At 33.6% G+C, this 65,591-nt stretch overlaps 5 protein-coding genes across 6 annotated transcripts; 1 reads left to right on the forward strand and 4 right to left on the reverse strand.

Annotated features, from left to right (window-relative positions):
* The first annotated feature begins 23,319 nt into the window (after window positions 1-23,319).
* LOC116109147 (peptidyl-prolyl cis-trans isomerase FKBP20-1) lies at window positions 23,320-25,605 on the forward strand. The gene is made up of 6 exons (XM_031395375.1): window positions 23,320-23,470; window positions 23,878-24,010; window positions 24,286-24,419; window positions 24,505-24,584; window positions 25,087-25,179; window positions 25,316-25,605. The coding sequence occupies exons 2-6, from the start codon at window positions 23,899-23,901 to the stop codon at window positions 25,464-25,466; spliced, it is 570 nt and encodes a 189-aa protein (XP_031251235.1). The 5' UTR covers window positions 23,320-23,470; window positions 23,878-23,898; the 3' UTR covers window positions 25,467-25,605.
* A 370-nt stretch (window positions 25,606-25,975) lies between these two features.
* Window positions 25,976-28,988, reverse strand: LOC116109139 (E3 ubiquitin-protein ligase SDIR1-like). 2 transcript variants are annotated; one of them, XM_031395367.1, is made up of 9 exons: window positions 28,769-28,988; window positions 28,217-28,382; window positions 28,067-28,121; window positions 27,906-27,958; window positions 27,555-27,789; window positions 27,261-27,375; window positions 27,069-27,114; window positions 26,532-26,657; window positions 25,976-26,314 (listed from the first exon to the last, which is right to left on the reverse strand). In XM_031395367.1, exons 2-9 carry the CDS (start codon window positions 28,292-28,294, stop codon window positions 26,189-26,191), a joined length of 834 nt encoding a protein of 277 aa, XP_031251227.1. In that variant the 5' UTR covers window positions 28,295-28,382; window positions 28,769-28,988; the 3' UTR covers window positions 25,976-26,188. The 2 variants fall into 2 exon arrangements, with proteins under 2 accessions (XP_031251227.1, XP_031251228.1); XM_031395368.1 differs by having other exon boundaries at window positions 26,532-26,654; window positions 28,769-28,986.
* Window positions 28,989-43,365: 14,377 nt separating this feature from the next.
* On the reverse strand, window positions 43,366-44,932 carry LOC116109136 (aspartic proteinase PCS1). The gene has a single exon (XM_031395363.1). It carries the CDS (start codon window positions 44,811-44,813, stop codon window positions 43,509-43,511), a length of 1,305 nt encoding a protein of 434 aa, XP_031251223.1. The 5' UTR covers window positions 44,814-44,932; the 3' UTR covers window positions 43,366-43,508.
* A 4,536-nt stretch (window positions 44,933-49,468) lies between these two features.
* On the reverse strand, window positions 49,469-51,350 carry LOC116109129 (probable E3 ubiquitin-protein ligase RHC2A). The gene has a single exon (XM_031395357.1). It carries the CDS (start codon window positions 51,167-51,169, stop codon window positions 49,958-49,960), a length of 1,212 nt encoding a protein of 403 aa, XP_031251217.1. The 5' UTR covers window positions 51,170-51,350; the 3' UTR covers window positions 49,469-49,957.
* A 3,280-nt stretch (window positions 51,351-54,630) lies between these two features.
* LOC116109138 (glycerol-3-phosphate acyltransferase 5-like) lies at window positions 54,631-56,524 on the reverse strand. Its single transcript, XM_031395366.1, has 2 exons — window positions 55,830-56,524; window positions 54,631-55,708 (listed from the first exon to the last, which is right to left on the reverse strand). The coding sequence occupies exons 1-2, from the start codon at window positions 56,382-56,384 to the stop codon at window positions 54,791-54,793; spliced, it is 1,473 nt and encodes a 490-aa protein (XP_031251226.1). The 5' UTR covers window positions 56,385-56,524; the 3' UTR covers window positions 54,631-54,790.
* Between the last annotated feature and the right edge of the window lie 9,067 nt (window positions 56,525-65,591).

Consider the following 65,591-nt stretch of genomic DNA (forward strand, 5'->3'; position numbering starts at 1 on the left):
CACAATTATCTGCATGGATAGAAATCCCAAAAAGGAAATCCCTTGCTTAACCATATCTTAAACCAATTCACTACGAACTAATTTTCTCTCAATAGCTAGCTTTAATTATTTTTTTTCTGTAGAAGACAATTAGGAAGCCTTAATTAGTGGATGTATAGCTATTTGCATGGTAAATTTGTGCAAAGCAGTTGATATTAGAAGTTTAAGACCATCTACCGTTTACCATAAGGTTCCCTAGGGCTACTTGCTGGAGCCTCGAGAGTTGGGAAACATCAGACATGCTTTACCATTACTAGAGATATAATAACGGGATGTATTGGAATCAGATTTTTTTGATGTAAAAGCTTTACAGTAGAGTCCTTTATTCAGGAAATTGAGTTAAACCCTGTATATCTGTTTCAGGTTTCTGAATGAAAAGAAAAACAAAGTTAAAGGTTTGAAATTATATAATACACGATCACCAAAGTGATTAATAGATTAGATTCAAAAGAAATAGCGTGCGTACGAGGAGGATGTGGGCAAATGGGCAAATGGCTCCACTTCTCCGTGTTGGATGCTTGTCCCCTTTCTCCTTTCTTTCTCTTTCTCTTTCAACGTCCGTACACTTGCAGCCATATCAAGGTCACATCATCCTCAACCTCTCTTATCTCTTTTTAAGAATGGTTTAAATCTTGAGAACAATGGCTTGTTTTTAACTTTTTTAGATGTAAATAACTTTCTAAAGCTAACCTAACCACCCGTCTAAATGGAAAACTATTGCTCAAATTATAAAACAACTTTTGACTTCTGCAACAGAGTGAAAGATCAAAATGTTCTCGCCATTGCCTATAGTCTCAAGAATGTTTATTACGAATTAATGAACAATAATGTCATGAATTTACATCCAGAGCAAATGTGGTGTCCTTTCTGTTGAATGTCTTTTTTCTTCCCTTTCTATATCTAAATAAAGGGACAAATTAACCATGGCCCATGTCCAAATATATACATGGTGATGATGACTATTGTGACCAAAGCATTTGATCATCCCAACTTTATTAATTTTGTAAATTCTGTGAAGTTAATTGTTTATTTGATAATTAAGGCAATGACTCTAGGTTAATTCTCTAAACATTTGAACGTATTTCCTGCCACACTTAATTGGTTTAGTGCATGTTGCGTATCTGCAACTAATTGGAAAGAGTGATACGATCATACTCCTACAGAAAGACTCGTGTAATTATCTTAATCCTACTGAAATTGGAAACTCCAATGAATTTTAGTCTTTCTTAGAGTTAGATAAACTGCTTCTTATAATTAATGATGTATGGGATAGACCGTGGAAAATTATGAGCATAGAAGAATATCCACAAGAAGAGAAAAATCATGGCAATAACCACTACCATTAATTTGATAGGCCATAACCATTCTTTCGGTCATTATTTAGAGAATAAACTCATAATTTAAGAGTAGCTAAATATATAAATTTGTATTAAGATAGGGAATTAATGGGTTATGTAGATATTTAGTTGTTACCTAAATAAATATGTATTACATAAATGGAGTAGTTGAAATGCATGAATAAAAAATAATTACATATCCTCTGAATTCCACGAGACCGACCAAAACCCTTAAAAACTTGAGACAGGTCTCTCAACTTTCTTGTCACAAAATCAAAGAAATGAAGATAAAAATAATAAAAGTTTAACGAATTATATACATGAAACTTATATGAAATCGTTTGAGCAAATACAGCATATATAAAGAAATCAAATGAATGAATAAATTAAATGAAAAAAGAGTAAAGGCAAGAGAAGAGAAGAGAGAATCAATTGAAATGAGTAACATATATAGCTAGGTAGTGTTGGAGGGATTAGACTGAACATCAAAACTTAAAAAAGAACCACTTAAGGCCATAGAGTGGCAAGAGTCACACGGAAGAAAAAAGGAACCAAAAATGGCAAACGAAGGATCAAAACAAGGAACCTGAAACCCTAGGCCAGTGCACATCATCGATATTTGGCTGGGGGAAGGTCAGGGCCCTGTCAATTCAATTCCACACACCCACAACTTGAAATCAAAATGCTTGTAGAGGACGCAACATATACTCCCAAAAAATTAAAACAAACGCCAGCAATATTATTGTACCAGGTAAATTTTCAATTTCCAATTCTGAGATTGGCTATTATTCTTTTGACATCTGTAGAGAAGAAGGATTAAAGGCTTTTTGTAAATTTGGTACCTAGGATTACGATGTTTAACTGTTGTGGGTGCACCATCTCTCTCTTCATTGCCTGACAAATCTCTGTTCACCAACCAATCATCTTATCTCATATTCAATACGACTCACCACCCTTGCTCTCTCCTCCTCTTCTAAATCTCTATATATATATACCCTTCAACACCCTTCATTCTCACACTAACTTCTTTTCTTCATTTCTCTTGCTCTTCTCTTTGAGTTTCCTTCCTTGAGCATTTTTATAAACAGTTCCATAAACAGTTCTTCATTTTCTTTCTCAAATCTTTTGAGTATGTGAAGACACTATGGATAGCTTTTTTAACCAAGTGGGTCTAAGTTATTTGGCACACATAGAGATATTTTTCAACTTTTGAATCTTTCTTTATTGTTTTGTCCTTGTATTTTAATTTTCTAGCTTTTTATTTGTTTTTTTTTTTTTTTTCTTTACTTTATCTTTATGGAAGGAGACATAGGGTTAGGGTTTCCTGTTATTTTTTCCTTCTTTGTTTTCCTTTTCTTTCTTTTGCATGGCGAGATGACGACGACGACAGAGATCTAAAGAAATTAATACCAGTCACTGTTTGCGGATGCAGCATCATCAAGATTCACAAACTTTTTAGGGCTAGCGAGTGGTTGATGGTCGCTTTTTTGTGGACCCTCGCTCACTCCAATAGCCCTTTGACATGGGAATCTTGATGATGCTGCAGCGGCAATAAATGGCTTAAACTTCGTCTACATATATTTATCCTTTGATTAACACACATATATATCTCTCTCACCAAACGGCAAACTCCTACGAGGCCACAATTGATAATGATGATTCACGGCACTGTAAGGTGAATTTATTAATTTATGTTGAAAAGTACCCTACTTGTGTTTTGGAAAACTAGTTTATTTGATGCAGCTATTTCTTTTTCCAGTGATTTGGGTACAAGCTTTTTCATTTCATTTTCTTTTTTTAACTTTGGACATGGTTAGGGTTTGCTGGTTGGAGATAATTAATTTTGTTTGGTGATGATGATGATCCATGTGTTAAAATAATGTAATCTCAGAGTTAACTGGAGATTTTATTTTCAGTGATGATGGATTTGAGTGGTTTCACTGGTCACTTGCTCAGAAAGGTCTGTGTGCACTGAAACTATCAGGTTTCTCAGTAGGTATGTCTGTACTTTAGTTGAAATTGTATGTACTATGAGATAACATGAGCTACTTTTTTGCAATGGATATTTTGAGTTTGTTTACATTTCTATACTTTCTTTTTTCTTTTCTGGTTCTCACTCCAGATCCCGATCATGTGTTTGAATCTATGGCAACATTGAGATAAGCCAGGAGCTTTTGTTCAGTACTCTCACAAACATGCCATCATTTTGTTACTATATATCGTATAAAACTATAATCATATAGTTATTTTTACCCTTTTGATGTGAGATTGTTCTGATATGGAATAGAAATCTCCTTTGGTTCTCTGATTAACTTAGTTAAACTTCAGTGTTGGTTTCCTTGTACTAAAGTGGGACTTTTATAAATTTCCTTCCCTGTACTATAAAAAAGGCTTCTAGTTCTTGATCAAATTTTATTGTGTATAAGAGAAAAAAAAAAGGAGAAGATTTGTTAATACTTCTTTGATCTTGGGCAAAGCGACTTAATTGCAGCAATTTATTCAGTTCTTCTGGAGAGGCAGCTGCCACCTTTCTTATATATATTATCAAATACTTTTGACAAATTTATTTACAGATGAAAGATGAAGAACCCACAGCATAAACGGATGAGGTAGAACAGATTATTTGATCAAAATCAATTGTTTTTGTTTTTGTTTTTCATTCCAGTTATATTCATCTAATTTATTTTTTAGCTGTGTTATTCTTGAGTTTCATTCTCTTAAGATTTGAACACCCTGATTAGTATATTGTATCATATGACGTGTGCTTTTATGGATTATAAAAAGATTATGGCTGTGTTTTCATGTGTCATAGGTGCATTCACAATATAAAACCGGTTGTGGATTGTATATATATATACATATAAAAAGTGCTTTTTTCATGAAAAGAAGCACTTTTAGCTATGAATATTATAGGTTCCAAGTTCATGTAGTGGAGCTTGTTTGTTCTAAGCTGCCCCTGCTTAACCAATCTGAGAAAATGTATTATAAGGTGAAAACTATCTTGAATGAGAAAATTTTGATGATGTTTGTCTGTATCTAGCATATGAATACACTCTTACAATTCAAACTCATCTTATTTTTATAATATCATGATCATATAGCATGCTACTTTATAATTATATTATTATTATTATTTTGTTTTCGCAATGAAAAATCATATATGCAGTGTTATGTTGGATCTTATCTGGGAAATTAAGCATGTCATTCCTTCTTTTGTGTAGCTAGTGGTGCTGGTCCTGCTGGAAGAGATGGAGAGATTTAACAGCATATATATATATATATATATATATATATATATATATAACCTCAAGTTCCCATTGATGCATAATTTGAACTTGGGATTGAAGAGAAGATAGAAGCTCCGGATCCTAATTTTTTTTTTTTGGATAATAAAATGTTTTTTATTGATCTCAAATCATTAGTTTACGAACATTACTATGTAAAATTAATTGGGTATTATAACATATATGAATAACTAATGTCCAGCTTATTGAAGTATATGAACCACATACTCAATCTAAATATTGATTGTTTATACGATCTTAATTAAGTCTATACTTCATCTCTTACCTTAGTTATTTATTTGACAAATGTAAACCTATGAAGAGACAAATTTACTAAAACTATGCTGTTCTTCATGAAATATAAATTTTACATTGCATTCTTTCTCATAATCTTTTCGTCTATCGGATGAAATCAAATCGAAAATATAATGTAATCAATATGTTTACATCATATTTGTGCAAAATATGCAAGAATTTCTGGTATTATACCATATTCTATATAACTCTATAACACCAATTTGGAAATTTCATCTTCTTCCTTCATTTTTACCCTTCTAGGAGAAAGAATATGCGTATTTAGTAGATGGGCCTTCAGGTAAGTTGGGCCCATAGTTTTCTTCAGCCTTGTTGGGCCTGATGATAAAAAGCCCATATAATTATCTTGGCAATTTTGTTGTGGTGGGTCAAGCTGATATATTTTTATATCATATGAACAATTTTCATTGAGTATAATAAGTTATAAAATCTCCAAGTTGCAGACAAAATTCATACTATAAAAATTGTTAAATTAATGTTTGTAGCGAATTGGAATTGGCGTCAAATCTCGTTAAATTAAAATTGGGGTTTTCTTTGATTGCTCAAAATTAATTGTATTGTCCATAATGTAAACTGGTTGGGATTGATGCCCTTGATTAATGATCGACAAACACAATGTATATTCATTATTTTTTTATAATCATAGCTTAATTAATTCATATTAAAAATAAATAAATGGGGTGAGAATTGAAATCCAAATCTTTGTAGTATATAATCTGACAAATGAATCAACAACATAAAAATTAAAAGAATAATAAAATAGATTTTATTCGTGTATCTTAAACGACATCTCGTTCCTCCACATCCATAACTCTCAACAAAGATATGGGGAATGATGCTTCATGTCTCCTTAACGTCTCTCTCTCAAAACATTTTTATGAATTTTAATTCCTAAATTATAATTCAAATTTTGTAACACATCACATATACCTCACATGGGGGCATGTGATTTTGCTCATTTCAACTTCATATATAAATAAATAAATAAATAAAAACTATAGTTTTAGAAGTTGAATTTGCATATCATAATTTAGTGTAATTCAAAATTAAGATTTAAAAGGAGGGAGGGAGGACAAAATTAAGCTAATCAAATTTTTAATTAATTAAGTAACCCATGATCCTGGCTGCCCAGTGGCCGACTCAAATCATTTCATTATTTGGCCTCTTCATGTGGCAGATAATTTAAGCACATATTAAACATTTTTCTGCATTTCCATATGCCTTATATTTTCATTTGACTCAAACTTTGAAGGGTCAAATTAAACTTTTATCAGCAGACAAAAGATTTATGATAGAATTTTTCTATAAGAAAATTGAAGCTTTTGTTCATGGAAGGTAGTCCAGTTTTGGTACGTAGTAAGCAAACTTTTAGACCTTGTAAGGTGGATTTGTACTTGGGTAATGGCAAAAGGATGAATATTTAAAGTGGAATTTCGTCCTGTAAGCAATATAATCATTTGGTCTGAACCAATTGCGCCCATCTGGGATTTGTTTGAAAGCAAGAAAAGATTTCATTTGAGTGGAAATTTAGCAATAGAGAAGGCCATTCATCGCTACGAAACAAACTGAAATTTTGTGTTCATCATCCATAGATTTGAGCATCTCTTGTTTTCCCTGGAAGTTATAATAAAAGTACTACCAAAAGTACAATTCCAAGAGCAACTTTTTAATGGTTTGTTTTCAGAATTATTTGTTTAAATACATTGAAGCCACAAACTTTGCTCTTGATCAAACTAATGCTCTCACTTCACTTGTTGCCATCATCAGTAACCAAAAGTTGCTGCTATATTTTCTACTTCTGCTATCTGCTACTGCTAAAAAAAATGGTTCTTTTCAATGAAATAGTTGCATTCAATCATGCATCTTCGACAATTTCTTTGCCGCAACAAATTGTGTGCGTCTTTTAGACTGAATTTGGACATCCAAATGGAAAGCTACTGAACTAAGCTAAACAAAAATATGGGGAATGATGTACTGTTTGTCTGTTGACTTCTCATTTTGTCTCTTCAATTGGGAAATTTTTTGTCTGGTTTTAAGTATTCAAGTAGAGAACTATATACAATCTGCTAGTTGAAGGTTTTGCTCACATGGTTACATGTGATGATCACATCCCCTTCATTTTCTTTCTCAAATCTTTTGAGTATGTGAAGACACTATGGATAGCTTTTTTAACCAAGTGGGTCTAAGTTATTTGGCACACATAGAGATATTTTTCAACTTTTGAATCTTTCTTTATTGTTTTGTCCTTGTATTTTAATTTTCTAGCTTTTTATTTGTTTTTTTTTTTTTTTCTTTACTTTATCTTTATGGAAGGAGACATAGGGTTAGGGTTTCCTGTTATTTTTTCCTTCTTTGTTTTCCTTTTCTTTCTTTTGCATGGCAAGATGACGACGACGACAGAGATCCAAAGAAATTAATACCAGTCACTGTTTGCGGATGCAGCATCATCAAGATTCACAAACTTTGTAGGGCTAGCGAGTGGTTGATGATCGCTTTTTTGTGGACCCTCGCTCACTCCAATAGCCCTTTGACATGGGAATCTTGATGATGCTGCAGCGGCAATAAATGGCTTAAACTTCGTCTACATATATTTATCCTTTGATTAACACACATATATATCTCTCTCACCAAACGGCAAACTCCTACGAGGCCACAATTGATAATGATGATTCACGGCACTGTAAGGTGAATTTATTAATTTATGTTGAAAAGTACCCTACTTGTGTTTTGGAAAACTAGTTTATTTGATGCAGCTATTTCTTTTTCCAGTGATTTGGGTACAAGCTTTTTCATTTCATTTTCTTTTTTTAACTTTGGACATGGTTAGGGTTTGCTGGTTGGAGATAATTAATTTTGTTTGGTGATGATGATGATCCATGTGTTAAAATAATGTAATCTCAGAGTTAACTGGAGATTTTATTTTCAGTGATGATGGATTTGAGTGGTTTCACTGGTCAATTGCTCAGAAAGGTCTGTGTGCACTGAAACTATCAGGTTTCTCAGTAGGTATGTCTGTACTTTAGTTGAAATTGTATGTACTATGAGATAACATGAGCTACTTTTTTGCAATGGATATTTTGAGTTTGTTTACATTTCTATACTTTCTTTTTTCTTTTCTGGTTCTCACTCCAGATCCCGATCATGTGTTTGAATCTATGGCAACATTGAGATGAGCCAGGAGCTTTTGTTCAGTACTCTCACAAACATGCCATCATTTTGTTACTATATATCGTATAAAACTATAATCATATAGTTATTTTTACCCTTTTGATGTGAGATTGTTCTGATATGGAATAGAAATCTTCTTTGGTTCTCTGATTAACTTAGTTTAACTTCAGTGTTGGTTTCCTTGTACTAAAGTGGGACTTTTATAACTTTCCTTCCCTGTACTATAAAAAAGGCTTCTAGTTCTTGATCAAATTTTATTGTGTATAAGAGAAAAAAAAAAGGAGAAGATTTGTTAATACTTCTTTGATCTTGGGCAAAGCGACTTAATTGCAGCAATTTATTCAGTTCTTCTGGAGAGGCAGCTGCCACCTTTCTTATATATATTATCAAATACTTTTGACAAATTTATTTACAGATGAAAGATGAAGAACCCACAGCATAAACGGATGAGGTAGAACAGATTATTTGATCAAAATCAATTGTTTTTGTTTTTGTTTTTCATTCCAGTTATATTCATCTAATTTATTTTTTAGCTGTTTTATTCTTGAGTTTCATTCTCTTAAGATTTGAACACCCTGATTATTATATTGTCTCATATGACGTGTGCTTTTATGGATTATAAAAAGATTATGGCTGTGTTTCCATGTGTCATAGGTGCATTCACAATATAAAACCGGTTGTGGATTGTATACATATATATACATATAAAAAGTGCTTTTTTCATGAAAAGAAGCACTTTTAGCTATGAATATTATAGGTTCCAAGTTCATGTAGTGGAGCTTGTTTGTTCTAAGCTGGCCCTGCTTAACCAATCTGAGAAAATGTATTATAAGGTGAAAACTATCTTTAATGAGAAAATTTTGATGATGTTTGTCTGTATCTAGCATATGAATATACTCTTACACTTCAAACTCATCTTATTTTTATAATATCATGATCATATATAGCATGCTATTTTATAATTATATTATTATTATTATTTTGTTTTCGCAATGAAAAATCATATATGCAGTGTTATGTTGGATCTTATCTGGGAAATTAAGCATGTCATTCCTTCTTTTGTGTAGCTAGTGATGCTGGTACTGCTGGAAGAGATGGAGAGATTTATCAGCATATATATATATATACCCTCAAGTTCCCATTGCTGCATAATATGAACTTGGGATTGAAGAGAAGATAGAAGCTCCGGATCCTAATTTTTTTTTTTTTTTTTCTTTTTTTTGGATAGTAAAATGTTTTCTATTGATCTCAAATCATTAGTTTACGAACATTACTATGTAAAATTAATTGGGTATTATAACATATATGAATAACTAATGTCCAGCTTATTGAAGTATATGAACCACATACTCAATCTAAATATTGATTGTTTATACGATCTTAATTAAGTCTATACTTCATCTCTTACCTTAGTTATTTATTTGACAAATGTAAACCTATGAAGAGACAAATTTACTAAAACTATGCTGTTCTTCATGAAATATAAATTTTACATTGCATTCTTTCTCATAATCTTTTCGTCTATCGGATGAAATCAAATCGAAAATATAATGTAATCAATATGTTTACATCATATTTGTGCAAAATATGCAAGAATTTCTGGTATTATATATAACACCAATTTGGCAATTTCATCTTCTTCCTTCATTTTTACCCTTTTAAGAGAAAGAACATGCGTATTTAGGAGATGGGCCTTCAGGTAAGTTGGGCCCATAGTTTTCTTCAGCCTTGTTGGGCCTGATGATAAAAAGCCCATATAATTATCTTGGCAATTTTGTTGTGGTGGGTCAAGCTGATATATTTTTATATCATATGAACAATTTTCATTGAGTATAATAAGTTATAAAATCTCCAAGTTGCAGACAAAATTCATACTATAAAAATTGTTAAATTAATGTTTGTAGCGAATTGGAATTGGCGTCAAATCTCGATAAATTAAAATGGGGTTTTCTTTGATTGCTCAAAATTAATTGTATTGTCCATAATGTAAACTGGTTGGGATTGATGCCCTTGATTAATGATCGACAAACACAAGGTATATTCATTATTTTTCATAATCATATCTTTAATTAATTCATATTAAAAATAAATAAATGGGGTGAGAATTGAAATCCAAATCTTTGTAGTATATAATCTGACAAATGAATCAACAACATAAAAATTAAAAGAATAATAAAATAGATTTTATTCGTGTATCTTAAACGACATCTCGTTCCTCCACATCCATAACTCTCAACAAAGATATGGGGAATGATGCTTCATGTCTCCTTAACGTCTCTCTCTCAAAACATTTTTATGAATTTTAATTCCTAAATTATAATTCAAATTTTGTAACACATCACATATACCTCACATGGGGGCATGTGATTTTGCTCATTTCAACTTCATATATAAATAAATAAATAAATAAAAACTATAGTTTTAGAAGTTGAATTTGCATATCATAAATTAGTGTAATTCAAAATTAAGATTTAAAAGGAGGGAGGGAGGACAAAATTAAGCTAATCAAATTTTTAATTAATTAAGTAACCCATGATCCTGGCTGCCCAGTGGCCGACTCAAATCATTTCATTATTTGGCCTCTTCATGTGGCAGATAATTTAAGCACATATTAACATTTTTCTGCATTTCATATGCCTTATATTTTCGTTGACTCAAACTTTGAGGGTCAAATTAAACTTTTATCAGCAGACAAAGATTTAATAGAATTTTTCTATAAGAAATGAAGCTTTTGTTCATGGAAGGTAGTCCAGTTTTGGTACGTATAAGCAACTTTTAGACCTTGTAAGGTGGATTTGACTTGGTAATGGCAAAAGATGAATATTTAAAGGGAATTTCGTCCTTAACAATATAATCATTTGGTCTGAACCAATTGGGCCCATCTGGGATTTGTTTGAAAGCAAGAAAGATTCATTAGTGGAATTGCAATAGAGACCATTCTCGCTACGAAACAAACTGAAATTTGTGTCATCATCCATAGATTGAGCATCTCTTGCTTTCCCTGGAAGTATAAATAAAGTACTACCAAAAGTACAATTCCAAGAGCAACTTTTTAATGGTTTTTTTCAGAATTATTTGTTAAATACATTGAAGCCACAAACTTTGCTCTGTATCAAACTAATGCTCTCCTTCACTTGTTGCCATCATCAGTAACCAAAGTTGCTGCTATATTTTCTACTTCTGCTATCTGCACTGCTAAAAAAATGGTCTTTTCAATGAATAGTTGCATTCAATCATGCATCTTCGACATTTTCTTTGCCGCAACAAATTTGTGCGTTTTTAGATGAATTGGGACATCCAATGGAAAGCTACTGAACTAAGCTAAACAAAAATATGGGGAATGATGTACTGTTTGTCTGTTGACTTTCATTTGTCTCTTCAATTGGATTTTTTGTCTGGTTTAAGTATTCAAGTAGAGAACTATATACATCTGCTAGTTGAAGGTTTTGCTCACTGGTTACATGTGATGATCACATCCCACCTGATAATATCAAGAACTGGTTAAATTTTGACCAGGCAGAAAACAAGCCATTGTTAAGTGAATAAAACCCTTCTACTTGAATCATAATCCCAAGTTTTATGATATGCAGAGTATTGCAGAAACAACAATGAAACAGTATTTTGACTAACAAAATCTACAGAAATCCATTATAGTAAACTGTTAAGCACGTTCAGATGAAGTATAAATTATATTGAACAATTCAAATGATTTGGAATCAAAAGTATTCATGGTCATCACAAAGTTTTAGTCAAACAGAAGAGATAGAAAAATGACAAAACTTGATTAAGATAACTAGCACGACATTAACCCCCCCATGATCCAGATACCAAACTTTAATTCTTAATTAATTTGCCCTTTTATTAGCTTTTCATGTGGTAGATGAGCCGAAAGGTTAGAATCAATTTGAGCAGCTGCGGCATGAATAAGATAAATATATTTACGCAGTTCAGGCTTTAAGGGAACTTTTACTTACTACTCAAATTAATAAGCTAATCATAAGTGAAACAAAGATACCATATAACCAATTGAATATTAAAATATGAGAAATCGTTTTCGGCTTGGTGCTTCCTTTCCATTGAACATGCATGCTTTACGGGAGCTGCTGCTTTTACATTAATTGGAACTTCTGTTATTGTAAATTATTCACAAAAAAGTGGAGTGTGTGTTGTTCCAATTGCAGACCTTATATTGATTATGCAGATTCCACAGATAAAGAGATAAACTGACTTGTAAGCAAAAAACATTGCCATATGGAAACTTTTTGGTTTGTTAACTTTCTGGTTCATGGAAGGTAGTCCTGAATTTGTAGAACAAGACAATGATAATCTTCAGAGATTTGGTTTAAGATTTAAGAAAGTACTCTTTTGAGTACATTTAGTAGCCAAAAAATCTCCATTTGTCAGAGAATTCAGACTGCTGCAGCAGCCAGTGGCCACATGCAATTTCATGTTTAAGGAAATGAAAAACGCTTTCACCCGATGAATATTGTCTAAATTCATGCAACAAATCAATATGAGAATCTACTAAATCAGACAGTATCGTCTCGTTCACGAAGATATTGCTTCTGTTGGGACAAATTAGAACTGTAAGTTCAAGTAGCTACATTCAGATATAAAGAAAATAGAAATCATTAATTTGACTAAGTTTCTGCTGAGTTTTTGGTTATTTGTATTTTCCTGCAAGGCAATTTGTGGGAGAACAATCAAAATCAAGATTATAAAACAAAAGACATTTCAATAAATGTAACAGTTTCAATATATTTGCTTATTTTTGTAAAGAATGGTTTCATTTTTCATCTTTCTTTTTTTTGGTTAATGATACCAACCAAATGGAAAGGACAAGAAGAACAAAGGAAAATTGATTCTTTCTTTGTAATATGAAGTTACAAGCAGTTGAAAATAAAAGAAGACATTCTTAAAGAGAAGGATTACTAATGCAAAGTGACAAAAGCTATTGTTTATGCCTCCTAACTAGCCTTGGATTATTAAAAAAAAAAGTCATAAAACGACCAACCGCACAGGACAAAACGATTCTTCTGATAGATTACAAAACTTAATTAAGCTTTTAATTAATACAGCATTAATCACTCCATGAGTTTAGATTCTCCATCTTCTTCTCTTTAATGTCATCATGTTATAAGCTTCTCAACTTCTGGATGAGCCAAAATAAAGGTCTTTGACGGGTCAAATCATCCAATGCTCACAACCAATTTATTTTAATCAAGATTCCAGAAAATCCAATCATGGAAGCAAAACATAGGAAATATTTTTGGAGAAAATGCTCCCCGTTCCAATGAACATGGCAGGCTTTAAGGGAGCTGCTGCTCATTATTTTTTTGCAGTTTTATTTTATAAACTCTGATGATTTGTTACTGCATTTGAACTCTAACTTCATATAAAATCAGTATATAATTTGTTGCGAGCTAGCTGTAAAAATCTGCTACTGAATATATAAGATATGATAAGATTGTTTGTTTCTGTTATTTAAATTGTTTAACCTTTAGTTCATGGAAGCTTGCTCACGATTCATTGTATGGAAGAACCAGATTATTCCAATTTGACTGGAAATACAGTAATTAAGTGAAGAAATCACCAATCTCTTGGATTTCGAGTGGCGAAAGATCTCCTGTCTGGAATATTTTGTAAGAGAAAGAAGTTACCCGCTTGGAGTTAAAATGCAGTAAAGAAGAAAATCACTCACCAGGATTCGTAGGAGCTAAGAAAATCAATTTTATAGCTTGCAGATTGTTTATAGAAGATTATCTGAGGATTGTGAGGAACAAAGCAATCTCGGTAAACGATTTCTTGACAATATAAAACCTATAAACGAATATGAACACCAACTAAACCAGACAATTTACTGAAACTTGTAGCTTCAAACGGGACAGACTGAACTTAAAGACCAAGCACAGGTAATTAACTTAACACCCTTTTCATATTTACTCATTTCTTAACTTGTTTAGTGTCTTAATTATCACATTAAGACTTCTTATTAGTCATAGTTAATCACATGGATTAGTTGAATATGAAGCAGAATTTTAAGATATGAAGTTAGAATTTAGATTGGATTAAGATTACATGAGATGAACCAACAATGGATGGTTTGATGATAAAAGAGAAAATTAAGATCTAACATGGTCTTCTAAGAGAAGGATCTAACATAATCTCTTAAATTTGAGTCCTCTTAGGGGTAAAAGAGTAAGAGGATGATCTAACATGGTCTCTTGAGTTCGAGTCCTCACAATTGTTAATAGGGATGGTCACTAGAACTCGTACCCAACCAATAGTTTTAAGATCCCGATAGATTAGTTGAGGTGTACATAAACTGTTCAGACACTACAACCATAAAAATAAATAAATAAATAAAATTACATGAGACGATAGATAAACTTCTAAATCCCCTAATCTTCACGAGTTCATGTCTAATTATGTAGTATTGTTAATTAAACCCCTGAGGTATTCCTTAAATAAATAAACCCCCTGTGGTATTGGATATTTCTTTCGACCCCCTACCATTTGTCAGAGTTATTATGTTCAGTCGTCTGACGTATGTAAGAGTAAGACAAGTAAATACAAATGTCAGTACTGCCATCCCCCGCTACCTATGGCTTATGCACCCCAGTACCATTTACTCTGAAATCTCATGTCCTCTCTTACCTCAAGAGCTAGCAAACCAGCACCCTACCTTCCTCTTCGACAAACCCAATGAAATCCGAGTGCCATATATCAAATCAAAATTCTAAAATTTTAACCAAAAGAACACTTTTGTTACTAGACAAAATATACCTAAAAAAACACCCGATCCCGATCAAGGAACAACAAAATCCCAGACTTACTGCATTAAAAAAAAATATATCTCCATTGACATGAACAAGAACAAAGCAAACTCGAGGAGAAAGGAGAGATGGGGTGAGGGGTTGAGATTTGAGAGAGGTGAGATGGCCTTTTATTTTAGGATTTATTTTTAATTTTATAATTGTCATTTACTCTTTTACCTCTCTTGTTATAAAACTAACGGTAGAGTGGTAACGATTGACAAACGGTAAGGGGTCTACAGCAATATCCAATACTACAGGGGATTTTTAGATTTATGGTATACCTTAGGGGTTTAGGAATTTCCTCCTCCTTAAATGTTGATTAGCAACTACACATTTAGGCCCACTTTGGGACTTAATCATGCAAAACATGAATTTTAGGGACAACTAACATTAAATTTTGTTTTTTTTTTTTTTTCTATTATTATTTTGGGGGGGAAAATAAATAAATCCCAGGTGATGGGGACCAAAGCAAACCTGCTCTAAACTAATAAATAAAATTACATCCAATAAACTTTTTACTGGATAAAAAAAGAGAAAAAAAATTGCAAATACATCATTATCTAAAATACACGTGTATGCGGCAGATTCCGTTCGGTGACGAATTCGTTGACCGTTTAGCAAAAGGAGAGCGGGTAAAGACTTTTGGTCCCGTGACCAGGAACACAAACGCTGCGTTTTAGCCGAACTGACACGTGTACAAAACGACGGGAAGCAACTTGAAATTAAGAGATTAACAGTTAAATTAAAATACGGAAAATAAATTATGGGGCCCGCTGTATGTAACTATTACCATGTGCACCATGTGATCGTCACTACCAATCTTGTGATGTTCTTCGATGAATAAAATGTCGATTAAATTTTTTATTTTTTAATTTTATTCGATTTAAATATTTAGAAGTCAAGGATGCACCCGTGGGTGCATTTTTTAATTAGCATTAAACTATGAACTTAATTGTGACCAAATCGATACTCATAGTCATAGAACTACTAGGCATTAGGATTCTACTAGTGGGTTAAAAATTAGGTTAAAATATAATTAAAAAAAATCCAAAGCTCAAAAGATCAGCAAACTAAAGGAATAATGACAATTTCGTCCCTGAAGTAGTGATTATGATTAATTAATAATTACTTAATTAGGGACGAAAATGTTATTTTCCCAGCGAACTGAATGACCATACGCTTATCCAGCTGTCATTGTGGCTGAAACGCCACCAAACTGAAGGGGCACTGCGGCTCTATTCTCACTTACGGTCACATTCAGAGAATCAATATAATTTCCCCCCACTGTAAAAAAACAGAACCACTTTTTAAAAGCATTAAAATATTTCTTATCCATTAGAAAATTACAACAGAGTAAAAAGGGAAGGCAGTGAAAAGGTCGAAGTGGTGGTGGTCGGTGCGGTTCGTGCAGTGTATTAAGGAGAGGATATAGGGGTGTCAGTGAGTAGAGCAAAACAAAATCTAAGCAACGTATTTTAGAGTGGGTGAATCATTTTCCTTCTATCAATCAGCTATAAAAGCAAAAGCATCAACTTTTGGATTCTCTTTTCTTCTCCATATGACACCTATTCACTTTCCTGGACGGTTGTGCAGTTCAAGAAGATAAAATTTATAACCTTTTTATCGAACTTACATCGTCACTTCCAATCAACCCCCCCTTGGATCATGCAAGCTAGAAGCTACAATGGTAGATGCATGACCTGGTCTATAAGTCTCAAATGCTTTCAATTGGGTTTATGGAATCTATAAATAAAAGAAAAACTGACAAAAAATATATTCTTAAAAACTATACGTAATGTTGAGAAGATAAGTGAAGGATTAGAAAAAGCAAAGTGCTGCCCAGTTGGAATTACTTACTGTGAAAAAACAGTATCTAAAATTTGATCCTCTGCAAATCTTTTTTCCTTTTAGCTTTTAACTTCTTTCTACTGCCACAAAAAAAACACTTTTACTTTTCTAGAAATTTACAGTTCTTCCAGCCCCACAAAACTCCAGTCAGATTTTTTCTCTCTCTCACCCACAATTCTTTTCACTGAATTAAGTAGCCCCATGACGTGTTTATTGGGAACCCACCTCACTACAACCATATTATTTCACAACACATTTAACTTAAAAATTAAAATTATTTAATTTTGGTGGGCCTCTCGAGGCAAAAAGAGGCCCAGGTGATTCCCACTGCCACACCCATCTGCATTCTGCAACTCTTTTTTTTCTCTTCAGCCTATTATAAATGAGTGATGCTATGGGTACTAATGGATGGGTACTAATCTGTGTACTAACTAAAGCATAGTACCCGTACTATGCACATAGTACTGGTACTATGCTTTAGTTAGTACACAGATTAGTACCCATCCATTAGTACCCAAAGTATTATTCATTATAAATACTACCATCTGTCTTTAGTCTTTACTCTCACAAACAAATACGAACTCTTCACTATTTCACATTCACTCTTTCCTCTTATTTTCTCCGAACCATTCAGAACCCAGAGCTCAAACAGAAAAAATAAAATAAAATCCCCCATTTCTCTGTTTTTTTCATGGCTACTCTTACTCACAGTGCCAGTGCGCCACCGCAGTTTTACTTTGATGAGAAATGGAAGTTATCAAAGAAAGAAGGATCATCAAGAAGCCGTTCTTCAACTACATCAACGACGACGACTACTTCCTCTCATAGAAGGTGTTCTTTTACTAGAAAATGTGCGAGATTAGTTAAAGAACAACGAGCTCGTTTCTACATCATGCGCCGTTGTGTCACCATGCTCATTTGCTGGCGGGATTACAGTGATTCTTAGAAGAAGCAAAGAGAGAAACAAAAAGAGAAAGGGATCGATCTAAATCAAACAAAATTCAATCCTTTTTTTCATCCCCTTCTCTTTTTTTTTTTTTTGTTTGCTCTTTCTTCCCTTTTGAGATTGTTTTAGAGCACCCAGAGTTAGGCTTTTTTTATTACCGTCCAAGGAAGAAGAAGAAGAAGAACATTAACATATATACATGTACATAAAGATTTATTTTTGTTTTCTTTTTTATTTTTTGGGTTAGATTTTTTTGGATTCTGTTGACAGAGTTCTTGTTGTTGCTGTTGTTAAATTATCAATAGAGATTAGAGAGAGATTAATGATGAAGAATCAAGTTTGGTTTCACAATTTTCTCTTCTGGGTTTGTTTTGTTGAATCTTAAAGCTGAGATCTTAGCTTTGTTCAAGTTAACTTTTCATTCAGCGATTGTTGCAGAGCTTTGTGTGGATCTGGTGTACATTGCTGACAGAGATTATTATTTTAATTAATATTAAATTAGTTTTTTTCCTATTATAGATGTTGAAATTAATATTTTTATTAAAAAAAAATATTAGCCTAGAAGAGTAGAAGATGGCTCAACGTGGGTGAGACTCTTTTGAATATCTTAAGGGTCACAGCCAGAGAGAGATGATTCTTTAATTAATTTCCTCCTTTTTTTTTTTTTTTTTTGAACAACTTTTTGTTTTGGTAATTGAATTTAAAGTATTAAAAAGAAATTCTGCTGCTGTCATTCCACAGTATCTATTGAGGTCATAGTGGAGAAGTAATTAGGCACAATTTTCATGGTAAATTTCTCAACAATATGACCTTTTTCCCTAAAATCTATCAGTCTGACATGAAACAACCCTCTTTAACCTCCGTTTTATGTGGGGCTAGTTTCGGAAATGGGTCATTTCCTCAACTTTGTAGCAATATTTTAAAAATTAAGGCTTATATTTTCAGAATTCTCCTGCAGTAGAAAATATTTTTGACAATTTTAATTTTAATTTTAAAAATATAGGTGAAGAGATTCTTAAGCATGTGATTATTTTTTTTTTTTTAAAGTAATAGTAAAAAGGACTTAGGGGGTTGATGGTGGGGGTAATTTTGTCATTTGGAAAATTACAGCTGGGTTTCCCTGTAGTTGACATTGTGGGAGTGTAGTGTAGTGTAATGATGGATCTGTGCATTGGTTACAAAAATGGCACTCTTTGGAAATCATAAAGTTTCAAATACTAAATTCAGTAATGTGCAGAAAAACTATTTTTTAATTAAGTAATAATTAGAATTTCATATTTATTTATTTATCTATTAATGTAGCTTTGGAAATTGCAAGCTGCCCTCCATTTGCTGACTAAGCTTCACAATTGTTACACGTGGCATCACTTCACGATCCTTTTTTTTTTCTTTTTTTTTATTTTGTTAAAAAAGTGGTGTCCGGCCATTAGCCCAAACCAATCTTCGATAATCCTACAATTAACAGTCGCGTTAATCTTATCAATATTGTGTTTAAAGGAATTCACCATTTTGTTTTTTTCCTATCAAATTATCTAGTGGTGGTTATCACTTCACTGACTTAAAAAAGTAATATTACACCCTTAATTTCTTCTCGTAAATTTTTTTTCACAACTCCGATGTGGTAACTCGCAATTAGTTAGTTGTAATTTATCAAATAAGACTATTTTGCTTTTTTATTATCAAGTTATTCAGTGGTGGTTATCACTTTACTAACTTAAAAGAGTAATGTTACACCCATAACCTCTCCTCGTAAACTTTTTTTACCCATAACCTCTCCTCGTAAACTTTTTTTCACAACCCCGACATAGCAACTCACAATTTGATCAGTTACAATTTATCAGGTGGACCCAAGTGGGACATATTATGAGTTGACCAATTACAAGTTATTACATTGGGATTGTGAAAGGAAGTTTGAAAGAAGAGATTGTGGGTGTAGTATTCTCCAACTTAAAAACACTAGTCTTTATAATAAATCATTTATATATATAATCATAAAAAAAAAAAAAAACATTTTATATCATAATATACAATAAAGTTTGGCTCACAACCCCTATGTGGCAGTTCCTAGTTCTTTGCATATGAATTTTGAATTTTGGAAAATTCATCAACAAAAAATTAAGAGTTGCCATTAGAGAGAATTTGTAAGATTGGGTTATAAGTATAGTATTGTCCCATAATATATGAACATATCTCAAAATGTTAAGATACAAATAAATTTTTTTAGTTTTAAATTAGGTATCCATCTATCAAATTAGGCATTTCTTACTCAAAAAATCATAAATTTGAGTCTTTTCTCAAATAATAATAGGATAACCACTTAAACTTTTATTCAATCATACATTTCAGGGTCTTCAAATATTATTTAAGATGCGTATAAACCCATTTAAAAAGAAAAAATTAGGCACTTATTTTGTTCAAATTTATAACATTACTTTTATCATGACATTCATCACATCATCATTCCTTTTGTTTTATTTTGACTGTAATTATACATCCCACTCCCATCAACAATGTACTCTTGTCCCTTTTTGGAGTGCCTAAATTGCTTTGACTTACTTGATATATCCATGATTTATGTTTGACTAGCCATAATATTTCCGTTCATTAAATAAAAATTATTTAATTTATTGCTTACTTCATAATTTTAATTGTGGCTAAGCTTAAGCCATCCATTCAATTTTTATAAAAAAAAAAAAAAAAAAAAAGCTAAGGTAGTTATATTTTCTTTTCTTGGGCCATAGAAATTAGGTTTGAGAATTAAATGCAATTTCACCCTTTCACATGTTTAATTAGGTTTTAACTATACTTTGATCACACAATATAACTTTTCCCAACTACATTTGTGGGCTATGAAACTAATTTTCCTTCATTTTCTCTCACTTTCCTAGATTTTCTTTTCAATTTTCCCCCACTCTTTTTTACTTTTTTCGGTCTTCCACGCTGATTCAAGTCAAACAAGAACCTTTGCTTTGCATGAAATCTTCTCTTTCTAATGCACTTTTTTTCCCTCTAATCAAAACAAAATTAAGACTGCACCATTAATGATTGAATTTAGCCTTGGCGTGCCAAAACCGGATCCATCAAATAAAACAAAACGACAAAAGGGGAAAAAAATAGTTAAAATATTTTTGTAGAGATTAATAGAGAGGTGGCCCATAAGTAAAATAGGTCATATAAGGAAAAAAGAGAAAACATAGTCACCCTACATATCTAATCCACTTATCATTAGATTATTATTTAGGATCTTAATTAATGATTATGAATCTTAATTGGATTTGCTTTTTTCTTTTTTTTCCTTGGCATTTGTGGGGCGTCTTTTACTCTTACTAACAAAAAGGGGATTTCGGTTGATTTTTCCTTTTCATGCTTATTTAATTAATTAATTAAGTGATGGTGGTGTCCCCAATTGCATGCCCAATTTGACAAAACATGCGTGATTATTTCAATTTGAAATTGCTTTTTTCAGAAGCATTTTTTTGTTTAATTCAATTATTTATAATTTGTCTCAATCAAATATATTATCAAATGATTAAGAGAAAGTTGGTTATTTAATAACAGTCTTAAAAGCCACATTTTTAGGACTAAATTATATTTATTATCACACCCAAAAAATAAGTAGGGGACCAAAGTTAAACAATTTCGTTTAAGAAATTGTATTTATTTCAGAAACAAGGTATTTTTTTAAAAAGAATCTTCTAGATGGTATGTAATATCCTTTCTAGCTAGTAGTTCTTTGAAAAAATATAAGTAAAACTCAGTAAACATATTATAAAAAATATATATATAAGTATGAAATAGAGAACCCATAACTAATTTTTCTTTATATACAAATCTCTACATCAAGATAATAATTTCTAAAAATTTCATTTATGTCCCTTAATCAATTACAAAAATACCCTCATTTTTATTAACTTCTCCATATTATTCTACTTTTTTTCATTCCCCACTCTTTCATCTAATTATGAGTGGAATTATCATTTTACCCCTAATAACATTTTAAAGAATTTCCTTCACACTTGTTTAAAATAACTTTCACATAATTCAACTGAGGATATCAAAGCATAAATAAAGTTACGTACCTCGATGTGGGCGTTAAATGGTGAAATTGTAATTTTGATATATAAAAATTTAAAATTATCGTAAAACTTGTATAAGAGGTGATATGCCCCCTATGGATCATGATGTAAAAACTAGCGATAGAGATAATAATGTATGAATAAAGTCATAAAGTTATAATATGTTTGTCTAACGTAAGATTTTATAGAGATTTAAATCGAATATAAATATATATGGATTTAGTCAATTGGGCGAAAAGGTTGATAAGAGTGGTCCAATATTGAAGGCAGGAAAAGCTACCATAGATTCTTAAAACCTCGTTATCTCTATCCATTAATGATTCCAATCTCCACTAATTCTTCTTCTTCTTCCACTGCGAGTAACAACAAAGAAATCTTTAGAAGTGGACCCGATTTAAAACCCAAAAGCACCCTTAATAAAGCCCGAAATGCCTCCTCAACGCCTAAACACTTTGTGGGCCTACTAGCCCTAAAAGCCTTTTCCAAAGAGGACAAAATTTCAAAGCAACACCTATATAGGGTCCCCTTTTGGTCAATGGTCACATCAGCGCCCCGCAAAAAAGGACAATTCTGATAAGCCCCTGGTCAAAATTATTCCGTACACGTGTCATGAACCTATAGGTTATCCTGAGACATGGGTTATGCCCGAAGTGGGTCCACAATCATTTTATTTATTGTATAGTTGGATTTTAGCAATTATCAAGGGCAGGGACCCTAAAAGGCCCAACACTAGGGGCAGGGGACCCCAAAAGCTTAGGGGTATGATCTTTAATTAGAATTTTACATGTACTTCACATGGGTTTTTAGATTGGATTATTTGGGTTGCTTAGGGTTTAGATATTGGACCACAAATGAGCCTTAAATGTGTAAGCAAATTCATTGGACTTGGGATAAATTTTAGCTTCATGAAAATTACAATGAATAATCCCATTTGATAGGGACCGAATTTGGGTTCTAAATAAGAAAAGTGTCGAGATATGAAATTGGTTTTAATAAATTTGAAAAAACACTTTTAAATGCATAATAAATAGAGAAGAAACACTTTTTATTATTATTATTATTATTATTTATTCATTTGTTTAGAATATGGATAACAATAAAGATTAGCTCATAACTCTGATGTAATAGCTTATAACTAAGTATACGAGACTCATAATAAGCAGACGGGACCTATTTATAAACTGTCACGTTGGTGTTACGAGAAAAAATTTGTAAGTATAATATTGGCCAATGGATAAAGCTAGTGAGAATCAAAATGAAAGTGGTTACCTTTTTCTTCTTCGACATTCTTCTAGTTGGGCCTATATTTAAGGCCCAATAGGCCTTTTACTTTGTGAGAGAGAATCAAATCCAGAAATCCACGCGCTATTCTTGCACGTTAAACACACACTGCACAAATTGTGTTCCTGTCATAGAATCACATATCAGACGCGCCACCTAAACGAGTGACAGAGTGAGATCATATTTTTTAAATTTTACATACAAAAATGGTATCTCACAACTCAGCCAAGACGAACTCACCAGACGCCTATGGCCACCAAAACCTACGGCAATTTCTCTCGATTTATCGTTCCCGAATCAATTCATCAACCCGATCTTCACCTTTCGCTCAGTAATCTTCGAAGTCACCTCGATACGGGTTAGTCTCATTACTTCTGTCTCGCTATAGCTGGTTACTTTTTTTTTGGTAGTTGTATAATTTAGGGAGCTGTGAATTAGAATTATTGAAAAATCAAATTCTATGTCTTTGATAGATAGTATTGTAAAGTATTTGTTTTAGAGCAATTGAGATAGAATACATCAAAAAAGATAAGATTTTTGACAAATTTTAGTCATTAAAAGTTAAATTGCACAATCCCGGTTGGGGTTTTTCTTGTATTACAATTTTCATGAAGATTCCAAACGATCAAGACCTCCTTTTGGCGGCTTTGTGCTGTCAAGGAGATAAAAACACTATTGAACCATTAGTTTAGGTGTATGATCTAGTGGCATTTGTGATTTGAGTGAGGGTTTTTAGTGGTTAATGTTTCTTTTTGCTTGTCATAGGCTATTAAGAGTTCAGCAGCCATGGGTGATAATACGGTTAATTTAACGGCCGATGGAGGTGTTGTCAAGCAAATCCTAAGGCGAGCTAAGGCTGATGCACTTAGTCCGACAGAGGACCTTCCTCTCGTGGATGGTATGCTCTTGTGATTTACAGTCATGTTTATATTAATTAGAATCTGTAATTTTGTTATCTGTTCAGTTTGTGTAACATTCACATTATTTCTATAACTTTGCCCAATCATGGTGCTCTGGTAAGCGCAATTATGCATTCATGTCGTGTGATTGTTTCAATGCCCTCAATTTTATGATGCCAAGTAGGCTGATGGTTGAGTTCAGCAACTTGCGAGAAGGGATTCAACATTTCTAATCAGTTCATGACTGTGACATATTGTTGTTTTGGTGGAAAAGTTCATTATGAAGGCACTCTTGCCGAAACTGGTGAAGTTTTTGATACCACACATGAAGATAATTCTGTGTTCTCTTTCGAGCTTGGAAAGGGATCAGTCATTCAGGCTTGGGACATTGCATTGAGAACCATGAAGGTCAGAATAAGTTTATTGATCTTGTTGTTTTCCCTTCCTATGAGTGAATTTACTGTCACTTAGTATTTTTTGTTGTTTCTACCAGGTTGGGGAGGTAGCAAAAATAACTTGCAAGCCAGAATATGCCTACGGCAGTGCAGGATCTCCTCCAGATATCCCACCTAAGTAAGTTTCGTCATATGTTATTTTACTAGCCTTTTCTCTTCTAGGCATGCATGCTTTAATAGATAGCTATGTGAATATAGATATATGAGATTTCAATTGACACCAGATTAGTATGCCTGTCAAACATTTGGGGATTAAAAGTGGTGCCAGTACCAATTGCACTCTTATAGTTGGGACCTTATATTGTTGAGTATGATATATTATACTAAGAAATGGAAAAATGTAGCAAATACATCAATGAGCCAACAGAGTTGGTGGTTTGGAGATAACTTTCCCAAACATAAATAGAGAAAATATTTATAAAGTTTGGCAGGTTGTGATTTCACAAGAGTCAGAAGCAAACTTTTTTCAGCCATTAACTGATTTTCAATTTTTTTATCAATTTATCAATATGTTTGGCATAATGTCTTTGTTTCGTGGTCATATGCAAAATTTGTGTTTATTTGAATAACCATTAGAATGCAAAATTTGTGTCTAAGTTAATGGCATATATCTTATGCAGTGCAACCCTTATTTTTGAGGTGGAGCTACTGTCCTGCAGACCAAGAAAGGGCTCTAGTCTGGGCAGTGTTTCAGAGGAAAGAGCTAGGCTAGAGTAAGTCTTCTCTGGAGTCCTTTTTATTGTTTGATGATGTACATTAAACTCAAGCTGTCAATTATATCTTTTGTTCATTTAGTCGAACCTAATAATATTGTTTTTGTCATTTTTCTTGGAAAAAAAATAAAAACAGGGAGCTGAAGAAGCAAAGAGAGATTGCAGCTGCTGCCAAAGAGGAAGAGAAGAAGAAGAGAGAAGAAGCCAAAGCAGCTGCTGCTGCCCGTATTCAAGCCAAGTTGGAAGCCAAGAAGGGTCAAGGAAAGGGAAAGGGCAAAGCAAAATAGGGCCATGTTCCATTCTCATTCACAAAAAGATTATATATATTTATTAAATGGATATACCAAAGTGCATTATGAAGCGTGATAGTTGACTAACAGGAATAATATTAGTAATATATGTTTGATAACCATAAGTTAGGGGCTACTGAGTACTTGACCTATTTAGTTATGCTTCATATTATCTTTAGTTTGAAGGAATAAAATCATGAATCAAACCTTTCTTTAATCAATAATGTTATGCTTACTCACGAGTTTACTAACTGTCTTACTATCTTTGTTAAAATTACATATGATACTTGTACTATGCGTTATATTTACAAAGGATAGTAAGATAGTTGGTAAGATCGTGAGTAAGCGTAACATTACTCTTCTTTAATTGATGCCATGATACGCAAGCCTTTCATTTTATCAGCCCAAAGAGAAATTATATCATGCAAATTTATGGGTTCAATTAAACATAACTTTAAAAATATCTCAAACTCTATTCGCCAATTGGGAAATTAACCATCAAAAAATAAATTAAAGGGATATCTTAATAGATAATTTTCAAATTTCAATGCGAACTTGAAGATTACATACAGCTGTTTTTGGTAATCGATCACAGAGTATTAGGCAATTGCTTTCATGCCTAAATCAAGAAAATCAGACCTTTCTTGTTGAGCAATGGGATTGTAAGTGAGAGTATATTCATCGGATAAATACAATGATCTACAGGCTTGTGCAAGTAATTAAACCATGTATGAAGCATCCATTTCACCTTGACTGGAGTCGTGCCAACCAGATCCTGCTCTGAGTTTACAAACTGGGCAGGTTCCCTGTTGCCGCAACCACGGATCAATGCAACTAGCATGAAACTGCAAAACAATACCATTGACATGCATAAGCGATGATGCTCATAAAAATAGCTTCATATAAAATCAACTTCAATAAATTTGAAAAAAAATCCTTTCAGCTCACTTCATAGCATAGAAAATAATGTGAGGATTGAAAATGGCAGGCTTGGCAGAATGGACTCCAAAAAATTTCCTCACAGCTAAAAAGTTTAACAGTGAATACAAGATGAGGACAAACCTGATGCAAGCATGGTAAGCTTCGGACGGTTTCACCAACGGTAACTTGCTCCAAGCAAACAGTGCAAGTCAATTCATCTTCAACTTTCAAGCTCCCATCAGCAATTGGGGTATCTACCTTTTTCTGCTAGACACAACAAATGTCAATAATTCCCCTCTTTGTCAATGAAATTTTAAAAAGAGTTAAAAAGATATGTTTCACTGTCATAAGAAAAAGAAAATCAAGTGTTGATACACGGTTAGAAGACCAGTTCTATAAATATATATAGAGAAGCTGTAATAAGTAAAGACATGAGGATGAGATTGATGAAGGCAGAACAACAAACAATACAATTCCCATTCAAATTAAATATCCAAATCAGCTCTTAAAATTTGACAACGCTGTGGGCAAAACCTATTTATCGCAGATGCAACTCATATCTATTTGACATTAACAGAATAGTACAATCAAGACAAACACGTCACCTAATGAATAAAATGCATAAGCAGAACATGACTTTTACTTATTTTATTCCAAAGTTTAGAAATAGGCTAATACCTCAGCAGGGCCTGAGGATGAAGCCTGTTGCATTGAGGAGCCAGCACTGTCAAAAAAGCCAAGTTGTCAAACAACCACAAAAATCCCAAAACAGTTAAGGAGGTCAATCTTTGCAATTAACAGTGGCAAAAGCAGCATTCTTGAATCTTATAAAGAAAGAAGACAAACTAATAAACTAATCTTATCATGTACCTTTGAGAGCCAGAGACCTTGTATTTATGAACTGGAAGGGCATTTATCTCTTCTTCGCTCATTGAAGCAGCCGTAGGCACATTGTCAGCATCCAGTGCTCTCAAAGCTTCATAATCTATTGATGTACAACCACTGTTATTAACAAACCTTTTCGAATAAAACAAATAAATATTCAAATAAAGCAAATAATAAAACAAATAAAGTTTTCTATCTTTTAAAAATGCAATTGGCTCAATATCAACTTTTCTAAGTCATAGTCAGCTAAAAAACACACAATTAGGTATAATACCACACCTAAATCATCAAATTCTCGATCAAGGAGTGCCAGCTGGAGTCTGAGGCCTTGTAAACGGCCTCTGGATGCAAAAGCCATGGCTGGTGGCATATGCAACCGCAATTCAGTATGGCCAAGAAGGCCATTGGCTACAGCAGCATGGGCTTGTGCTTGTGCTTGAGCTTGAAGTTGCTGACAAGTTGCATACATCCTAAGGGTTGTGGCCAACAAGAAGATACCAAGCACTAGCCAAAGCTACACAGAAATTGACAAGAAGTCCTGTTAAGTTTCTATTTAAAGAATGTAAACTTGGGTCACGTGGACCAGAAAGACTAAAATGTTAGGTTTATGAACAAAGTTTCAGAAAATACCAGAAAATTTGATGACATCTGATGTGAATTCAATATCATGAATAGCAAGAGAACTGTTGCATCAAACCCATAGCACATTAATTATAATAACACCAATATAATTTCCATCATACATTAACACCATCAAAAAAGAAAAAATTAAAAGGGAAGAACTTAAGTACCCGTAACAAGGAAAGCAAGAGAGTTGGAATTAACAGGTCTTGTAGCATGAACACGCTGATAAACAACAAACTCAGTATCAAAACATAAAAACAAAAGCTCAGAATAAACAAATATCACAAAAGATCAAGTAAGTAGTAATGGTAATGTACCACTGTCCGCCTCTCTGGAATAAATCCGGGGAACCCATTTTCTAAGTCTGCTCTGGAACCTCGAAAAACAAAACTCATGGTTGAATGACTTCAAAATCGCTTCACTAACACGTACGGTAAATCAAACTCAGACAATCACCAAAACTTTCACGAAGCTGCTAATAATCTGCAAATGTTCAAAACCATTCAATTACCCAAAATGCTAAGCAAACTGAAACACAGACAATTCAACTTCAACACACGTTAAGGATACTTGAACAGGAGAATGCCACGGTACTGGAATCACAATCCCGGCAACATTTTCTCCAGCATTATAATTGTAACATTAACGTGAAAGTTTGAAACTTCAATCGAATAACACGCAAGGCACATAACTGATTGGGGATTTAATTTTTTTATAAAATTAGGGTTTCAAACAAAGACAGACAAATTAAATAAAACCATTCATTTATTCACAATCAATTGCGATTGATGATGATAGATTTTCATTCAATAAACGAAAAAGGATGGAGTCGTAAAGGGAACGTGAAGGAGGAGAACAGAATGACTCACAGCATGAAATCAAAACGACGGTGGATCGGGTCGATTGATGCAATTTGACCTAATACATTTCTCTCTCGCTGTAGAGGAAGAGGAGATGAGGACGAGTTGGATCGGAGTGATTTGACTCTGACGCTTTGGGTTCCGATTTAGACCAACTCTTTCCTCCTCCGTTTAATTTGGTGGAAGAATTGTTGATTACTCTGTGAATTACGGGTTCTATGCTGAAACGCACCGTTTAGGAAATGGCTCTCTCTATATCCGGGTTATTTGGTACCCTAAAAGAGTGGCGTTACCGTTACTTTTGTTATGCAACTGAAAATTAAATAATTGATTTGTTTTCTTCATAATTTTTATTTATTTCCAATTAAAAGAATAATTCAAAGTCTGGATACAATTTAACTTAATAAAAAAAATAAAAATATACAGTCACCGAAATGAGCACACTAAATTTATGCATCGAATAACGTGACACAATCATGATCGTCGATTATTATGAATTAATATTACGACGATTATTACGTCATGTCATTCGATGTATGAATCGTTGCGTTTCTTTTAATATTGTAGCATTACCATAAAAAAATAGCAAATATTTACTATAATTTAAACAACTGTTAACATAAATATAATGTTAGTAAATTACATCAATCAACTAATTTATTTGCTGATTTCATTGTTAAATTCAATTATTTTTATCATATAATACTGAGTTTAGAATTTACATGATAACAGAAAAACTAAACCATTAATGAAGATATTTGAATATCCAGAGTTCAAACTTTGATCTCCGCCAGAACCGGCGGCTAGCGGCCAGATTTTGAATTTTCATGGGTTCTCCGGTGGGTATCTCGAAGTTGGTTGCAGCTGGCCAAGCAAGTCAGAAGAATAGTTACTGAAAAGTTGACAAACAAAATCCCCAAAAATGGAACTCAAACGAGTCAGAAGATTATTATTATTTATCAGTTTGATCTATTCTCATCTGACAAAAAGCCTATCATATTTATTCACATTATCAGCTGCTAGGTTAGGAGTTTATCTGACATTGATTTAGTTTAATGAAAGTTTATTGTAAAAAAAAAAATCAAATAAATAAGAAACAAAAACCATATTTATTATTCATTCAATGAAGTTACCGCTGCATATGGCCCAATACACTACTAAAAGCCTACTCATAAAATTCACGAATTATAATCCAGCCATATAATTTAGGTATTATTCATAAATTATCATATTTATCAGTTTAGTCATATTATTCATGAATTATATGCCTCAGTCGTATTATTCGTGAATTATTCCCATATTTTTTTTATCCAATTTTTACCGAATTTTTATAAACGTATTTTTTACTATTTACCGTATCATACTCGTAAAATTCCTATACTGTTTTTTGCTGTACCGTATATTTGAAATGTTATATAGATTTTAACCAAATGGTCCATGAAAGTGCTAAAACAGGTTGATATTACCATATTTTTCAAAACATATTATTGACAATGTGCCGTATTAAACTCGTATATACCCGTATCTGTATTTGTTCATATCCAAATGTTATGACCGAATTTTTACAAACGTATTTTTCACCATTACCATATCATATCCTAAATTTCTCGTACCGTTTTTTTGCCGTACCCGTATTTACTAACTAGGCTTAAAATGCAAGCCATGGTTTCTATATAATCTATAATTAATTTCATACTAATCCGATTTCCACTTAATTATTTCTTGGGATTAATGCAGCAATATTTTGAATGTTTTGATAGCAAGTGAGATTATATTAGTTTTGAATTCTGTTATGGGATGCAAGTTTTTAACTAAATATATTGTGTAAACTGTTGGCCTTATTAACTTAAAAAAATTTGATGAGTTATTAGGAAAAAAAAAAAAAAAGTCTATTGGATGGATATTCAATGCTAGTGGCTGCGGTAATACAGAGATACAAGTTTTACTGAAATGATATGGCGTAAAGCATCTGTAGTGGCTTTTGAAGTCTGTCGTCAAATCCTATGGCTCAACCCTAGACAATGGTGAAATCTACCAAGCTGTTAGGGGCAGAGGGAATTGTCGGTGGATGGGTGAAATGCGCAGAGATTGGAACAATAACACTACGGACACCGAAATTTTTACACCGAATTTTTGTACTGGCCGACGTGGAACGTGTTCTCCCATTTCTTATAATTTTTTTCTAGTGAACGACCGTCTATCAAATTTGGACGGCCGTTCACTCACATGGACGCCCGTCCATCAAATTGGACGAGCGTCCATAGGCCAGCGACGACGTCCGTAAGTAATGAACGCCCGTCCCTATTAAAAAAATAAAAAAGTTTGTAAAAGTTTATGGACGCCCGTCCATCCATTTTGGATGCCGTCCACAATATGGACGGCGTCCATATGCGAGGGACGGCCGTCCATATAATATGGACGTCCGTCCCTATTAAAATAAAATAAAAATTTTGTAAAAGCTTAGGGACGGCCGTCCCCACTATGGACGGCCGTCCTTAATTTTGGACGGGCGTCCACAAATAATGACGCCCGTCCTTCACCCATATGAAAAAAAAATAAATTTCCATTATGGACGACCGTCCATAAATTTTGGACCCGTCCTTTTATTGTGGACGGCGTCCGTAAGTATGGAGACGCCCGTCCAAAAGTAATTCGTAAAAAATTAATTTAATTAATTTTTAACCATGGACGGTCATCCATTCATTATGGACGGTCGTCCATTAATTGTGGACGGGCGTCCATACTTAATGACGCCCGTCCATTCATTTGGACGCCGTCCATAAGGGTTGGACGCCGTCCTTTACAAAAGGGACGGCCGTCCAACCATTATGGACGGTCGTCTAATGTTATTAAAAATTTTTAAAAAAAAAAATTTCGCGTTTCAGTAATAAATTGTTTTTTTATTTATATTAGCTTCTCCAATACGCTCTCCAATTACAGAGCTAAAGCGAAAGAAAACCAGCGCCAAAATTCGTCGTCCCTGCTTCATCGTTCCGTCTGTTCCTCGTCTCACGCTTCTGCATTCCTCAGCCATTTCTTCCCACAAATACAAACGTTTTCTCCTCATTTTCCAGGTACCCGTGTGAAAACGAAAGCTATCATGTGTTCATTTCATCAAACTTCATTTAGCTAATTTTTTACAGTCGAAAGAGAGATACAAGAAAGGGAGATTACAAGATGTGTCAAAGGGAGATTAGAGAGATTTGTGCAGGTTAATAACGATTTTTATATATTTATACATTTATTTGTATTTTTTACCGTGACATTTTGATATAACTTATACATTTATTTAGTTTTGTATTTATTTTGGATTGAATATATGTTACAATAGAAAAACGATACAAAAATTTGTTGCTGATTGTATGAATCAGATTAAAGAATATGGAAGAGTCCAGTTTGCCTCAAAATAGGAAGATCCAGTTTGCCTCAGAATATGGAAAGTCCAGTTTGCCTCAGAATATAAAGTCCAGTTTGCCTCAAATATGGAGAGCTCAGTTTGCCTCATTTCAATGATATTGAGTAAATTTATTGTATCGTATTGTTTATTTATTTTGATGTGTTGTATTATACATTCTAATTTATGTATTATAAACTATAAATCAGAAATGAACTGATGAATATGAAGATATGGATGTGTGCAAGGAAGAAGTAGAGCCTCATATTGGAATGATGTTTGATTCAGTGATAGTCTGGTGAAGTATTACAAACGGTATGGTAACAAAATAGGATTTGAAGCAATGATACGTACTCAAAGAAAGGCGAAGATGGAAGATGGATATGTACAGTGGCATGTTCTTGTTTTGAAAGGAGAGATGTAAGTCTAGAAATACTTTGAAAAAACAACTTGTTACCAAAACGTTGTAAGAGTCGGATTAGTGCAGCTTTGAATGGTGAATGCAAATGGGAAATTAAATCAATTGTACTTGAACATAATCTGATCTTACAAGTCCAACAAAAAGAATATTTCAAGGTTAACCGAATGATACACCTTATGTAAAAGGCGACCTGAAGTTAATGATGTGGCTGGGATAGACCGTGTAAGAATTTTCAGTCATGTTCAGTTGAGGCAGGATGGTAGAGAATTTGACGTTTCTAGAAAAGATTGTAGGAACTACATTGAAAAGTGAGAAAGTTACGACTTGGTTGGAGATGCTTCCGCAGTACTTGAGTATTTTAGGAAAATGCAAAAGGAGATTCAAATTTCTGTACATGATTGATGTAGATGAAGAGAGTCGATTACAAATGTGTTATGGGTTATGCTAGATGTAGGGGTGCATATAAAGAATTCGGTGATGTTATCACCTTCGACACAACGTATCTGACGAACAAGTATGACATGCCATTTGCTGCTTTTGTGGGGTTGATCATCATGGACTTCAACGTTGTTAGGTTGTGGGTTATTTCTCATGAACACTGAGACATTTGTATGGCTATTTCGTTCTTGGCTTGAATGCATGGATGCGCTCCTAATGGAATAATCACTGATCAAGATAAGGCCATGCAAAATGCAATTGAGTTGTTTTCCCTGGTACAAGACATGTGGTGTTTGTGGCATAAATGAAGAAACTGCCTGAAAAGTTAAGGGGGTATAAGGAATATGAAACTATCAAGTTTAAGTTGCAAAATGTTTTGTATGATTCCTTACGCGTGAAGAGTTCGAAGAGCGGTGGAACCAATTTGTTGATTGCACAACCTTCACGATAATGCATGGTTTGTGATTGTACAAAGAAAGAGTACATGGGTGCTTGCATTTCTTAAAGATACTTTCTGGGCAGGTATGTCTACTACCCAACGTAGTGAAAGTATGCATGCATTTTTTGATGGGTATGTCAATTCCAAAACCACTTTGAACAATTTGGGGAACAATATGATAATGCATTGCGAGCTAAAGTGGAAAAAGAAAGGGAGGCTGATTTTAGATCTTTTAAATCTTGGATACCATGCATAACTAATTACCCCATTGGAAACAATTTCAAAGTGCATACACAACTCAAAGTAAAGAGCTTCAAGATGAGATTGCCGGGAAGATTTATGTGAGTTATCTTTTCTGAAAAAATGTCATTCATGCGAGGAGTTTCAAGTTTGGAAAGATGTTTGTTTGGAGATAATAGTCGCCGTGTCTCCTGTAGTATACTTTGATGAAAGTTCGTGTGATTTCGGTGTACTTGTCATTTGTTTAGTTGGGGATTTTATGCAGATATCCATTATGGTGTTGATTCATAAAAGGGTTTCACACGTTCCGGAAAAGTACATTTTACGGCTTGGAGTAGTGATGGCAATGGGCCGGGCCGGGACCGGGTACCCCTTGGCCCAGGCCCAAGCCCGACCTCATGACACAGGCCTAGCCCGGCCCAGCCCGCAACGGGTATGAGGGCAAGCCCAAGCCCGGCCGACGAGTTTTTTATAACCATAGGCCCGGCCCAAGCCCGCCTTTTTAATAATGTTTATTTTTAAATATTAAAAATTTCAATTTTTTTTTTTTAATTTTAGAAATAGTTTTTAAATATTAATTGAGCTATTTCCGCAAAATATTTTAAGCATAATTGCAATTAAACTCCATAATATTTGTTATACTAACTTTTCAGCTGTGCATAATATGTTATGGTGAAATCCACTTTTATAAGTGAACCAAACCCATCTAACTCATTTAAAGGCAATTTTAACATGTTAAACCTTCAATATGGGATAAAAATTGAGGTTAGGGTTTGGGAAAAATAGATATATATGGGATAATATTGTAATTAAATAATATATAAAGGGTAAATTAGTAAAATTAATACTAAAATTTTCGGGACGGCCGGCCGGCCGTAAAGATTTACCCATGCCCGCCCGTACCCGAGTCGGGCCTTAAAATCAAGCCCAGGCCCAAGCCCAAGCCCGCCAACCTCAGTAAAGCCCGCCCCTTTCTGGCCGCCGGGCTGGGTACCCGAAAATGTGGGCCCATTGCCATCTCTACTTGGAGGAAGAATGTGAACAGATGTCATACGAAAATTAAGGTCAGTTATAATAGTGGAGCACTAACATTGAAGGCAACTTTTTGATAAGTTGTCTAATTTAATGCTGACAGTAGCGGATCTGGCATCAAACAATGAGGAAGATTTAATATGATGACGGAGTTTATGATTGACATGGAAACAGTTGGAGCAAAAGGAAAGTGAGGGAGGGTTGGTACAACATGAACATCTCTTCTAGAACCGTTTGTAGTCAAGATGGAGACAGTCCTCCTAAAGAGGTGTAACATCTGCTCAAAACTAGTACAATGCATGCATAATAACAATATAAAATTGGGCCCCAAAATTTTCTTTTCATTATAATTCATATGTCTTTTATACACAAAGAGTACTGTTTACAAAAATGCATTTTAAAAAGACAAAACAGGGGAAACAGTGTAGCTATTTCTCTTCGCTTGTCGACGCCCCTCCGACTGCATCATCACCTAGATCTGCATCCACAAAGGAAAATAACGGGGTAGACACAAAATAATGCTCAGTAAGTAAAACCCCTATCTGTTCGTTCCCCTATGTAAACTCTTAATTCTTTCCTTACACTGTTTCTGATTCTATCTGTTTCTACATAACATCATGGCCTCATCTTACTGGAGGTACGGCCAGATGGCGTTCACACAGCACCATCTCACTCTTCATGACTAGCGGTGGAATTCACACAGTACCAACCCGTTCTTAGTGACTACCGAGTGGGGGTCCAAAGCACCTACTCGGTTCTCCTAACTATCGGGTGGAGACCACCTAGCACCTACCCGTTTCTCATGACTCTTGGGTAACGATCACCAAGCATTAACCCTTCTCTAGTCACTGTCGGGTGATGATCACAAAGCTCAACCACTTCTACTAAATGTGGATGATGGTCACAAAGCATCAACCCCACTTATCTAACAACTAACCGGGTATGGTCACAAAGCTCTACCCATTTCTACTACTCATCGGGTGACGATCACAAAGCATCGACCCATCTCTAAGGGCTATTCGGGTAGTGATCACAAAGCATCAACCCGATTCCCATAACATCGGGTGATGATTACAAAGCATCAACCCATCTATTCTACTCTTCTATTCACTCTATTAAGCATTTTTCAATGCTCTTACCCTTAGAGTAGTTGTACCCACCAAGCTCTCTACTTATAGGGTAATTGCATACACAATTTTCTTACACTTTCTTAGGTCACTTTTCCATGTACAACATGCCTATGATGGTTCAACTTCACCAATGCATTTATGAGATGCCAACATGCAATGTTGCAGAATTAAGGTTCACTACTCCTACTCAAACCTCTATTAGGCATTCATCAAACAACTCATGTGCACTATAAAACTCTATTATAGCAATGATTCTAAAACTTTTTCTACCCATCCAAAATGGGGAAAAACCCCTTCACATGACCACAAAACCTGTCAAAGAAAGCACTTCCAAAAGGGATCCATAGCACCCCTCATTTTCATCTCAAACTACCTTCCAACCCAACAACTCATCTCTCATATTTGCAAGGTATTAACATTCACAAAGCATAAAAATCCCCATTTAAACCTCCATACATGGCATATCACATGTATATCACATACATACATCATTTCTATCAAAACCCTAATCAAGAAAATTCAAATCTCAACTTGGGTTGGGTTTACTTACCGTTGATGGAGAGACTTCACCAACTCTTCCTTTCACTTGGTTTGCTTGACTTTTCCTCTACTCTTAACCAAAAGAACAAAACCTTAAACTTCAATATAACTTAAAACTCACAAATCCACAACTTAAGAAGGAATCCTTACCTTAGGAAGCCTTAGGTTGCTTTTCTACCCCAATTCACTTCAAAAACCCCTTGGAAATCTTTGGTCAAAGAAAAGAGAGTTGAGAGGAGTAAGATGGAGAGTTGCGTTTTTGGAGAAGAAGAATGAGGTTTGCTAACTCTTAATTCCTTTTAATGAAATTTATACCAAAGCATTCCCATTTTGCCTTTACTCTTCTTTGGGAATTCCTCTATATCCTTTGATTCATTACAAACTCACCCCCATAACAACACATTCTCCATGAAAAATCCTTACAATTAACTCCCCACTTTTCCTGCTAATTAGGGTAGAATGGTCAATTTGCCCTTAGGAAAGAAATATCTAAAACTCAACAAACATTTAAAACGGTCGTCGCCGCGGCGAAACTGTCTAGAGATTTTCCCCGTGGTTTTAACACATCTTCGCCGCGGCGAAGATTCTTCTTCGCCCCGGCGAAGCTTGGTACACTAAACTTCTTCTATTTTCAACCAATTTCAGGGCAAACATTCAACACAACACTCAACCAAACAATATTACCAAAACCAACTCAAATAAGAGCAAAGAAGAAACAACAACTACTACACCTCAAGTGGGGCGTTCCAAGAGGGCAAGCAGCTCGTAGCAAAGGTCGTCCTCCATGTAGAAGAAAGCGTCGAAGATTGAAGAAATTGTACGTAGGTTAAAAGAAAAAATTACAAAAACAAAGAATTGGTATGACTTATACATTATTTCAGTAATTTTTTTGAAACATTTTTACTTATTTGAAGTTTAGAATAATATTGACTTCATTATTAATGTGTTATGATACTTTTTAGGAAAAGGATCATCGGTACAGCAACAACAGGAACAGTTTCTTTCAAGTACTTTCGTGGCCGATGCGGAAACTCAGTGTTGTCAAATGTTTGTTACTACACAGTATTTTTTATATATCTTATAACTGTAATTGCCTAGTTTTCTATACCGTGTGCTAAATTGTGGTTGTTAAACAATGCAGATGTCCACTGGTCCGTTCCAAATCTCGCAGGACAAAGTAGTTTCTATACTGGACAGGAGTTTGTAAATGATAACATGTCTCGTTGGGAGATTTTTGTATTTTTGCCAAGTTGAAGCATATAGAATTGTATTTGGTATAAATTTTTCATGCTTTGGTTAATTTCTACCGAATGCAGTTGAGTTGTATGCTTATACGTTGTTTTATTTTTTGTATTTTCATCATTGATTGGGTAGGATAGTGAATTCATGATAATGACGTTAATGTATATAGCATTTTGGATATGCATTTCTCTTTAGATTTGAATTTTTATGTCTTTGGGTATGTCTAGTATTACATATACATATACATTGAAAGAGTTGTAGACATATGATAAACAAAAGACAATCTATTTATAAACAAAGGACAGCTTTATTTATAAACAAACTACAATCTTTATTAACAACATTCGCTCAAATCAATCTATTATAAACAAAGGAAAAATTCTTCATCATGGTGCAGGGGTGGAGGTTGACTAGAGGATGAGGAGGCTGTGGAGAAGTTTTTCATCATTTTGAAAATCTCGTCATGCGGTCTCCAATGATGTCAACTGTTTCTTCAATTCTTGGTGCAAACGGGTTGAAATCACTTTGCAGTTCTTGCATTTGCCTCTCAGTTCGTGAAAAACGCTCTTCTTGAAACTTTTTCATCCGCTCAATCTGCTTTCTATTTCCTATAAAGTATGAGAACCCATGTCTTCTACATTCTCAGATGGTCCAGGTTCAGTACCTTTCTTCTTCTTTTGCACACAGAAACTTGTCCTTCAGTAACCCCTTCTTGAATACTGACACCTTCTTGAACCGTTGCATCTCCCTCGATTTCATCCCTAATAAGATACCATTGTCCTGCCACATTCTTTTTAATCAAACCCATTCCATTCAATGTCACATCCCCCAACACATTAGTTGTAGAAACGTAATCTTATTTTTTGCATCATCAGGGGTGATCTCATATTCAACTTCTCACATATAACGTAACCAGCACCCCAATATATTTGTCCTTTCTCTGCAGGGATCTCTCCCACTTCTTAATCAATAACTTTGCTGAATTAACTTGCCTCCCTGCCACTGCGCTTCCATGAACAATAATCCTTAACCGTCACATTTCCATTTGTCTCTTTCCTACCATTAAATGTGAAAGTCAAGTATCTGTGAAATACTCTCATACCAGGATTCTGTAATTTTGTAGATTTACACCTATGTGGATGGTAAGTCCCTATTCCGGAAACACAATCCAAGCTTGTTTGAAATCCCAGTTTCTAGGTACGTTTTCCAAACCTTCAATCAAATCCTATCCAGGTTGCTAAATCTGGTGTCACTACAAAGTTCTGATTCTTTAATTTAAAGAACATTGTATACGCCTGAAACTCTCAGTGTCTGTCTCTAAACTTCCAAACTACCAAAAAACTCAATACAAATCCTATATCCATCATATCTCATACTGACTAAACGGTCCCATTTCAAATTATAATCCAACCATTGATTCATCACCTAACCTAAACTTGTTAGAAGTCCTAAATCCAAACTTCTTCCAAGGTAAATATCTCTTTTCGACACGTCCTCGTATTGTTTTTATGTCGCCAGTCTCGAAATTGAAGTCAGATAGGATGTGCCTTCCTGAGGAACGGTTGTATTTTTTGCCCTCACCATTTTCTGCTTTCTCTAAAACCTGTATACATTAAAAAACTCATCATAATCTGCCGAAGACACTAGCTCAAATAGTACCTTAAGAGATGTCAAACACACAGCTCAAATATTGAAGCTAACATGCAGTTTCAACTAGTCATCATTTTTCAACTAGTCATCGTTTTCGTAGATCAAGATTTGCAACATTTATTATTTTCTAAGTTGTCTACAACATTTATTATTTTAATGTCCTTAACATGTTAAGCTGAACTGGACTGGAGCCTCTGGTTTGCTATCTGTTGTAACAAAAATTAAACTAATCGTTTCTGTCCTACTCACCCACCTCTAAATTTTGCTGCAAAAAGGTTCCAAACAAGCGGCATTATCATTGCCACATCCCAATGAGTGAGTGGATACTTTTAACAAAGATTCACTGACAAAACTATAAGCTTTTATCCGAACCTAAAAATGTTCAAGTCATGGAGGAACGACAGAACAATCAAAGTTGTTTTCAATTGCATTTTCAAGCAACTCAGGTATGACTATAACTCATAAGCAAAAAGTAAACCATCATGTTCTTGTTGCTGAATTTGTAATGGGTTTCCTCTAATGTTTATGCTTAGAAATTGTTAGAAGTCCAAATTTAAATGGGATCAAGTTCAGTTCAGCTTAACATGTTAGGGCTTTGGAAGACTAACAGTCCATGAACATTTATGAACATTTATGACTCGGTTTGTCTTATTTTGTTCAAAAGTTGATTCATTCTAATTGATTTAATTGTCAATAGGCAATGAATGGTCAGTACCTTTGTAACCGGCAAATTACTGTCATTGCTTATAAGAAGACACTAAAGGAGAGCGCCATGGTACCCTAGCTGTGAGCTTCTTGCTCATTTGGCTGCCACTTTATGTGTTTTTTTTCTCTTGTTATGCACTTACCAGTTGCTTACTCAGGATAGGATGAGAATTTGGAGGGGTCCTGAAATTCTGAGGTGGAATTGTGTGGAGGGCCCAGGGACTTACATGATCACCTGTTTTTTAGATACCCTTTTTCTAATGTCTTATGGCTTCTGCTGAAACCAAGGGACATTTTCTTATTCGAACTATGGACTGGGATTAATTGTTTCTAATCAATTGTTATCCTTTTGGACAAATTAAGCAAACCAGAACTCACATATATATATACATTATCTGTAAAACTTAAAACAAATTAAATCATCAGCTTGTTTCCATATCGTTTAATCCATACTCAATTAATCCATCAGCTTCACATGACAAATTAAACCATTCTCACCCATGTACATTATCTTACTGATTATCAAGCAAACATTCTCTGTTTCCATATCGTTTCCATATCGTGTATATCGTGTATTGTTATCCTTGTTTTCGGGGAATCAAATGTGTCTAAATTGTGCCTAAAATCAATTTATACATAGCCTAAAACCAATTTTTCATTCACGGTAGTTTACACAAACCATTTTTTTGAAATAAACTCCATTTATCATTCACGGCAGAACACTTCTATTCATAATCACACAAACCAGTCCCACCAAATTGACTGGATTTTATCTCATCAACTCAACTCCATTCAACACATTCATCCAACCAAAAACAAAAATTTCAAAAAAAAAAACTTCAAAAAGGAAACTGTTTAATTACCGCGAAGACGAAGAAGAAGCGCAGAGAGTCCAGAAGAAAAACACCGCGAAGACGCAGATGGAAGACGAAGAAGATGGTAATGGCTGCCTGTGAAAATAAAAAAAATTTGAAACTTCCCCCAAATGTTTTAACCTAAAACGCGAAATTTTTTTTTTTTTTAATTTTTAATAACATTATGGACGGCCATCCATAAGGGTTGGACGACCGTCCTTTACAAAAGGGACGGGCGTCCATTATTCGTGGACGCCCGTCCAAAATTAACGGACGGCCGTCTATAGTGGATGGACGGCCGTCCCTAAGCTTTTACAAATTTTTTTATTTTATTTTAATAGGGACGGGCGTCCATTACTTACGGACACCCGTCCCTGGCATATGGACGCCTGTCCATATTTGATGGACGGGCGTCCATGTGAGTGAACGGCCGTCCAAATTTGATGGACTGTCGTTCACTAGAAAAAAATTATAAAGAAATGGGAGAACGCGTTCCACGTCGGCCGGTACAAAAATTCGGTGTAAAAATTTCGGTGTCCGTAGTGTTATTGGAGATTGGAAATAATACCAATGGCAAAAGTACTCTATTGGGCCGATACTAATATTAAGAGACGAAAATTAGGGTTGGTTCTTTACACCTAGTTTTGGTGAAACATCTATATTTCAATTCATCCCCTTTTTTTTTTCCAGGGATTTCATAATTAGACATTGAACCCATTTCATAATTGGGTTAGAAGACTTTTGACTTAATTTTTGAATACTCCTCGTGAATGAATCTTTCATTTTTAATAATTAAAAAGTGACAAATGTTAAGTTAAAAATAATTAATTTAATACCCACTCAACATATTTTATCTTATCATTGTTGGATCTACACAAATGAACGGTTTACTAAGAATGTCAGCAAAATAGTTAAAAAATCATGTCCCGGTATCCAACCCTATAAATTTATTAATTCCAAAAACAGCTATGATATATGTATAGTGTAATTTATATATATCAAATTCAATTTATTTATTATATTCCTTTTTACAAATTATTTATAAAAATGTAATTACTCAATTCAAATAAAAGCTCTGAATATTTAAAATTTGTAAATTGTTATTACACAAGAAGAGTATTTTAAAACAAAAATGCTACGAACACCTAATATTGGTATCAAAATTTTGCACCGATCTATTTGGCATCAAACTCGAACATGGTCACGTAGGACACAACACAGGTATTTTGTGAATGAACGGTCGTCCAACAACTGTGGACGCCCGTCCATATCTTATGGACAACCATTCATCATAAATGAACGAGAGTCCAGGAAATATCAATGGACTCCGGTCTTATGGACGGGAGTCCTTTTACCATGGACAACCGTTCATCATAAATGGACGACTGTCCATCTCAAATATTTTTTTTTTTTAAATTTAAAATTTCTTTTTCATTTATAAAAAACTATCACTTGTCTAAGTCAAAATTTTTAGATGAAATATTTATTTTTAAAGCACAAAACTTTTAGATGAAATCAAGGAAAAAAAAATTGATTTTCAAAGTAAAAAGCATGGACGCTAGTCCATCTAATGATCGACCATCCTCATTAGATGGACTGGCATCCATACTTAAATAATTTTTTTTAAAATTTACAATTTTTTTTTCATTTATAAAGAAAAATGCAAAGCAAGAGAGATAGATAAAAAGTATTCACAATGTAGAATTTTTTAAAGAAATTTTTTTATTAAACTAAAATTTGGGTATGGATTAACCATCCATCTTACGCGGACTGTTGTCCATTGTATATAGACGCACATTTATAATAAGTGGACACTCGTTCATATTATATGAATAGAATTTCATTAATATTATAGTGGATGATCCCATTAATATTGTAGTGGATAATCGTTCATTAACGATTGTCCATAAGGTACAGAGATCCGCTTGCGTAAGATAGATGACCGTTCATTCACATAATCAATATTTTTTGTTTAATATAGGGGCATCTTAGTGGATGGTACATCGTTCTGTAAAAAAAATTACAGTACACAAATTCGGTTTGTAGTATTATTCATTTTAAAGCCTCTTGTCTGAGTGGGAAACCACAAGACGGCTTTTCAAAAATGCCAGGTTGGCGGTCAGAGTAAACCCACAGTGGCTTCAGAGTTTCATACGCAACTCCAGACCCCAAAAGCCGAATCTTTTCTGATGCCATGCATTGCACCGCCATTGCACATCGTACATACTCACTCAAACACTCTACATCTACCGTTAATTGTTATCTTACTTACAATTAATTCCATATCCAGAAACCAGAATTTGTGGCCCCTACTTATATAATCAACCGAACTGCCGCCTTACACAAATCAGATTGATTCTCTGGCCCCTACACCACCTAACTTGACAGAGATTCCCAGAATCACAAATAAAATAATATTAATGTAAATTAATTTTGATAAGATATAGTCCACTTGATAATTTTCAATCCTAGCCAAACACGTTGTACAACTTTGAATCAATGGGTCAACCATAAAAAAAAAGAATTAAAACCGATAATTCTATATTCATTTGTTTTTGTAAGGAGAGATTTAATGCAATTTACAAGTTCTCTCTAAATTTTCCTATTACTAAAAATTAAAAATAATAATAAATTAAAAAAGGAAAAAAAAAAAAAAAAAGTCACTTAGACGCCAATCCCAAGTTTTTTACTAGCAATATCGCACCTAAATTCAGTGAAGCCCACCCTAGATTTAGCCAAATCAAACTCCATCCAAACGTTTTGTTGATGATGATGGCCAATCACAAAGGCCTCTATACCCAACAGATCAGAATTACCAAATGTGAAGCAATACACCGAATCCTTTCCACCCTTCACCATACCGGGTACCCGATACAATAATCTTGGACCCGAAACACTTATTTGCGCCCCTGTAAACAATAAACTCACCACAGGCAACTCGGGCAAGTTTCGCCGAGTCGACTCGACTAGATAACACAAATCCATTGCACCTTGAAATACGAAATTCGGGTCATCCAAGACTCTCAATATCCCTTTTGTTTGTTGCAAAAACTCATTTCTTAGAGCACTGTAAACCGGACCCATTAAAAAAGTGAACTGTGTACCCGAGTCAACCATTGTTTGACCCGCCCCGGTATGGTCCGGTACAAAATAAGATTTTGGTAAATTCAACAACTTACTCCCAACTTTTATGCCCTCAAGTTGAACACTATATGCCACCCGATCAAAATACGGTAACGGTTTGGACATTTTAACCATAGGAGTATAATTTAACGGTTTAAGCCACGACAATTTCACGTCCCCGAAAATTAAAACACCAGACGAGTCAAAACCCGATATACAATACGAGAATTTGGGAAACCCCATTTGAGTAACGAAAGATAACGACCCAAGGTTCATGCCCATTAACCCGGTTGTTCTTGAATCTTCATCAGAACTAGTACTAATACCCGAGTCCATGCACCCGAATATGAACCCGCGTTGTGTTAACGAGCCCATTGACATGGTTTCAGTGGCAAGTTTACCTTCAATAGAAGTCAAGTCTGCGTATGAGACGCTGACGTGGCAGAGCTTCTTGCTATCACATGAAGCGGGTATCGGCAGGTCCCGGGTTCGGGTCGTGCAAACAGAAGAAGAGCAAGGAATGGTTGAATATGAAGAGGAAGCAAGAGGGTTGAAAAAGGAGTTAAAGTTTTGTGATTTATTACAGTGGAGCCATGAAAGTTCGCTGCCAGTGTCGAGAACCATGGTGACATTTTGCGGCGGCGAGCCAACTCGAAGAGAGACGGTTAAGCTGACGTTGTGGTGAAACGGGAGCTTGCTTGTGGTGGCTGTTGGCGAAGAAACGCGACGAACGGTGTCAGTTTTGAGGGGCAGTAAGAGTGTTTGTTTCGAGGGAAAACAGAGTTTTGAATGGAAAATAAGGAGGAAAATTGTGAGACGAAGAATAGAAAAAAGGAAAGAAGCCATTAGAGAGTTGGTGGGGTTATCTGTCTGCGTTTGGAATGGTTTGGTTGAGTGAGTGGTGTCGTATGGTGGGATGGAGCTTCGCCTGTGTTTAAATACAAGGATGTGAAACGAAGTCAGACATGCATTCAAACTCAAAGTGTACGTCCGGTTTTTATTGTTCCACTCTTTTATATTTTTTTAATCAGGAAACGTTTTTAAGATATTACCAAAAAATATTTACTTTAATTATACCAAATATTCTATAATAAAACTATAATCTAATCTTTATTATTATTGTGATATTACCAAAAATAAATTACTTTAATTAGGAAATATTTTTAAAATATTACCCAAAAAAATTATGCTTGTTTCATGGTTAGGCTAAGTAATATTGAGTTGGAAGCAAAAGCAATTAAAGATGTGACCAATAATGTGGTCATCCCTTACTTCTTATATTTAACTTTATTCATTTGTTTTTTTTTTTTTTTAATGAAATATTATATTTTTTCCTATTTTAGGCCATTCTACAAGGAATATTAATAAATAAATATTTACTTAGAAGGTATTCCAATGAATAATGAATAATCAACAATCAAAGGTTCGAGACTTCTTGCCTTCAAAGATTTAAGTCGAGGGTTGTAACGTAGATGCTGACTTGTTGTTATAGTCTTTCTCGAGGATTAGTACGGACACGATGAATAATAAGTTAGTTTAATTTATATTGGGTTTAGAGTTATAGTGTTTCGTGTATGACTTGGACATATGCTTGTATTATTTTTTAGTTTAATGCGCTTTGCGCAGTCTTATTTACAACCATTACTTCTTTTAAGGCCCTTTGGTTTCCTACTGCGTATAATTTATTTTTAATGTATTTAAAAAAAAAAATTTACACAATAAATTAAATATTATTATCATTTGTTTGTAATTTAGGATTAATGCCGACAAAAACCCTTTTAAAAGAAACAATATCTAGAAGGTACAACTGGGGACAAAACAAAACCCTAATTTACTTAACAAAATAACCTAATGAGAAAATCTTAATTAAATCTTGACTAATCAAACATCAATTAATTATTTTATTAATTCAACTTATTGAACATTATTAAATAAAGGTTTGAAACTTTCGGCAAACCTGGATAATTGAGAATTTGGCCTCTCCTGTGTGGGGAACCAAAGCTTTACCAACTCTACTGTGCTACTCCAATCAATTAATATTAATTTTGTTTTCTATAAATTTCCACCTAAAAAAGCTCTTTTTAATACGATGAATTTTATGTTTTACAGATCATTTTATGGATATACATGTTGATGTTACATATTATAAATGAGATTAATAATTAAAACCTTATTATATGATTGTCAAATTCAAATCATATAATCTAAAATAGTAATTAATTAATGCCATTAACTGTTGAAGAAAAATTTCCAACTCAGAATGAAAGCTGACGAAGAAAAATGCAGAAACAGCTAAAACAAAAATATGTCTGGAACAATAAAACCAAACAACAAAACACCAAATTCCCTTCACGAGGTTTGAGATTTCTCCAACTTATAACAAAAAAGTTTTCTGGACATGCATGTAGTTGTTTAAGAAATAATACAAAGTAAACGCACCAAATAAGAACAATATCATAATATTGCAGGGTATAACGTCATTCCAACAGTATTTTAGGGTTAAAGCTGTGTAGTTGTGGGGGAGTTTGTGAAGGGTGAAGATCAATCTCAATCTACTATTTAATGAGAACATTGTCTGGTTGTGTAATGATTAAACACGTTTTCTTCATAAAATGACAGAGCATTAGACGGCATGTTGAAGATTGAAAATTACAGATTCTAAACTCTGGACCATCTGTTGAAACGATAATGTTGAATTAATGGAGTTTGCTCAATTTTCTAGTCCACCCAATTGTCTTTTTTTTCTAAACACCAACTGGATTTGAGTAAGACACGTTAATTCAGAGAGACAAAACCTACACCAGGAAAATTTAAAAGGTGAACAACATTTTAATAGAATACATTATTCATTTTTCTCATGAATTCAAAAAGCTTTTTAATTTCTTCATTTCTGATCTCTTTATGCCGACCTTCATGATTATGATTGATGTTCTTTTAGGGTTTTCAAATTCATAACCTATAATTTCATTATTAAATTTAAAATTAAACTATATATATATAGTTTATGTCACTAAAGGAGTAGGGTTTAAAATAAATAAAGCATGAAAAAACAAAATAAATTAGTTGATGTTTCATAATCAAAAGAGAAGGTAAGATTCAAGCAGAGAGTGATTTTGAATTTGATTCTTAGCCATCCTCACACGTTTTCATTCAATACCCAAGACCCCACTTACATTCAATTCTTATTAATTTTTCTAAAATAATTTCAAAGTTGTGGAGAAGAAAAAAACACCATTCAATTATTGCTCTTATAATAAGATGGACTTCACGGTTGACCTTTCAGGAATATCATATTTCATTCTTTCTTTTAACCTTTTCACTCCTATCGTCAATCTTTCATTTTCAAATAATGTATTAAAAACGTTAAATTTTTAACGTTTAACATATTATTACCACAATTATGCATATGGGTATTGTAGATTTTTTGCCAAATATTATATAAGAGCATCTCCAATGATACTCTTTATTTTGAAGAGCATATTTCATATAAATAAAAAGCATCTTCATTAATTTTTAAATATAAAGAACATAATTTTTATTAAAATCCAATAGACTCTTTAAATTTAATGAAAATACTCTTTATTTTTAAGAAATAGACTTAATGGGAGAGAGAACTAATAAATAAAATACATAAAAACTTGTAGTTTATTAATTAAAATTAGAATAGAAAGTGAAATTTGATTCTCTAAATGTGGAGAGTCAAACTCACTCTCTAATTTATATTTTAAAGATAAAGAATCTGTTGGACTCTTGTTTTAATGGATAAACTCTTTATAGCATCTTTAATGATGCTATTTATTTTAAAGAGTATCTTTCATATAAATAAAGAGCATCTTCATTGGTTTTTAAATATAAATAACAAGATGTTTATTCAAATCTAATAAACTCTTTAAATTTTAGGAGAAAAAATATGTTTTTTTAATAAAGAAACTTAATAAAAAAGATAAATCATTTATAAAATACATAGAAACTTATAATTTATTATTTAAAATTATGATAGAGAGTAAAATTTGACTCTATAAATGTAGAGAATCAACCTCACTCTTTAATTTATATTTAAATAATAAAGAGTCTGTTGTACTATTGTTTTTATGGATAATAATAAGTCATGTTTTCATATGTGAAAACTATTAAATGAAGATCGAAAACCATTTTGTATCGAATACATTGGTCACAATTTCAAATTTCAATCAATGCTTTAGTTTGACCCCACAACAATACAAGTTTTAATAATTTGACAGAAACCAACGAACCAAATGGGGTGCCACCTCCTTGAAATCGAGGGCCCTATGTTTTTGTTTCAAATATGAATGAAGCCCAGTTATAGAATTGCCCAACCCTCTGATGGGCCTTTCTGAAAACTGCAAAATTAAATAACAATTAATGTTTTAATAATAAATAATAATGATCAGAACAAGTGGAGGGTTGAAAGAGATATATGGGTCCCAATCCTTTGAATTTTTGCAATCTGAACTACTTTCCCCACAATCTATTAATTTGCTGGCAGCACAACAAAGCTACTATCCACATCACACTAACAACATCAAACTCAGAACATCGCTTAATATCAAACATATTCTCGTCCCTGTAAAATGAAACAAACTATGGAAATCTCATCTGGGATAAAGATTTTATTCTCTTCATTCAGTTTACCTTCCAAACGTGAGTGAAGAATGGAATCGAATCCCCTTTGAGATATTTTTGGGTTGAGTAAAAGTTTAAAAGGAAATTGAGATGCTTATACATGTGCAATTATATCATCATCTGCACCAAACCCCTGTCATCAATTTTGAAGAAAAATCCTGAAAATAACGTGTGTCAGGGAAGACCATATGATTGGTCAGACTTCTGGCCACAATTATATAGACCTTTCAACTCAGAAGAAGGTGGAAAAGGTCATGAAGTTGAACAGAGACTATCAGAATTCCAAATTGGCAACTTTTATCAATCACTAAACTTGTCTGCATATGAGTTTATGATGCAACTATACAGGTCAATCCCAACTGTAAAGCTTTCAATATCTTACATAATAACCCCACTAATCTGATTCCCAACCTAATTGCTGATCACCAATCACATCATTAAATAATAAATTGATTTCTTGAATTTATTGACTAGAATAAGATCTCTGATTCCATTCTAACACATTGTCTTCATTAATATAATATACTTTCCTCACTAATCACAACTTCACCAATCAATTTAATATGCCACAACCACAAAATCAAGATTAGATTCTGGAACCATGAATTTTAAAAACATTAAAATCATGATCCTCAACATCAGTGAAGGAAGGAGTTTCTCAAATTTCCATGATAAGAATATGACACATTTCTAACATTAAAAACAGACAAAATATCATCATCTACAGTAGTTCAACGGGCAATTTCTCCGCTTTCAACGTCAAATGGAGAAGTTATTCATATATATATATATATATATATAAAACTTTCCATCGAGTCAAAATCTTGAATTGGTTCAAAACAAAGCTTTAACGACAGTGATCAAAAAGGGATTTCAGATGTTTGAGATTAAACTTGAATCAAAGAATTCCAGAAACAACGCTTTCATACGCTGGATAAGACTCTTATAGATTTCTTGGAAAAAGAATAACATGATAAACAAACTATCACTGGCTACAAATTACAAATAATTATAAAAAGAACAGTTGTAATAAACGGCAGGCCCTTTAATTCGATCCATGAAACTTGCAAATTGATTTTGGTACATGAAGTCATGTACCTTCTTTCTCCCCAAATGCCAAACTATTGATTACTCAGCTTCTCCATTAAAGCATAATTGTGATCGTCCCTGCTGTAGCTGCTTCATCTTCTTCCAAGATAACAGCTTTAGTTATTGTAAACTGAACCCTCCGCAATTCTTGCAATCTTTCAATTCTTGAACGGACTGTGAATTAGGAAGAAACCCTTTTCAATCTTATCTCAGTCTCTCCCAATATATACAATGAAGAAATAATTTCTCTTCATTTATCACCAACTTCTTCCACTACTATTGTTAACTTCAACATCCCAAGCCCTTCTCCTCCGGGTGGATATATTAAACAAAGAAACCATTCCACTCCTCCTCCTTACCCTCGAATCTGAATTCGACCTGCCTGACCCGCCAAAACACCGAAACAAATTGCTAAAAGCCCTTTGAATCAACCCACCTCTGTCTCTCTCTCCTCTACTCCCTCTTGAACCAAACGAAACCCTCCTTGGCACACCTCCGCTATTGTTAAACCCACCATCCATCTCTGTGTAAACAACCGGAAGCTCTCTTTCACCACCTCTTCTTCCTCCCGAAAACCGCCCCACAGCAAACCCTCCGCCCGGTAACCTCCATATCGTTAATCCTACCGTCTCCTCCTCATTATTCGAGCCCAAAACTTGTCCTTCCCCATTCGCTCCATTTTCGGTTTCTTCACTTATGTCTTGATTATTATCAGCAGGCAATTCATGCCTGCAAACCGGACAAGAATTACGAAGCGACAACCACGGGAGTATACAATCCGAATGATAAATATGTTTACACGGCATTTCTCTCGCTTCAGATCCTAATTCAAACGCTTCTTTACAAACAGCACAGTGTGATTCCATTTCTACAAAACTCACATCGATATAAACGAACGGCAAAGATTCAATCGCGGCTTTTGAAGCCGGTGGATGCTCAAAACCGCCGATTCCATTCATATCAATCTGTGATAACTGCTCAATCAACCGTTCAAATCCAGATCCTAACAAAAACTCCGACATACTTCGTGGTAAGGGTCTCAAACCGGCGCCTTCACCGTCATCGTAATACAATTCATAACCGTTACCGTTATTTTCAACATCTGCTCCGGGAACCGGCCTGTCCGGTCCACGGAGGACGATAACTGGATTGAAAGGAGACCGATCGCCGCCGGTTCTTCGGCTTCTACGAAGAAGCGGACCGGGTGAGGCATTCTGATCACGATTAGAGCGGTTACTGTGGTTGTGATTATTATTACTACCGATCATGTACATCGCCGCGGTTGCCGGAAACCTCCTCCTGCTGCGGTTTTGTATGTCGTTGGTTTGGATGCCGCGCGGCGGATTCTCGATCTCCTCCACGAATCCGCTGTCGCAGTCCGGACATGTAATCGCCTCCTGATTCAGAACCCTAACGAACCGGCTGCATCTGTAACACCAATAAGACGTTGACGAAACTATAGAAGACATAGAGACAGATCTTAAAAAAAAAAAAATTATATATTAGAGGAATTTGCACAACATATGGATTTAATTTGGGTAGCAAGAAAAGTTGAAAAATTTTCTTGGAAAGATGGAGATTTCCAGGAAAATTTTACAAATTTCAGGGAGAGAGAGAGGGGGGTTGGGGCCGTTTCGCAGATGAAAATATGGAGGAAATGAAACATATAAGGGATCGCGTGAAAAGAAATTACTGGAAAACCGCGTTGTATTGTTGTATTCGCGTGTCGTTGACGCAGTAAATTTTTAGCATGTGGCGGGTTATTACTGGGTGATTATAAAATGACGTTGTGTAAACAAACGCGCCGTAAGTTTCAGGATGTTTCCGTTTTGAGTCAAGGCGCGTGGACTGAGGATAAACCAAACAAGTTTAAAATAGAAATGGAATGATTCGTTGTAATTGTGTGTTGTGGAAAATTCTGCAACTGATGAGGTGGCAAGATTCTATACATAAATGGTCACGTCATGATTGTTTCGAAAGTTTAGTGCAATCAAAACCTATAAATTAATCATCCCTTAATCCACGGGATCTTGTCCATACTATTACATTTTGTACGGATTATTCATTTGTCATTTTTTATTAATTACACTTTAAGCTAGATTTTTACTGTGATTTTAATTATCCACATGGTGTGTTAAGTCGAGTATGGTAAATTGAAAATTTAATTTTTTTGAATCTATACTGGGTATTATATCTTATCGTCGAATACATCTTTTCAAAAAAATAATAAATTTTTTTTCAAAATTAATTAACGAATTTTGTGATTTTCTTGGTTTTAAATTATAGTTTTACATCATCAAAGTTAATTACAAAATAAAAAATTTATATTATTTTTTCTCAATCATTCGTATCATTTCCAAGATTGATGTCAGTATCTATATCTCCATTTGTGTTATTATTTTCATACAAAATAGCTAACCCATCTTCCTCTTTACTTTTTCTATGCAAAATTGGTAAATTTGGATGGGTTTTAATGAACCGGATTAGGTGACCCAAAAAAATTTTTAGGTCTTCAATCTAAATTAATAAAGTTGTATCAATATTTTTAAGAATATAAACCGATACATATTGTATCGTAAGATATATATATTTATATGTCGAAAAGTTTAAAATACTCTTTAATATATATAATTGACTACCTATATCAAATTGTATTATAAGATACATAATAAATCATACGACACTAATAACCATGATCCACACAATAAAGGTAACGTGGGTGTCCACATGCAAGTAAAACCCTAAAACTTACAAAAATAGGATGCCACGGTTTGGTCTTGGACGCGCCCACAACATGGTTATAAAAGGAAGATGGAGCGTCATTTGTTTTTGTTTGCACGCGCCTTGTTGATATTCTGACAAGAGCGATACGTGGCACGCGTTACAAGACCTAGGCGCGCCTTCAAATAGGTGGACCATGTTTGTCTGACACGTCATCATCTACCGACTTCGCATGCTTGACTGTCCTTTTATGCAACGATGCGTTTGGTTGTCTTCGAATCGTAAAACCTCATTATTTTTTAATGGAAACTTCCGTTAAAGTGAGATAAAAGTATTTTTGTATTATTCAGTAATTAATAATAATAATTTTTTAAATTTTTATTTGTTGACAATTATTATATCTAAATCAAAATGAAATTGTTTGGACGAGTTTCAAAACTTTGACTAGTGGATCCAACTGATGCATGTAACTTGTAGTTTAATTTTAATTATTGGACTGAATTTTTTTATAAGAGGTAACAGTGAAATGGACCGACCATTTTTATGTTATTAAAATCAATTATTTAATAAAAACAAAAGCTCACATGATGGGTAGTTGGAGACTTGGAGTCATCACATACGCGAGCTGGGCAGATTAATTATTGATGCAAGTAATCTCATTTTAAAACCTTATTTAATCAAATGATTAAATAAGGTTATACAATTAGTAAATTAATTAATCGTTTAATAATACACTTAGGTATTTTCAACAAGAAAATATTAGCAATTTACACGGCTAAAAAGGTTCGAGAAAGTGAGGTAAAGCTTCCCACCTTGGAATTGGAATATCTTTTCTTTTCTTTTCTTTTCCCGGAAACTTTTTTCATTTTCTGACTCACGTGAAGGTCACTACCATGAAGACATACAGAAACTTCCTCTAAATTAGTTGATTTGATCCTTTCTCTATTTGCAGCCCTTTAGGCCTTTAGGGTCTTTTCTTTTCTCCATTTATTTATTTTTATTCTTCATTAATTAATTAGCTTATCTGGTTTCTTCCTTTACGACCTTGACCATGATAATTAATTATGCTTATTTCTTATTAATTAATTCTTTTTAAAAAAGTTTCATGGGATTCTTTTTCTTCACTCACATTTTGGCATCTTATAAAAAGAATTAAAGCTGTAAATGCCTCCCCGTCAATTTCCACAAACTAAGTAAAGGTTACGTTTTGTCTATCTTACCTCAGACATTAATATAAAGTATTAATTTAATTATTATTCAACTCAGATATTCCAATTACTTGGCCATTAATTATTAAACAACATAATCTTGTTGCGTTTTCTTATTCGATTACTTGTAAATGGAGAGGTCAATTTTAGGTTAGCTAGCTGGGAAAATTTTTATTAGCCTTGAAGTATAAAATTTCCCAATTGCTAATGCCGTTGGCTTCTTTTACCAGGAAATTAAATTGTCAAATCTGCTTCACCAAACAACAAAATGGTAAATTAATTAAAGAACAAATTTCCAATCTGCCCACCAAACTGATAAGTGATAAATTAATTAAATTATTTAGTTTGGGTCCCAGGAATTCCCAGGTAAGCAGGCATAATCAAGTAGCAACTCAACATTCCACATGATGACATGTCACCATACATGTCATGTGCCATATTATTTCATGTTATCATTCAACGATATGCCTTAAGCGATCGATTGGCAAATACGACGCCGTTATGATCTATTCCGACATGTTCCTAATTCTTATAATGGAGGATGTTAATTAAAAGTTTATTTATAATAATTTCTCGCAGTCTCTTGATTCAATTCACATACAAAGACACTTGAAAAACATTAAGGCTTAATTAATTAATCCATACTTTTAGATTATGCATAAATAATGACATGTATTAGAAATTAATTTAATCACCAGTGGGGTATACAAAACAAATGCATACAAAATCCAGGGTACTGATGCTGCTGGTAATTGCCGGCAGTGCACTGCAGACGAGAAAATGCTATTCCTGCAACATAACTGGAATCTTGTTGGCCAATTATTTGAATCCAATGAATCTATATATATCGACAATATTTTTCCCTGTAGCTCTAAATAAAATAATAATAATTGCATTACCCCAAAATTATAAATCGAATAAGCTTCAAATTATTTGGATGTTGATGTATTTAATGTTTATAATAACTGACATTAACGATATATTAACTGATTAATATCAGTTATCCTCGTACTTTTATTCAACAATTGTAGAAATAATAATTCAAAAACAAATAAAAGAAAGAATATTACAATACAAATCGATCCCGTCTTTATACAGAATTAAAACAAATCCACAAAATCAACACAAAAAAAAAACAATTTTATTTCTTATACTTTTTTCTTAGTGAAAGAACGGCTTAACTGTGCTCACCACCTTCTTCGCCTGATCAACAAACGAAAGATACGACACCGTTCCGTCATTCCCTGCCAGCACCCTGTACTTGTCCTTCCTAGTGAAGTTCGTACACTCAAACCCTAATGTAGCAGCCAGAATTCTTTGCACGTAATTCGCAACGTCATGTGGGCTTTTACCGGACGAGCAGGTCGCCTCCACCGGCAACTGGTTCAAGAATGTGACTTCGTAAACGGGTCTCGGGTTCATGAAGAAGAAAATCGGATCCAAACCTTTCCAGCCTCTTGCTGTTGTTGCATGAAAAAACCCTACCCGATAATTCATGGCTACAGGAACTATACGGTCTGTTAATTCGGCAAAAAGAGCGCTGAATCTTAGTAAAAATGGTTCTCTACAAGTTGTTCCCTCTGGACAAACCACGAGATCACCTTTGGCGAGTTCTCTTTTTATTTTTTCAGAATCAACATGCCGGATTCTGGTTAATCTAACGGTGGGGATTGGTGATAGAATTTCTGATAGTCTAGAAATAGAGTAAGTGACAGCTGGGATTTGGCGTCTTAATACAGTGGATAAGACCACGGGGTCCATTAGGGTTCGGTGGGTACAGACAAAGAGGACCCCGCTGCTGCTACCGGCTACCGGCTGTGGTGGTTTGCCTTTGACGATTATTTTGCCGCCGAATAAACGTGACACGTAAGGGATAGCCCACATGGGCAAAATTAGGCCAACGAATATTCGGATTATCGCCAGTATTATGCCTAGTGGAATCCATAGGATGATTAGGAGAGCAGTCGACGGCGTCGGTCGCTTCACGAGGCGACCGTCGTGGAAGATCACTGGGAGTGGGCGGAGCACCTGGTGGTCATGGTGCCTTAAGTTGGTGATGAATGGTGGCTGCCTATGTTCCTGTCAACAAAAAAGATTATTACTTAATTATGAAATAGATAGTACTTAATTAACGTGTAATAGCTCATTTTTGCCAAAAATGGAAAGTACCAAGATGTTTATTAGTTTCCATAATTGCTACCTGGCATATTGATAAAATTGTAGAACTTGAAGTATTTCTTCCTAGCCCTAAGGTAGGGTTTTCATCAATGAACAATTTAGCAACTCGATTAGAGATAGAATCAAAATCTCCTCTAGTAAAACCTGTGGCAAACCCAAATCGGTTAACCCAAAGTTCACTACCGATTACTTCATCAGCTCGTAAATGCTCTTTCAAAAACCTCTCCACCATAACCCGCGGCGTTTTTGTCACCGCAACTCTTTTATCAAACGAACTAAAAACTTTCCACGCCTCAATATCAATATCATCCATATAAAACTTAGGCAAAACGGCTCTCGCCACTGACTCAATCTCCAACTCATGAACGCCGCAAGTGGAAACAAAGATTATTAGCTTCAGCCCCGCATCGCCCATCCCACACACGTCTAGCAACCGAATCACCGGCCACAAGATCAACAACAATGCGAAACGAATCAAACCGGATGCCTCGAATGCTACTAACATGAAGTACGAAAAGGGGTCGGGGTTTTTCAAAAGAGTCCCTTCAAACTCTGAAACAACGGATGAATTCTCCATTAATTTCCCTTGTTTAATTTTCTTTTTGTTTTCTCTTTGTTTGTGTTATGAAATGAGATGATTTTTGGTTCTACTTGCTTGAGAATGAAATGGTTATAAGAATATAAGGCAATGAGGTTAAGGTTTGGATTGACTGATGTCTCTAATGCAAGAATGAGGCAGTTTATCAGTTTACAACTACCTCTTTATATACTTTTTTTTTTCTTTCGCTATGGCTAAAGTTGATATATCTGCAAAGAAAATAGGATTATACGACACGTTAATCTACGCAAAGATTGATTACTTAACTCCACCAAACTTTGTCTACTCGTACAATAATCCTTAATTCGTATCAGTATTTATTAATTTAGCTCTTTGCCTCTTTCCACGTGTTACTTTTAATTAGGTTACTAACTATTTGATAACTTGAGCCGCCGTATTTCTAATATCCATGCATGCATGATCTTAATTATATATATATATATATATAAACGCTTACAAAGTTTGTGACAATGGCTCCTTCCACGTTGTTGCTGCTGAGGAATTTCTGAATTTCAATGGCGATTTTGGACTGTTTCCAGATTTGAGGCTTGTCTTCTCTTGATCTCAGTCTGTCAACGTGTCAATATGTGAAGAGAGTGGATTATTTTTGCTGTTGGAATTCTCAATTACATGTCCCTTTCTGCTGCTCCTTGGATTAATAGATTCTAAATAAATAATTAACTAATAAACCGAAGTAGATGTTGATGTTAATTACTTGTTTATAAATTAATTTGCCCTAGTAAAGTGCCGGCCGGTTTACAACTATTAAGTCTGCTACTACTAAAGATCGAAAAATTTAACCATTGTAGAACAAATTACAACATTGGAATACTGTAGAAATACGTATTCCTGCTCGGTCGAAATACGTATGAACAGTGTAGTTTCGAATTGAACTGTTCAAAATGTTATGGGGCAATCTAAAATAATTGCAAGTAGTCGGATTAATTGGGTGTGGAAAGAAAGCTTGCAAGAAGAGTTGAAAGTTGGTTAGAAAATTGGGGTTGCTCATCAACCTGTGTGTGGATAATAATCAAATTTCTTTTGATAAAAGTAAACAAAAATACTTCCCTAGAGGTAAGGTTCTTTGTGTTAGGTGAGGTTGGTTTGAATATTAACACATTCTACAATTCATTTTGATTTTGTCCATTTAATTACATAATTCAGTATTAATATTTGCTAATGCATTTTAATTGAGTTGTGTTCTAGTGTCATATAATAATTAAACAAATTAACCGCAATGAGTTGGCGTGATGGTCCAGAACAGTAGCGGATCCATAAATTCTTGTTGGGGTGGGCCAAAATAAAATGTAATAGCATATGATAGTCATGTTCTATGTTTTTAGTTGAAATTAACATAAAAGGAAAAAAAAAGTTACATATAAATATATATTTTTTTTAATTTGAGTGGGCCATGTACTTTGGATCCGCCCCTAGTCTTGAAGGTTTGCTCCCTTTATTGATTTCCTGAATATTGGGTTTGTAAGGTTCTCAATAGACCCTAAAGATTAATTAAGTTGCGTACAAACTGGCCCGGGTTATCAAAAAAATAATTAAACAAATTATTTCGTGAGTCAAGATTGGGCTAGAATTTAGAGAAGCGAACCACTGGAGAGTTTTTCTGGAATATGGGCTTGAGCCCCAGCAGATTTGCTGAAGCAGGCCTTAAAGTTGTCAATTATACAGCCCATGTTTGGATCAAACTGAGTATAATTCTAAAATAAGGATAATTTTGTAACAGGGAAGACCTAATTGATCTTCAATCCCCACTTTTACATTTAATTTTTGTTCTGACATATTTAACCTTGATTTAAATTACCAGAAGTACCATTATAATTTTTAAATACACTCATACTTTATTTTATATTTTTGTTTTGATTTTCGATATTAAATGGGGTTTAAATTTTAAAGGGATTTTTTGTTTTTAATTATAAAAAAAGTTTACTTTAACCATATGGGGTGAAGACTGAAGATCAATTAGATAGGGAGTAAACGATTTTTTCTTACCCAAATGATGACATTTCCCACCCACAAACTTTTAAATTACTACTTTACTACCAAAATTTCTATTTTATTTATAATTCTGGCATTGTTACGACCCTATACCACCACCATTCTCTTCTCTGATCATCACTCACCAAAACCTCTTAAACCTTACTCCTGCCGTCCTCGCCAATTGAGTGATTAGGGTTTGAGTAGCCACTCTTACCAAGTCAAGTTCCAACCAACCCCAATCACCTAAATCCAACCTTGTGCCACTAAAAGACTTATTGACCTCCTCTCTTTAAAAGTCCCAGTAGCCTGGACCAAGTTTGCTCTTTGTTTGTTGCCAAAATATAAATTTGAGTAATAAAGTGGTATTTTAAAAGTTTGTGAGATGAAAAGTGTCATTAAGCTGTTATTTGGATGGGAAAAAGTCGTTAACTCATTAAATATAGATTAAAAATCACTTCCAATTATAATAACGAGAGTAAACAACTTTTTCCCACCTAAATAATGGCTTAATGACATTTACCTACCAATAAACTTTTAACATACTATTTTATTACACAAATTTATATTTTATTTCCAATTCTGACATTGTTGTGACCCCACACCACCACCATTCTCTTCCCCAATCATCACTCACCAAAACTCTTCAAACCCTACTCCAGCCGATCCTGCCAATTGCCAACAATCAAGCAATTAGTATTTGCGCAGTCGCCCATTTCAAATCAAATTTCGATCAATCCAAACCCCTAAAATTCAACCTTTCACTACCAAAAGATTCATCAGCCTCTCCTCTTCAAAACCCCAACGACCTGAACTGGGTTTGTTCTTTGTTCGTCGTTAGAATATAAATTTGGGTAGGTAAAATGGTATTTTAAAAGTCTATAGGTGAAAAAGTATCGTTACGATATTATTTGAGTGGGAAAAAGTCGTTAACTCTAATAACAAATAGAAAATATGTGTTCTTCAATAAACATTGTTTGTACTCACTTTCCTCACTCTTAAAAGAAACACATTCTTCTTGTTTACAACACCAACCGTTTATCATCATCAGATTCTATAGTCTTATTTTGTATTATACATGACTCGTTTTTTCAAACTTAAGAACTCATAAAACAACATTAAATTGTGAAAACTATGGTAAATGAATAAAAAAAAAAGGATTAATGGCGTGGTGGAAACCATCAACTTCACTAGCTTTAAGGGAAATGTGACATTGATACGAGATAAGAGGTGTATATGACGTTAACCCTAGTTCAATATGGATTTTACAATTATAGCCTTATTTAAGTCAATAAAATAAGTGGGGTTTAATTAGAAAAGGAGGACTGTGGAGACCACCCCAATTTTTGGGCCGCAAGTTAATAAGCCCAAATAAAAAAATGAAGCGAGCCAAGAGTAGATAATGAATTTTGAGCTCACCGATGTGGGATTAAAAAAATGAATATCATGTATCGATTTCTGAAACTAAAAACAAAAAAAATAAAGTGGACTGTAATCTCTACAACTTTTTCTTTTTGGACGCCTGCAATCTTCACTCTCTTTTTTTTTTTCTTCTTTTATAAAAAAAAAAACGAAATCTTAATTAAATATTGCATTTTAAAGATTCAAATTGCTTTATACAATGTTCAAATTTTTGTAATTAAAATGGGATTTTGTTGAGAAAAAAATGTTGTTTGAAATTAAGGACAAAAACTCAAGCATCATGTGGAAGTTTGGTCAATTTATTCAGTGGGTAAGTTTGGTTTAAAGTTAGGAGACAAAGGATTTAATTTTGTTCATATTTTTAACTAACCTCGCTGCATCTAATTAATATGTTGACGGTAACATGACCAATCTGCAATAAATTATTGTTTAAAAGTATGAACATGGAGAGGTGAGAATGAGATCATCGCTTGCAGATTTCCACCAAGTTTCAAGACTTCAATCCCATTCTTATTTACATATTTTAATATGTATGAGCACTGAATTCGTGAAATGAAAGATGGAGTATAGAAGCATACCCACAGATTATATGTATATTGAAAAATAAAAGAAAAGAAAAATCAGATTGATGGAGGTTAAATTAGGGTTAGGGCTTAGGGGATTTTGGTGGGGGGTTTAAGTGAGAAGGGACAGAACATGTGAAAGTCATTACCAAGTATTGTAAGAGACTGAACAGGATCACATCGTTATCACATGTCTGCCAAAATCACCCTTATCTTTTGGCATCTAAATATGTTTATTACTTTATAAAATAGCCTGACATTATCTCACCACTTATGCAGCTTTCTGTTTTGTCAAAACTCAAAAGAATGAAAAAATAAAAAAATAAAGCATCTCTTCATTTGGCTCAATTTACTTTTTTGTCATTTAAAGCCTTGATTTTTTACACTCCGTTCTCCTTCCAGTAACTGCTTCCTTGTTACCTTAAGGGTCTGCGATTAAGGTTTTTTTTTTTTTTTTAAAGTAGTTTTTAGTTAGATTGGTTTTAAGGTATTTTAAAACTATTACTTACCAGATTTGTTATGTACTGGTTTTAACTAGCTTAAAAATCCCTTAAAACCAATATAGTATATTTTTAAAACACCCTAAATGATTAGTTTTAAAATTTTATTCGACAAATATCATATCTACTACAAAACTAACCAAATTATATATATATATAAAAGATAACTATATTATATGTGTCTCTAACCATATTAAATATAAAATAATTTTAGATAATAAAAAAAAATTATTAAAATCTCATTTCTGTATGCTTTCTTGGAGAAGTCGAGCTATAATTTTTTAATCATTCTAAATGCTGTAAAGAATGGCGAAAAAGGATAAGAAGACTTTATCACATTTAAAATTATAAAATACTATTAAGTGAAAAACAAATAAAGAACTTTTACTTTGTAATCGAAAAAACAAAACTCTCAAAAACTTGTTGAAGTTGAGGTATTTTTATTGGCATATATGTAAATTTATCATTTTAGAAAACTGTCAAAACCGTTAGAAAATAAACTTTCAAGCACAGGTTGGCTGTTTTAAAAACCGCTACTTAAAATCCCTCAAAACCGTTACGGTGGTTTACCATCATAACCACTATTATGAAACTCCCAAATGGACCCTAAGAAGAAACCCTTTCTTTTTTTTGCTTTTATGCATTGTAAAGTTATTGCCCTTTGTTACAAAACCTATAATTTCAAGAGTAAACAACTTTTTTTCCACCTAAATAATGGCTTAATGACATTTTTTCACTTACAGATTTTTAAAATACTAATTTGCTATCCAAATTTATATTTCGTTTCCAATTTCGACATCATTGCGACCCCATATCACCACCATTATCTTACTCGATCATCACTCACCAAAACCCCTGAAACTCTATTCCTGCCAATTGCTGGCAATCGAGCAATTTAGATTTATACAACCACCTCTCAAGTCAAATTCCAATTAATTTCAACCACCAAAATCTAATCTACCACCAAAAGACTCATCAGTTTTCCCTTTTCAAAAGCCCTAACAGAATCAAGTTTATTCTTTATTCATCATTGAAATATAAATTTGAATAATAAAGTGGTATTTTAAAAGTTTGTGGGTGGAAAAATGTTATTAAACTATTATTTGAGTGGGAAAAAGTCTTTAACTCATAATTTCAAGCATATCAAATAAACAACTATTGTATGTTAATTATGAATTAGGGACTTGAGGAAATTCTAACCCATATTCCATACCCAAATTCACTTTATTGGAGCGGAGCTTTACTGGAGTCTTAAAATCATTAACAATATTTGATATCCTTAAATTCAATATAAATTTTTTCAATTATCTTATTTAATAAAAGAATGATTATGTCAAAAATTGAAAATCAAATTAGAGGACTCTTGAAAGAAATAAAATTTATGATAAAAAGGGATTAACTCAACTTTCAAATACTTTTTATAATTTAAAAACATTATTATAATGGTGTAAGAAAACTGAAGAAGATTACAAAAATATCTCGGGTTGTCGTTATCGAGCATAGCATCTATCTCTTGGTTATGCCCATTTCCCTCTAAATCTAAACGACACTTGTACCACGCGCGGTCAAAAAGCGTGACTATGGGACCCAGTAGATCTCTGCCACGTGTTCCTCTTTAAGTTGTTGGGTGTGGAGGAGCTGGCGCGGGTGGTATGGTAGCTTTCTCTTCTCTATGTTATGACTCACTATTTTTGGTTCGTAGACAGACCAATGACGTGGCATTGTAACAGAAAATATTATAAATATACTACGTAAACAAGTATATCTCTTACATTCGGCTCTTTCGGTTTGTACTTTGTCTCTAATTCTACTTCCGGAATTTACGAAACAAAATTAATTACTTAATTATTATTATATTTTTATTCAAGTGTTTATTACTCTCTCGTAATTTTAATTGGTTTAATAATAACTTTGACACGACATTTTGTACGAGTTAACGCTTTTTTTTGAGTTCAAATAATAATTTAATAATACTTTTTATCTATAAATTTTTAAAATATTATTTTATTATTTAAATTTATATTTTAACGATAAATAAAAAATAAATTCAATCCAAATTATTAGAGTTTTTGAAGAAATAAGACTAATGAAACGGTAAAAAATTAGATTTGACTTGGGAGGGACGGTTGTATAAATCTTAATTGTTCGATTATCAACGATCGGTGGGAATAGGGTTTAAGAGGTTTTGATAAGTGGTGATCATGGAAAAGAAAGATGGCGGTTTGGGATCATAATGATATCAGAATCAGAAATAGAATACAAATTTGAATAATAAAATTGTATTTTAAAATTCTGTGACTGAAAAACAGCTATTAAACCATTAGTTGGGTGAAAAAAAAGTAGTTTAATCTGTATTTGATTATTTCTATGTGCGAAAGGACCATTGAATTTCTTGACAACACTACACTAGACATAGCATTCTCGGATTTGCATTGATTTTGGTGGCTTGAAATGGTCAATAAAATAAAAGCTTGGCACCCAACTTCCATTATTACTAATCAGAAAACCACTTTATTTTCAACAACAACCATTCCCAATTCTATAATTATTTTATTAATTTACAATTAAAATATCTAAATTCAAAACTACATAAATTTAATCAATAAACTACAGCCAAAGATTCATCAACCTCCCATTTTCAAAACCCCAATAACCTAAATTGAGTTTGCTTTTGTTCGTCATTAGAAATAATTTGGGATAGATAAAATGATATTTTAAAAGTCTATAGGGAAAAAGTATCATTACGACATTATTTAAGTGGGAAAAATTCGTTAACTCATAACAAATAGAAATATGTGTTCTTCAATAAACATTGTTTGTACTCACTTTCCTCACTCTTAAAAGAAACACATATTCTTCTTGTTTACAACACCAATAGGCTATCATCATCATGTTTTATTTGTATTATACATGGCTCTTTTTTTAAACTTCAGAACTCATAAAACAACATAAATTGTGAAAACTATGGTAAATGAATAATAAAAAAAAAAGGATTAATGACACAATTCTCAACCCACAATTTGACGTGGTGAAAACCATCAACTTCACTAGCTTAAGGAGCGTTTTGGCTGGGTAAGTGAGATTACTGGGGGTTATGTCATCTTATACTTGATTACCATGTTGGTTGTCAATAATATAAGATACCGGTAATCTTTAAATACTAATAGTAGTTACTATGGTAATATCAGATGTAATCTGATTATCTCCATTTTCTTAGGTATTCTGAGATTACCAGGGTTATTTTTTTTGTTATAATTTTATCCCTTAAGGGAAATGTGACATTGATACGAGATAAGAGGTGTATATGACGTTAACCTAGTTAATATAGATTTTACAATTATAACCTTTAAGTCAACAAAATAAGTTGGTTTAATATAAAAGGAGGACTGTGGAGACCACTCCCAATTTTGGGCAAAGTTAATAAGCCCAAATAAAAAATGAAGCGAGCAAGAATAGATAATGAATTTTGAGCTCACCGATGTGGGATTAAAAAAATGAATATCATGTATCGATTTCTGAAACTAAAAAACAAAAAAATAAAGGGACTGTAATCTGTACAACTTTTTCTTTTGGACGCCTGCAATCTCACTCTCTCTTTTTTTCTTTTATAAAAAAAAACGAAATCTTAATTAAATATTGCATTTTAAAGATTCAAATGCTTTATACAATGTTCAAATTTTTGTAATTAAAATGGGATTTGTTAGAGAAAAAAATGTTGTTTGAAATTAAGGACAAAAACTCAAGCATCATGTGGAAGTTTGGTCAATTTATTCAGTGGGTAAGCTTGGTTTAAAGTTAGGAGACAAAGGATTTAATTTGTTCATATTTTTAACTACCTCGCTGCATCTAATTAATATGTTGACGTAACATGACCAATCTGCAATAAATATTTTTAAAAGTATGAACATGGAGAGGTGAGAATGAGATCATCGCTTGCAGATTTCCACCAAGTTTCAAGACTTCAATCCATTCTTATTTAATATTTTAATATGTATGAGCACTGAATTCGTGAATGAAAGATGGAGTATAGAAGCATACCCGATTATATGTATATTGAAAAATAAAAGAAAAGAAAAATCAGATTGATGGAGGTTAGGGTTTAGGGGTTTTGGTGGGCGTTTAAGTGGAGAAGGGACAGAACATGTGAAAGTCATTACCAGTATTGTAAGAGAGTGAACAGGATCACATCGTATACACATGTCTGCAAAATCACCCTTATCTTTTGGCATCTAAATATGTTTTTACTTATAAAATAGCCTGACATTACTCACAACTTGATGCTATTAGCTTTCTGTTTGTCAAACTCAAAAGAATGAAAAAAAAAAATAAAGCATCTCTTTCATTGGGAATTTACTTTTTGTCATTTAAAGCCTTGATTTTTACACTCCATTCTCCTTCCAGTAACGTTCCTGTTACTTGAAGGGTCTGCTTACAAGTTTTTTTTTTTTTGGTCGATGGTTTAGAGGGGTTTTTAACTAGAATGGTTTAAAGTATTTAAAATCAATTTATTAGATTTTTTATGTGTTGGTTTGATTGCTTAAAAACCCTCAGAACTAGTGTAATGTATTTTTAAGGGATTTATTAAAACACCCAAAATAGAGTGTTTTGGTTGATTTTAAAATTATTCTATAAATACCATAGGTTACTAACTATTTGATAACTTGAGCCGCCGTATTTCTAATATCCATGCATGCATGATCTTAATTTTATAT

Source organism: Pistacia vera, unplaced genomic scaffold (assembly GCF_008641045.1).
Source record: "Pistacia vera cultivar Batoury unplaced genomic scaffold, PisVer_v2 Contig572, whole genome shotgun sequence".
NCBI classification, from domain to species: domain Eukaryota; kingdom Viridiplantae; phylum Streptophyta; class Magnoliopsida; order Sapindales; family Anacardiaceae; genus Pistacia; species Pistacia vera.

Excerpts from the sequence above, each read along its gene's own strand:
- LOC116109147 (XM_031395375.1), top strand. The coding sequence starts at position 23,899 with ATGGGTGATAATACGGTTAATTTAACGGCCGATGGAGGTGTTGTCAAG. Across the intron at positions 24,420-24,504 it reads TTGCATTGAGAACCATGAAG|GTTGGGGAGGTAGCAAAAAT; the intron begins GTCAGAATAAGT and ends TGTTTCTACCAG. Across the intron at positions 25,180-25,315 it reads GAGGAAAGAGCTAGGCTAGA|GGAGCTGAAGAAGCAAAGAG; the intron begins GTAAGTCTTCTC and ends AAATAAAAACAG.
- LOC116109136 (XM_031395363.1), bottom strand. The coding sequence starts at position 44,813 with ATGGCTTCTTTCCTTTTTTCTATTCTTCGTCTCACAATTTTCCTCCTT.
- LOC116109129 (XM_031395357.1), bottom strand. The coding sequence starts at position 51,169 with ATGTCTTCTATAGTTTCGTCAACGTCTTATTGGTGTTACAGATGCAGC.
- LOC116109139 (XM_031395367.1), bottom strand. The coding sequence starts at position 28,294 with ATGAGTTTTGTTTTTCGAGGTTCCAGAGCAGACTTAGAAAATGGGTTC. Across the intron at positions 28,122-28,216 it reads TTCCAGAGAGGCGGACAGTG|CGTGTTCATGCTACAAGACC; the intron begins GTACATTACCAT and ends GTTGTTTATCAG. Across the intron at positions 26,658-27,068 it reads CATCCTCAGGCCCTGCTGAG|CAGAAAAAGGTAGATACCCC; the intron begins GTATTAGCCTAT and ends TGTTGTGTCTAG.
- LOC116109138 (XM_031395366.1), bottom strand. The coding sequence starts at position 56,384 with ATGGAGAATTCATCCGTTGTTTCAGAGTTTGAAGGGACTCTTTTGAAA. Across the intron at positions 55,709-55,829 it reads CAATTTTATCAATATGCCAG|GAACATAGGCAGCCACCATT; the intron begins GTAGCAATTATG and ends TTTTGTTGACAG.